The sequence below is a fragment of the Quercus suber genome, unplaced genomic scaffold (assembly GCF_002906115.3).
Source record: "Quercus suber isolate HL8 unplaced genomic scaffold, Cork oak 2.0 scaffold_52, whole genome shotgun sequence".
NCBI classification, from domain to species: domain Eukaryota; kingdom Viridiplantae; phylum Streptophyta; class Magnoliopsida; order Fagales; family Fagaceae; genus Quercus; species Quercus suber.
This window is the reverse complement of record NW_027069517.1, coordinates 304,519-370,505: the sequence shown is the minus strand read 5'-3', so window position 1 is coordinate 370,505 and position 65,987 is coordinate 304,519. Positions and strand designations below refer to the sequence as shown.

Below are 65,987 nucleotides of genomic sequence, written 5' to 3'. Positions count from 1 at the left end.
GCCACTTTTTATCAAATCCATTGATGGTACCAAAGAGTACAAAGACAAGCATTTCATTGCTGACTTGTTTCTAAAGGTCATTGAAGAGGTTGGGCATGAACATGTTGTCCAATTTATTACTGATAATGCATCTGTTATGAAGGCTGCAGGATCTATTGTTGAAGCTGAATATCCTCATATTTTTTGGTCACCTTGTGTTGTGCATACCCTCAATTTGACCTTGAGGAATATATGTGCACCTAAGAACTCTTTGCAGAATGAGGTTGCATATAATGAATGTAACTAGATTGCACAAGTTTCAGATGAGGCAACTTTCATTTGTATTTTCATCACAAATCATTCTATAAGATTAGCAATTTTTAATTCATATTCCCCTTTGAAGTTACTTGCTGTTGCTGAAACATGATTTGCTTCAATAATCATCATGCTTAAAAGATTGTATCAAGTAAAACAAAATCTTCAAAATATGGTCATTAGTGAGGAATTGATGTCATATAGAGAAGATGATGTGGGAAAAGCTCAAACTGTGAGGGATTATGTTTTGAATGATTTGTGGTAGGACAAAGTTGCATATATTCTGAGATTCACATGACCTATTTATGAGATGCTTCGAGCAGCTGACACGGATGCACCTATTCTCCATAAGGTGTATGAAATGTGGGATTCCATGATAGAAAATGTGAAGAAAGAAATATACCGGCATGAAGGCAAGGAAGACTATGAGGAGTCTCCATTCTATGATGTGGTACACAATATACTCATTGAACGGTGGACTAAAAATTGCACACCACTTCATTGCCTAGCACACTCCTTGAATTTGAAGTAATTTTTCTATCTCTTTAATCTTTTCGTTTATATTCTTTAGGCATTTCCAAACAAATAAACTAAACTCATTAGTTGTACTTATTTATTTGCTTTTAACTAGGTATTATAATAATCAATGGATTGAGGAAGTTAGAGGCCGTGTTGCGCCACATAAGGATGCTGAAATTTCTGCGGAGAGAAACAAGTGCCTCAAAAGGTTCTTTCCTGATCCTGATGATAGGAAGAATGTTAATGTGGAGTTTGGTTTGTTTTCAGGAGTTAAGGCTTATGATGATGATAACATGGATGATAGGTGGACCTATGATCCATTGCTTTGGTGGTCAACTTATGGGTCCAATTTACCTGTGCTTCAAACTTTAGCTCTAAAGCTTCTTGGACAACCTTACTCATCATCATGTGCTGAGAGGAATTGGAGTACATATGGCTTCATCCATTGTATGAGGAGGAATAGAATTACTCCTAAACGTGCTGAAGATTTAGTGTTTGTTCATTCTAATCTTTGACTTCTTTCAAGGAGGAGGCCCAAGTACACTATAGGAGAATCTAAGAAGTGGGACATTGGTGGAGATAATTGGGATGGACCATTTGGAGGACCTGGGTTGCTTGAGATTGCTTATCTCACACTAGATGAGCCAGAGATGGAGACAAGTATTGCTGAGGATGATAATTATGTTGATGATGATGATTTTGTTGTTCTACGATAATCTTGAAAGTTTAAAACTTGTTATCCTTTTATGTTTTTAGTTTGACGTTGAACTTGTTATCATTTAGTGTTTCTAGTTTGATGTTGAACTTGCTATGCTTTTGTGTTTTTAGTTTGATGTTAAACTTGTTATCCTTTTATGGTTTGTACTCTAAACATTATGTGTATTATTGTACTACTTTGGGTGTTGTTTACTTATTTGTAGTTTTTATATAATTTAAATTTTAGACATAAACGTATTTTATGTCTAAAAATATTTAAAAAAATATGCCTAAATATAAAATTTAATTAATTATTTAACCCCCGGTAACCGCCGTGTCCCCGCCATGTCGTGTCCTTATTTTTCAAAAATTGCTGTATCTCCGTGTTCGTGTCCGTGTCGTGTCCGTGCAACATAGCTTAAAGGGAATGAGCAATCACACAATGTCGTTTCTTTGTATAAAGCTCCAAATCCCATCTGAAGCCATTGGGTTCTTATGAGATTTTTCTGAGAGATCTAAAGCCATGTATGCTTCTGAGATTGAGGGTGAGAAGTTTGAGAGATCTGAAGCGTAAATTATTGGGTTTGTCATGGGTTAGAGGAGAAAAAAGAAAGAGTATTTTTAACGCCATTTGCTTCTTTTTGTTTTTTTTTTTAAATTTAATAGGTGGCTTAATTTTTCGAGGAGAACTAAGGTATTGTACTTAGTGTTTGTTTGACTAGATTATTTTTTGTCAATTTATTTTACTATTTAGTTTATTTTTACTATTATTTATGAGTCACGTTGCACTTTTTAGTACTATTCATGAGTCTCATTATACTAGTTTAACTAATATTTACTTTTATTTACAGTACTTTCAGTAAAAAGTTTTCAGTTTCAGCAAAATAAGCAAATCCAAACAGACTCTTAGTGTGCATTTGGCTTCAAATTAAAAAGTCAGCTTATTTTTGCTACTATTCATGAGTTCCGCTGTATTTTTTGGTACTATTTATAAATCTCTCTGTACTATTCATAAATCTCGCTATATTATTTCAGCTAATTTTTACCTTTATTAACTTTACTTTTAATAAAAAAATTTCAATTTTAACAAAATAAACAGAACCCAAATAAACTCCTACGTTACTTTGGGTCCGTTTGGTTTCCGTAAAATATTTTCCAGAAAATACCTATTTTCCGAAAATGCTATTTTCCGGAAAAAGAAAATATTTTCAAGTGTTTGGTTGTATTATGAAAATTATTATGGAAAATATTTTCATATGTTTGGTTCTATTAGGAAAATGCTATTTTCCTACAATTTTTTCACATTTTCTCAGCATCCAAACAAATTTTATTATAAAAAATTTCAACATCACAGCCAATTCAACAACAAATTCCAACAGCAAATTCTGGCAACAACAACAACAACAATAGCAAATTTCGACAACAACAACAATCAGTTCATAAAAAAATAAAAAAAATAAAAAAACAACAACAACAACAACAATCAAACTTATAAAAAAAAAAAAAAAACCCTGAGAGATCGAGGAAGAGGAAGTGATGGGTCTGGGTCGACGATGATCGACGATCGACGGCGCGGCGCAGTGTGACTCGCCGATGCGAAGAGCGTTGGGTTCTGGGTTCGAAGGAGATCGACGATCGACGGTGCGGTGCGGTTCGATCGAAGGTGTGACTGGGTCTACTCGTTGCGGTGAGGCGATGGGGATTGGGTTCGTGGGTTCGTGGTCGTCGGCAATGGGCTCTGGGCTTGGATCGGCGGTTCGTGGGTTCGTGGCTGCCGACAATGGGCGCTAGGCTTGGATCGGCGATGGGCGCTGGGCTTTCTCTTTCTCTCTCTCTCTTCATGCTCTCTATTTCTCAGTTTTCCGGAAAATAGGATTTAAAGTGAAAATAGAAAGGGAATTGGTTTTCACCTTTGACCACTGGTCAACTGAAATCAATTTTCAGAAAATTGACTTTTCGTCCGCAACCAAACACCCGTAATTACAAAAAAGCATTTCTGAAAATGCTTTTCACCCAAAACAAATGTAGCCTTTATTTAACATTTTCACCCAAATTGTTTTTTTAGACCCAATAAAAAGGATGAGGGAAACAACAAATGGTCAAGTATTTTCCTGGGAAAAAAATTGAAGCTTCAACAGTGGCGGACATTGGTTTGTTCGCCCACTCAACTCTATTGTGAGCCCTCTGCTCAAAAAAAAAAAAAAAAAAAATTATTGTGAGCCCAATAAAACTTCTACAATTCCACATTTCTCATGAATTTTTAAAATTAAATAAATACAAATACTAGAAGAGTGGAAGGCGTCTGGAACCTGGGAGCATTGGTCACCACTCATTTGAAATCTAATTAGTACAAAATCAAAGTCAAAGAAAATGTTAACTGGTTCTCAGTAAATCAAAACTGAAGAAAATATTAACCGGCTAACGGTAGAACATTGAGCAAACCAGAGAGAAGAAAAATTCGAAGAAAGTAAGAAACAACAGAAAGCAGAGAGAGAAGAAGAAGAAGAAACAACAAAAACAACAATTGAGAGAGAAAGAAGTACTTGAAGTTTCAACAATGACCATAAGAGCATTCTCATCAGGTGTGCCAAATGCCAAATATTTGGCATTTGGCACACCAAACACTACTGCTCAAGATTCATCAGGTGTTCTATATGTTCTAAAATTATAAAACATGCTATAGTACCGTCTCAAATACGAGACGGTACGGACACAAATGCCAAACTAAAATATTAATTTTTTATTCAACTTTTTCTCTCTCCTCTCAATATTTAATTCAACATTTTCTCTCTCCTCTCACTGATTTGTCTCTCTCAGCCCATTTTCTCTCTCTTTCTTCTTCAAATCACTCTCCCTCACCCTAAAATCACCGGTACGGCGGCCTCACCGATCAAGCTGCCCTCACCAATCAAGCCGCCGCCCTCACTGATCAAGCCGCCGCCATTGCTTCTCGCTTGAAGACTCCATCACCACCAATCTGAAAACGCCATCGTCGCCAGTCTAAAGCCGCCATTGCCACCTTGGTCTGAAGCTGCCATGCTGCCTTGATCTGAACCCATCTCCACTACGGCTTGAAGCTGCAGCACCGCTCGTCTGATGTGCATCTCAGCCACGGCGCGAAGCCGATCTTAGCCACTACCGCCAATCTAAAGCTACCACCGCCGACAAAGAAATCCACCATTGCCGGATCTCTCTACCTTTCTTACTTATTTTTTATTTGTTTTTAATCAAATTTGTGGTGGTTGTGGCTGTGGATTTGTTGTGGGTATTTGATTGGAATTTATTTGGTTTGTTTTGAGTTGTGTTTTGGGTCGTGGAGGATGCGGTGGTTGTTGGTTGGTGGCTACTGGTTGTGGCGGTGGTTGTTGGTCGTTGGGTGGTGGCCACTGTCACTGTTTGTGTTTGGTATATTGGCAGAGTTTTGTGTTACAAATATATTATTTTAATGTATTGCATATATTATTTTAATGTTTAGAATGAAAAAATAGAACATCTGATAAATGGTGAATTATAAAATGACGTGGTAAAATAATAAAATAAATTTTTAGTGTATTAAAATTGCATTTTTTATAAGAGAGCTGATAAAAAAGCTCTAAGGTACTGAAACTCTAAGCCAAGCCAAGTATAATTTTAGTATTCGATTTTTTTTTTTTTTTAACACTGATCTATACGGTGAGAACTGTTCACAGCTGAACGGTTCACGATTATCTAGGTGGAATTGTACTGTTCGAGTTTCATAATTTTGGTCGGATTAAGCAAATTTGTGAATTTACTGACCTATTACCAACTCACTACGCCAAATAAAAACCGACCAAACCTGCGGTACACCCCTCATACAATTTTTTTTTTTTTACACAATCAATTTCTGAAATTACACCCGCACAAAAAAAAGGAAGAAACAAAACAAAAAATTCAAACGAAAAGCTAACACATTTATTTCATATCACTAAATATCAAGGAAATTCATAGCGCACCACCAGAGTCCAGTTACAACTAAAAGTCTTCATAAAATGACAAACCAACAACATTACCTTAGTTCTGATTTATGAAATCAACCATGGCTTTGATCAGTGGCCCCACCTTGTCGCTACTTGGATTCAACAAAAAAAACCCGTGTCCCTCTCCCTCACTCTCAAAATATCCCACACTACCATTCCAACCACTCTTTCTCAATGTTTCACAATAATCCAAACCTCTCTCTTTAAGCCGATCTTTCTCCGCCACACAAACCAGCACTTTCTTACCTGCCATCTTTGACAAATTCGGATCCGTTTCCGGGTACAGTATCGGATCTTTGAACCCGGCACTAGTTGGGTATATATAATGAGTCATTTTATCAGGCTCTTTGCCCCCAAAATATGGGTGCAATATGATTGACCCAATAACATTAGGACCAGCCAATCCTGTAGCGCCAGCTTGGACTGCAACGTAATGGGCTATATTAGCCCCAGCACTCTCACCCGCCACAAAAACCCGCCCGAAATCCGCATACTGGTTCAACCAAGGTTCGGGTCCTTGCCCATTTGAGTGGGCTGAAATCCACTGCATCGCAGCCCAAGAATCTTCATGTGCAACTGGTAGAGCATGCTCTGGGGCTAGCCTATAGTCAACGGAAATAACGACCGCGTTGGCTTCGGAGGCTAAGGAAACAAGAAAGTTGTGAAAGGGTTTCATGAAAGGTGATCCAAGGCAGAAGCCCCCACCGTGGTAGTGAAAAACTAGAGGGAACTTTTGATCTGGGCCGTTGATTTTGGGGATGAAGAGTCTAGCTGATACACCTGATTCGGGCAAGACGACGACGTCTTTGGTTTGGACCCCGGTTTTGGAGTCTAGGCCTGCGGGTGCAAGGTGGTTACCTCCGGTGTCTGGGGCCATGTACCTTTCAACGCGACCATCTTTGTAGACTTTGAAGTATGGTGGGAATTCGTGGGTTGTTTCATTGTCACTTGAATCCATTGTTAGGAAAAAAATGTGGTGGGTGAGACTTTGAGTGAAAGAAAGAGAACGATGGATGAGTTTGCAAATTGCAATTCTTGGGTCACATTTAATACATTGATATAGTCGGAGTAGTTTTAAGACCACTAATTATCACAAATTTTTTATTATAATTCTGACATCATGAAAAGGGTGCAGATTTACAATCACCAAACAACCATGAGAATATTAAGGAGCAGAATATCATGAGAAGGGTAATAATGTAATATTATTAAAAATGTCAATCATAAGTTGGAGGAAATGATTGATGAGATAGGTGCACCGGGCAGGTTTACATGCATATTTTATTATTTTAGGATGATCTGCCCACGCACGCCATCTAAAATGCAATGGTGACTTTTTGTTTCTTAAAAAAAAAAAAAATGCAATGGTGACCTAAACAAAAATCTGTTGTTGTAAGAAGCACCACCACCAGCGTTCACGAGCTTAGAGTTGACTTGGTAGGTTACTACGTGCTAGGTTGATTCTCCTCCTGAAATAAAACATTCAATGTAATTAAATTATAAAACTCTTATTCTTTTAAATTAATTTCTTTACCAAGGTTACTACTTACTAGGTTGATTCTCCTCTTAATAGAACATTCAATGTTATTAAATTATAAAACTCTTATTCTTTTAAATTAATTTCTCCACTTTATATGTGGGTTGTTATAAGAATGATAAGTAAATATGGTTCATTATTTGTAAATATGGTTCATTCAATGTAAATATGGTTCATTATAATAAAAGACCACTAGATCTCTTGAGTGCTAAAGGGTTTTCAGGCCATTGATTCTAGACGAGGGTGGAGAATTCGCAGCTGAGGAGGGCATGAAATACCAGTGAAACTCAATTAGGCAACAACCATTTCTGTAATTAAGACTAAGTGTATAATAGTACTCAACCAAAATAAAACACACACACACACACACATACAAGATAGCAGGTGGATCTAATTCTCCTTAATGAATTTGTCTCCGCAATCTCTACAATCCCATCCCACCCACTTTTCTTCAAAACCTCATAGTAACTCTAACCCCTATCTTTTCAATCCATCATTTTCAGAAAACTGTTGTTTGAGTTTTCAGTACACCCTAGTATTGACAATTCTGAATCGCCAACTAGGTTATCCTATGATCAATAGGTCTTATACTAAATGGCAAAATAGGTTCATTGTCCCCAAAATAGGAAAATGTTGAGACCATTGAAAATGGCACAACCTTGTGCCATAACTCGCCACATGGCAAGTTGTAATTGTGAAGGTGTGTCCTCGCATGGCCCACAGACACTCCTTCACCAGTCACAACTCGCCACATGGCGAGTTATGGCATAAAGTTGTGCCATTTTGGTGGTCCTAGCACAACTCCCCAAAATAAAGATGGACAAAAATAATCCCAACAACAACAATCCCTAAAATAATAAATAGTATAAATTGTTGATTTATTATAAAACACTATTCTTAAGGGTTTTTTTTTTTTTTTTGGGAAACCATAAGATACTATAATTCACATAGAAAATTATTTACATATCAAAAGACATGAACTGTGATAAAGCCTTTGCCTTTTACAATCAAACAAAAGTTATGTTTGTTATCTTAATATATGTCTGTGGGGTACAAGAATTCAAGTAAGGACCTGTGCTACATGCCATATCCATGGCCGAGGAGTCCATTGCCAAGCCGAAGATGCCATCCGCTCAGATAGTAAGGCCACATCAACGGCACATTGCCAGAGGAGGTCCAACTGCTGAGAGAAAACTACAGAGAGGGGTTGGCCCTAACATGATTGAAGGGGTGGTGGCTGCCCCACATTTAGTGCATCCCACCAAATCCCCGGGCTGCATGTATGTAGAGAAGACTCCTGAACAGTATTGTCTTGGCTGCCGTAACTCACAAGGGGCTTGAGAAGGTGTCTAATGGAACAAATACTCAAGTGGTGTACTAAACAATCAACAAATAGAGGACTAAGATCGCCTGAAGGGGGCTATATAATATGAGAGACCCTCCAAAGGCCGAGGGAGAAAAATCGATAGTAAAAACATTGTAGTATTAAGAAAAGTGACTGTAATTAAAGCTAAAAGTAATATATTCAAGAACTACTTTCCTCAGACGTTGCTGAGGAGGAATTTCTGTGTGTCACGTTTGTCTGTTTATTGCTTTTCCTTATTCTCTTACCATCCTTAGCCCATGAAGGGCATCATCTACTTCATTGAAGTCTAACTTTTCAGCTTACTCTCTACAAATTTATTATACTGGGTTCTTTGGACCTTAGTCCATTCATCTTTTGGACCTAAAGGCAAAAGCCCGCCCTTACAATGTCCAATAATCTTCTAACAAAAATATTAATTATTGTTGTTGAGATCAATTATTAACGCTTAGTAAAAAATAATGCAAAAAAATATTAAAAAAAAATCCAAAAAACAAAGGACAAATCACAAATAGACAGACAAAAAGAGGAGAGTTTTATATAAAGTTGGTTAATAAGATTAGTTATTTGAATCTAAATTCTCTTTGTCTCTTTGATTTAAAAATGCTAAGCTAAAAGACAACACGATAGTTGTGTTCTTTATCGTTAAACCAAGACATCAATCGATTTTTTGTGTAGATGGGGATTGATTCACATATCTCTTATTTAACTATCAGAAACTTTACCAGTTGAGCTAACTATAACCCACAAATACCATATTAATTATTTAAACTATTAAAACAAAATCAACTTTAATTTATTAATCAAAACAATAAAATTGAACAACTAACTGGTTATACCAACTTTACTCATTCAACATTATCAAATAAAACTTTACCCATTCAACAAAAAATCCAAAAATACTATAAGTTTATCTTTACTCTCTAAAAAGAGAGTTACTCATTTAGCTTTGCTCATTAAGAGAAAGAGTTTGACTTCTCTCAAAACACAGAGAGAGAGAGAGAGAGAGAGAGAGAGAGAGAGAGAGAGAGAGAGAGAGAGAGAGAGAGAGAGGAATGACACGTGTGATATTGATGCAAATTTGATGGAGTTAATGGAGCTAGGCAAATTGGTAGTGTGGGCGGCGTGATCTGGCGACGATATCGCTCAAACTCAATACTTAGTCATTATCATCTATCATGCTATGTGGATGACAGATGACACACTCTCTCTCTTTTATATTGGTAAATTTTAGGATTCTGCTTTTGCATTTAGTGCAAGATCTAAACTAAGTGAATATGATATGGTAGTATTGGGCATATTTTGTTAATTTTTTGTTGATAAATAGTTAATTGAACTAATTTTTTCTTTGTTTTTCAAATGGTAAAATTTTGTTGTTGGATTAATTTTTTTTTTTTTTTTTTTTTTTTTAAATGAGGAACAAGGATTTTGTTGGGGGAAGCTAAGTTTTTGGAAGTGGGGAGGTCAAAGCCTAATTTTTCAAATAGAATTGAGGCCTAATATATTTACTCCATTTTTTTAAATCTCAGGTGGCAGTGCCTCTTTAGGCCCTAGTGTGGTTTCATCCCTGATTGTCACGTCATTACTAACACAAAAATCCTAAGACTACACATCTACACCCTAGTACTCTTACTAATATATTATACTTTTTTATATAAGAATTACTTATATATTATACGCACATTGGGTTGGAGTATCTCTCATCACTCTATACAAGCCAATTATTATTGAATCCCCTCTAATTTATAACCTAGCATACAGCAAATGTGATTTTTAGCTGCTGTTAAAACCACGGACCGTAAAATTGTAAAAATTGTAGATAAAAATCCAAAAATGTTTGTACTAACTGGTTTTATATATGTAACTAAAATTATTGTGAAAATATGGGTTTTAATTAGTTCAATTGGTAAAGTTTTTAATAATTGTATAAGAGATCTGGGGTTCAATTTCCGCATATACCAAAAACTGATTGATGTCTTAGTTTGATAATAAAGAATAAGAATGTTATTATAACTTAATTTGTTTATAGGCACTGTTAACAGGTGTTGCACAACACCCATTAAGAAAAAAAAATTAATAATAAATAAATTACACAACACCCATTAAGAAGAAAATTAATAATAAATAAATTACACGTGAAGCAATTTTTACTGAGGAAAGAAAAATAAAAGCCTTTATTTATTTATTTTCACAAAATCGTTGGAATAACATAAATACACTGCTACAAGTGTTTTTACAATATCAATTTCTGGAATTACACCCAAAAAAAAAAAAAAAACAGCAATATAAATGTAAAGTTGAACCCATTTCAAAGTTTTCACCAAAAAAAAAAAAAGAGAGAAAGAAAAAAAGAACCCATTTCAAAGTATTCAACAAACGCATTTATTTTCATATAACAAAATATCAAAGACACTCATAGCTCACCAACTTACGATTCAAAGTCTACATAAAAGGACGAACCAACAACATTAACTTAGTTCTGATTTATGAAATCAACCATGACTTTCAATAGTGGCCCCACCTTGTCACTACTGGGATTCAACAGAAAAAACCCATGCCCCTCGTCTTCACTCTCAAAAAATCCCACAGTACCATTCCAACCACTGTTTTTCAAAGTTTCACAATAACCCATACCTCTATCTTTCAGCCCATCCTTCTCTGCCACACAAACCAGCACTTTCTTACCAGCCATCTTCGACAAATTCGGATCCACTTCCGGGTACAGTATCGGATCCTTGAACCCGGCACTTGTTGGGTACATGTACTCAATCATTTTATCTTTCTCTTTGCCACCAAAATATGGGTGCATTATGATTGTCCCAACGATATTAGGACCAGCCAATCCAGTAGCGCCAGCCTGGACTGCCACGTAATGAACAATATTAGCTCCAGCGCTCTCACCCGCCACAAAAACCCGCCCGAAATCCGCGTACTGGTTCAACCACGGTTCGGGTCCTTGCCCATTTGAGTGGGCTGAAATCCACTGCATCGCGGCCCAGGAATCTTCATGTGCGATTGGTAGAGCATGCTCTGGGGCTAGCCTATAGTCAATGGAAATAACGACCACATTGGCTTCTGAGGCTAAGGAAACAAGAAAGTTGTGAAAGGTTTTCATGAAAGGTGATCCAAGGCAGAAGCCTCCACCGTGGTAGTGAACGACTAGAGGAAACTTCTGATCTGGGCCGTTGATTTTGGGGATGAAGAGTCTGGCTGATACGCCTGAGTCCGGCGAAACGACGACGTCTTTGGATTGAACCCCGGTTTCGGAGTCTAGCCCTGTGGGTGCACGGAGGTGACCACCGGTGGCAGCACGTTCTGGGGTCATGTACCTTTCAACGTGACCATCTTTGTAGACTTTGAAGAAAGGTGGGAATTCGTGGGTTGTTTCGTTGTTGGTGCTTGAATCCATTGTAAGACAGAAAAAAAAGATGTGGTGACTGAGTTTTTGAGAGAAAGAGAATGACAGATGTGGTTTGGAATTATAGGGTCTGGAATTCGATACCTTAATATAATCGTGCTGTGATTTGTAAGTTGTAACGTATCGAAATTAGTATAATATATAATAAATTAATAATAATAACAATGATGTGGATGAGCAGTGAGAGAGGTGGGTCATCTATAAATGAGAAATTGATGGTGCAAAAGGTTGCAGATATAAAATCACCAAACAACCATGAGGATATTAAGGAAAAGTGCAGTGTGAAAAGGGGTAATGATGTAACATAGCATATATAAAAGAATTATATGTAGGAGGGATAGGGATAGGGAATGACCAATGAGACGGGTGCACGCCTATGACATAAACTTGTCAAGTTGTCGTATCTTTTAGTTTTTAAGAGGATTTTGTCTGTTTTCAGCAAAAAAAATGGAGGATTTTGTCTGTGTTCTTCTTAGTATCAGAGACTAGGTCAAAATGACCGTAAACCATTTTTGGCCAAATATTTAATATTATATTATTGTTTGAGAAATATTTAACAATTTACCATATTTTTAAAACTTGAGATTGTTATGAAATTCGAGTTTCAGTAACTTGAAATTTTTGAAAAAATAGTTTTTAAATTTGTTGTTTATGGAACTAGAAGTCTAGAACTTGAGTTTCATAAAAAATTTTCAAAGAATTCAAGTGTATGAAACTTGAGTTACTTAGCAAACTCAAGTTTTAAAAAAGTAATAAATTCCGAATTATTTCACAAACAGTTATAAATCTATACATATTTTGTCAAACAGTAATATTTGGTCATTTTATCCTTGGAAACTAACTCACAACTTTTACTATAACTTCTTTATATGGCAAACTATGATTTTGTAAAAGTATGAAATTATGAATTGTAGGGAGATTTTCCGTACAAGCTGTTTGTCCGCTTTGGAGAGCCAAGTCCGCACGGTTTTGTTTTCAAGCGACGTAGACAAGCAAGCATTGCACTTGGATTTAGTCCCATATCGGTAAGAAATACGCTCCACTCATGCTTTATAAGTGCTGGGCACAAACATGAGTGTATCACTACTACACATGAATTATTTAGGAGGATTTTGTATTCATTTTAAAATGATTTGTCCCCACGACAGGACAACTAATGGTTACTGTTTCTTTTCTTTTCTTTTTTTAACAAGGAAAACAAAATTTGTTTTTGTAAGAAAGAACAGCCCCTAGTGTGCACAAGCTTAGGGTAGCCTTGGTAGGATGATTTATTTTCAAATGAGTGGTTTGGTTTTAAAATATCCTATGGATTTGGTCATTGTTTAGTCATTAATGATAATCGATAAATAACAAAAACTAAAGTTTTTAAATCCACTTTAGTGACCATTTCGTTTATCTATTTGAATGAAATATTTTTAGGATCGATTTATTATAGAATACCATTTCGAGATTACCTCTAAACTTTTATATATACATATATATTTCAAAATATATATACCATAATCTTTGTAATATTTTCAATGTATAACATATCATATATGAGATTAAAAGTAAATGAAATAAAAATCTGAATAAAAAAAAATGTTATATGTGAGTAAAGTGAATGAAAAAAACACATTATTAATGTAATAATAAAATTATCACATAGTGCAAAAAAAAAAAAAAAGTTTAGTAAACAAAAAATGATTTGTTTACCTATCCGTTGAAATCACCATATTGGTTGAAATTTAATGGAATTGACTAAAATGGTGGAAATTATGATGAAATGGAATAGAGAGGTAACTTGTAGGAAATCATTAACCGAAATAGAATTTTTCGGTTGTTCTAGACGGAACATAACAAAATGGATAATAGTGACAAAATAGTAACATAGTAATGTTTTTAACAGGTATTGCTTGACTAGAATAGTAAACGGAAATTTACCATTAAGAGCAAAGGTACCAAAATTGATTGAACTGCTCTATTTGACATCAATAAAAATAGGGGATTGTACGTAGCCGGTTAGTCATTAATAATAATCGGTAAATAATCATTAAAAAAAATGAAATGATAATGTTGTTAGCAAGTAATGTCTGACAAGAATAGTAACTGAAGATTTACCATTTAGAACAAATGTACCGAATTAATTCAACTTCACTATTTAACATTAATCACAAAAGGGGATGAAAGATGGAAGATATAGACTATTAAATGAGTAATTATCCAGTACTTAGGAAGTCTAGTGAGGTGATACTTCCTTTTATTACATTAATAATAAGTCTCACTAAAGAAAAATCACATTTCAAGTTGTGGGTTTCAGTTAGTTTAATTAGTAAAGTTTCTAAAATAAGAGATCTGGAGTTTAATCATCGCCTACACCAAAAACTTATAAGTGTCTTAGTCTGATGATAAAAAGTTATTATCAGAAATGGATGCCATAAGTTGAAACTCTCTCAAAAACATTTGGCAAAAACACCATTTTAGTCCTTACATTTTTTGGGTCACTGTCAATTTGGTTCCTACATTTTAGTAGCAATCACATTAATAATAAGTCTCACTAAAGAAAAATCACATTTCAAGTTGTGGGTTCCAATTAGTTTAATTGGTAAAATCTCTAAAATAAGAGATCTAGGGTTTAATCATCACCTACATCAAAAATTTATTAGTACCTTGGTCTGATGATAAAAAGTTATTATCAGAAATGGACACCATAAGTTGAAATTCTCTTAAAAACATTTGGCGAAAACACCATTTTAGTCCTTACATTTTTTGGATCACTATCAATTTAGTTCCTACATTTTAGTAGCAGTCAATTTGGTTTTTGTTATTTTCAACTTGCAGTCAATTTGGTTTCTCTCATTAACTCACTGACGGAAAATGCCTACGTGACTAATGGTGTGCATTGTTTGCATGATTAATGCTAACATGGCAACTAAAATAATAATAACAATTTCATTAAAAAAAAAATGCCACTTAAAGCATTTAAATAGGAAAAAAAATGTGACTTATATTGCATTTTTTTGCACTTTCATTCTTGGCAACCAAACACAAAAACATACCAACTGTAATTTTTATTTTCTTGTTATAATAATTTTTTGTTCAAATTCAGTAATAGGAACGAAATTGGGGAAATCAAGATCTGGAAATCAACATTCATGCTCTCTCTCTATCAAACACGAACCTCCATGGTAGAGGGCTTGGAGCTCTGCTTTTCATTGCCATTTTTTCAATCCAAGCACAGTTTATTAAAAGGTAGAGTATATATAACAATTACAAAGAATAAATGGCATTGCTGAATTTTAGTTGCCATGTCAGCATTAGTCATACCAGCAACGGTATGACTGTGCTTGGATTGAATAAATGCAATGAAGGTTGATTTCCAAATCTTGACATGGCAATGCACACTATTAGTCACATAGGTATTTTCCATTAGAGGGTTAACAGGAGAGACCAAATTACTGCAAGTTGAAATAGCAAAAACCAAATTGACTGCTATCAAAATATAGGAACCAAATTGACCCTAATTCAAAAATATAGAAACTAAAATAGTGTTTTCGCCAAAACATTTCAAACTCAATTCCAATATTGGAGTTAAAAAAAAAAAAAAAAATCATTTACAATCCATTACTTCCTCACTATTAAGCCATTCAAAGAGCAAGATTGTTGACAAGTTTTCCGAAATCCTATCAGTGTCAGGCGACGGTCGTGGTGTCTACTGATAAATTAATGGCAAGCGGAAAAAGCCGGCCACAATCATGGGATAGAAATATAGGCATGCAAAAAGACTTTGAGCAGCAGAGTTTGCAAATTAAACACTTATTGATCCCTAAAAAGTCTTGCAATGTAGCCTCTCATATTAATCTTTTCTTTTCCTATTGTTATTAATATATCACAACGAACACTTTACTCGTATCATTATACAGACACTGACGAATGCATTTTGTTTGTTGAGAGAAAAAGATGTGTAACGATTACATGTGTAGTGTCCTACACTAGTGAAACCCAATACACATGGAGGGGGTTGCACATATAACCGGTACATAAAATAAAAATTTGTTGTTATCAACCTTGAGCTCTATGTATGTACAACATTTTTCAACATATTAGAGTATCTCCGTCTCTAATTTTTCACTAAAATTTGGAGAGAATATGCATTTTTATTAATTTTTCAAATAAATTGTAGAATAATTTATAGTCTACTTGAATGAAACTTTTAGAAGTCTTGGGCAAACATGAAGAGAATCCTAAATATTAAGGGCAAAAAAGTGTACTTTAATTTATTAATTAAAAAAAAAAAGGTTTTGAAAAAGTGCCAGACTTGTAAGCGATTATGTCAATAGTTAGCTAAAAATATATATTTTTTTTTTGGGTTAAAATAGTTAGCTAAAAATCAACATCCCTTCTTTGCTCCACTTGTCTTCTTGATATAGATGTTTGGAAAATGGATGCTTTAAATGGAACATATTTAGAATCGATTTATTCTAGAATACCATTTCGAGATTACCTCTAAACTTGTGTGTATATATATATATATATATTTCAAAATGTATATACCATAATCTTTGTAATGTTTTCATTACATAACATATCATATATAAGATTATAATTAAATGAACAAAAAATCTTAATAAAAAAAACATGTTATATGTGAGTAAAGTGAATGAAAAAAACACATTATTAATAAAAGTAATAGTAAAATTATCACATAATGCAAAAAGAAAGGGGTTTAGTAAACAAAATAATGATATGTTTGCCTATCAGTTGAAATCACCATACTAGTTGAAATTTAGTAGAATGAACTAAAATGGATAGAGTGGACTAGAAATTAGGATGAATAAAAAAAGTAACTTGTAGTAAATCACTAACCGAAATGGAATTTTTCGGTTGTTTTAGACAGAACATAACGAAATGGATAATATTGACAAAATAGTAACATAATAATGTTTTTAACAAGTATTGCTCGACTAGAATAGTAAATGAAAATTTACCATTAAGAACAAAGGTACCAAAATTGGTTAGTCATTTGATGTTGATAAAAATGGGGGATTGTAGTTGGTTAGTCATTAATAATAATCGGTAAATAATCATAAAAAAAAAATGATAATGTTGTTAGCAACTAATGTCTAACAAGAATAGTGAATGAAGATTTACCGTTTAGAACAAATGTACCAAATTAATTCAACTTCACTACTTAACATTAATTAGAAATGGGGATGAAAGATAAAAGATATGGACTATTAAATGAGTAATTATCCAGTACTTGGAAAGTCTAGTGAGGTGATACTCAGTTCGAGTTAGCCTAATTGATAAAATTTTTAAAATAAGATATTTGAAGTTCAATTATTGTTATACCGAAAACCAGTTTGTGTATTAATTTGATGGTAAAAAACTATCATTAAAAGTGGGCGTCATAAATTAAAATTATTTAAAAATAAAAACATTTCAAAGTCAATTCCAATATTGGGGTAAAAAAAAAAAAAAAAGTCATTTACAATTACAATCCATTACTTCCTCACTATTAACTATTAAGCCATTCAAAGAGGGAGATTGTTGAAAAGTTTTCGTAATCCTGTCAGGCGACGGTCGTGATGTCTACTGGTAAATTAATGGCAATGAATGGGCGGCAAACAGGAAAAAGACTTTGGGCAGACTTTGCTCCTTAAGCTCTTTCTAGAAACTAACACTTAATTGCACCTTAAAAAGTTTGGCAATGTAGCCTCATATTACTCTTTTCTTTTCCTAATATTGTTAATATATCACAACAAACCCTTAACTCATATCATTATACCGACACTAACAAATGCGTTTTTTTTGGGTGAGAGAAAAAGATGTGTAATGATTACGTGTAGTGTCCGACACTTGTGAAACCCAATACAATTATACACACGAAGGGGCTGCACATATAACCGTTAAATAAAATAAAAATTCGTTGCTACCAACCTTGAGCTCTATGTATGTTCAAACATTTTTCAAGATATTAGAGCATCTCCATCTCTAATTTTTCACTAAAATTTGGAGGGAAGATGCATTTTTATTTTCTTTACCTAATTTTTAAAATATATTCTCCAACATACTTTCGATTCTTAATCTATCTCATTCAAATTTTAAATCTTCATTCATGGTAGATCATTTATTTTTTGCTTAGACAAAAAAAGTACCCAACTAGAGGGGCTGTTAAAGAGAGATTTTATAGTTTCACATCCCAGCTTTAGAGGGGAAATTTTCTTTTACTTTTTTTTTTTTTTTTTGAGAAACAAATTTTCTTTTACCTGAAGTGCACTTTTGGCCAATAATGTCTAGAGTTGATTTCACTTTAGCCTCTTAACTTTTCAAAAGTTTCATTTTGACCTTTTAGTGTTTGGTTCCATTTTCAAAAATGTCGTGTCGTCCATTTCTGGTAGTAGTCCCATACTCCCATGTTACCCGTGACTTACTTTGAGAGAGACTCATCTAAAATGACGTTATATGCTTAGGGAGGAAAATAAACTGAGTTGTTTAATAAAAACTACAAAAAGCGACGTTATAAATGGATTTATATGGGTGCCCTGTAAGCTTCAGGGGAAGATGCCTTTAGAATCACAAGCTTTGAAAACTATACTTTCATGGGTGATGTGTCAAGGTCGGGCATTTAATAGGGGTAGGGGTGAGCATTGGTCTAGTTGAGGGAATTTTTCGACTCAACTCGCCATTGTGGATTAAAAAAAATTCAACACAGCCTAACCCCATCACAAGGGTTTAACCCAACCCAACACACATAGATCGGGTTGAACCCACAGGTTTAACAATTTTTTATTATTATTATTATTATTATAAAATTGAGCAGAAAAAAAAAAATATCTCACTTGCCACTAGGGATGTCCAAACCCATCCGAAGACCCGACCAACCCAAAGAACTTGACCTGAACCAATCTGACACTGGCCAACTCAACTACTCTAGCGATCGACGGTGAGTCTTCTCCAATAGAAACTGACTTCGGTGAGTCGGTTTCAATTTCTCTCCCCCAAAACCCGAAAATGGGAACCGACCTGCAAAAAACCCATATTCCGACGAGGAACCCAAATTCCAGCGAAAAAATTCCAGATTCTAGTGAAGGAAGAAAAAAAAAAAAAAAAAAAAACTGATCCTAGTGAAAAAATTCTAGATCTCGGAGAAAAAACCCAAATTCAGGTGATATTTCACGTAGATCAAGCGAGATTTTGACAGGATCTAGCGAAATCTCATCAAATTCGGTGAGATTTCTGCCAGATCTAGCAAAATCTCATAGATTCCAATGAGATTTTCGTCAGATCTGTGTTTTTCTCATTGTTTTCTTGCAGTTTCCTCGCCATTTTCTCACCGTTTTCTTAGATCTATGACGCCAACCAACTCGTCCGCTACCTGTTGAAGGTCTGATCCGCCTGACCCGTCACATCTGGCGATTGACAATGGGTGAGATTTTTGCCACCCGATTCTATCAGGTCGAGTTGGGCACAAACCCAACCCGTGGACAGTCCTACTTTCCACCTTATTTGATAAACAAAATATACATGAACTATTATTCCAACTCAGTTAGAAACAAAATATATCCAATTAAGTTGATAAACAAAATATACATAAACTAGTATCACAACTTAGTTATAAACAAATAAGAGTGAGAGTGGAAGGTAGAAGAAAGAGAAATAAGATTATTAGGTTTGCGAGGTAATAGGAAAAGCCGAATAGGGGAAAATTTTTAAATATGTATTAATTATATAATATATAATTTAAATTTTCAATATATAGGTGGGTCAGGTTGGGTTAGGCAAGTTTGTGATTGTTATGACTCAAACCCAACTCGATTTGCTATTAAAAAACAATTCATAACCCATCCCAACCCATCAACTCCTAAAAACTGACATAACCCAGCAAGTTGGGTTAGGTTGAATTTGTTTTGACAGGTTGGTGAGTTGGCTGCACACCCCTAAATAGGGGGTTGCTAACATAACTTGACGGTAGGATACTTTGAAAATTGAACCAAAAGTTAAGTGTCAAAATGTAAGGAAAAAGTTTAACAATAAAAAATTTTTCACAACTTCTTACTACAACTATTACGTGGTAGAGTGTGATTGATATAAAAAAAAAAAAAAAATTGTGGGTTCATATGTAAATAATTGTTAACCAATTATAGCTTATCATGTCAAAATTGTGAAAAAAAAATAGTGGAATAATTTATGGTCTTAAAACTATTCAAATGAAACTTTTAGAAAAAATTGTGAGTTCATGTGTAAATAATTGTTAACCAATCATAGTTTAACATGTCAAAACTGTGGCAAAAAAATAGTAGATTATTTTATGGTCTCAAATGAAACTTTTAGAAGTCCTGGGCAAACATGAAGATAATCCTAAATATTAAGGGCAAAAGAGTTTTCTTCAATTTATTAATTAAAAAAAAAATGTTTTGAAAAAGTGCCATAGACTTGGAGATGCTGATAACAATCTACTAAAAAACGAGGCCCGTGAAATGCAACCGGTAAGCGATTATGTCAATAGTTCGCTAAAAATCAACATCCCTTCTTTTTGTGTCTTCTAGATATAGATGTTTGGAAAATGATGCTTTGAATAATTTTATGTACTGCTACAGTGGTGTACCTACTGTCTATGACTGTGTGCGTGGAAAGCAAGTTCAAAAAAGTTCCTAGGTTTGAGGCCATAGAAAGCAGAGAAAGAATAATTCCTAGTGCTCTTGGGAAGTTTGTCTGGTGTGTAGCATGGGTCTTGGAATTCAAGGTTGTTGATTCAATGGTTTAAGATTCGGACCCATGTAAGACTAGGACCACAAAGTCTTCATCTTGGAGCCAGGTTTTCAGATGCAAGGTCTCATGGTCAAAAATCAAAACTCCAACTAGTTTAGTTTGTTTTGATTAGTACAGGGTTTCGGACCCAAGTGCACGTCACTACAAGACTGCGTTTCTTCACAACTGCGGGGAGGGAGTCCAATAGGTGTATAGAGAGTATAGACAATAGACAGATTAGGCAAGAAGAGCAAATGAAACACCTTTTTATTTACATTTTTTTACAAAAAAAGAAAAAAAAAACTTTTTTTTTGTTCTATGACTTGTGATGATTCTTGTACTCTAATTCATATTTCTTAATATTTTCAATAGAAACCTTTAAAGAAGTTACTAAGAACACACATAATTGTTGGAAAATGGTACTAACAATTTCGTGATAAGAAGAAAAACCAAATTGTGCACTAAGCATATTACCAAACTGGCAAACTCGCATTCATCAATTATATCATTCATTACGTGGTAATCACATCAAAGCATGGGTACAACTACCACAGCCGATTTATCATAACTCATAACATAAACACACTTCTTTTTGGGATCAAATAATGAATAAACACTCTAGTCTATTCCCCTATAATAAAATCAACTAACTTTTTCAACAAGACCTTAGAGTTTTCACTATCAGCATTCATAAAATGAAAGCAATGGTCTTCTCCTTTAGTCTCAAAGAATTCCACACTACCACCCCACCCACTCTTACCCAAAGTCTCATAATAAGCCACCCCTCTATCTTTCAACCAATCCTTCTCTGCCACGCACACAAGAACCTTAGCACACCCCAACCTAGACAAATCCGGATCCACTGCTGGGTTCAATTTCGGGTCATCATTACACCCGGAACTTGTAGGACACATAAACTTGTACATCTCATCACACTCTTTGCCCCCAAAGAAAGGGTGCACTATAAGCACTCCAACAATCTTCAACCCAACCAATCCCGTGGCGCCAGCTCGGACTGCCACGTAGTGGGATATATTAGCTCCAGCACTCTCACCTGCCAAGAAAACCCGCCCGAAATCCGCATGCTCGTTTAGCCACGGTTCGGGTCCTTGGTTATTACAGTGAGTAGCAATCCACTGCAACGCGGCCAATGAATCATCATATGCAATCGGTAGTGGGTGCTCTGGGGCTAGCCTATAGTCAACGGCAACAACAATCATATTGGCTTGGGAAATCAATGATGTGAAATATTTTTGAGCAGTTGTATCGAATGGTGATCCAGCGCAGAAGCCACCACCATGGTAGTGGATGAGTAGTGGTAACTTTTGATCTGGGTCGTTGATTTTGGGGATGAAGATGCGTGCTGATAAACCGGTTTCGGGCGAGATGACCACGTCTTTGGATTGGATCCCAGTATTTGGGTCAAGCCCAATGGAGACATGGTGATTGGAAATGGGAAAAGGGTACCTCTCTATGCGGCCATCTTTGAATACTTTGAAGAATGGTGGGAAATCATGGGTTAGCTCATTGGTGGCTGAAGCCATTGCAATTAAGATCGGAGAGAGACAGTGAGAGAGATGGGCAAATGGGTTCGGAATTCCTTAAAAGGATGATAATGATCAGGCTCTGAAATAAAGAGGAGTGTCGGGAATTATATTTATGGAGCTAGAAGTCTAGGGTGGAAAGGTTGGTGAAAATTTAAGGCAAGTGTAGAGGTATCATGACTGATTCATGATGTAGAATATGCTACAGGATTAGGTACGAACGTTGGCCAACAATGAGTAAGGCCCTGTTAGGTAGGCTTGTTTACACTTTTTAATCTATGCATTTCTTCATATTTTTTCATCCCATATATTTCAAAAAAATACATATAACAATATTCAAACTCTTCTTGCTGATGGGCCCTAAATTTTTTTTTTTTGGTTGTTGTTGGAAGGGAAGGGGAAGGGCCAACAATGAGTAAATCAAGGCAGCGTTTCCTTTATATGTAATAAAAGAATATTAAAGCATTGCAAAAATTAAAGCATTAAAGAATATATAAATAATGAGCCTACAAGTATTAAAAGAATATCCTAATATATATATATATATATAAAGGCAAAAACTCATTTTCGCTTTTATATTTTTACATGATTTTCATTTTGGTCTCTAATTTTTTTTTCATTGCTTTTGTTTCCTATTCTAGAAAACGCGTCTTATTTTTGTCCCTATCTTTATACCAGAAACGAAAAATGCTCACGTGACAAACGAAGTGTATTGTTGACACACTAAAAACTGACGTGACCATTAAAATACTAATAAAAAAATTATTTGGTATTAAAAAAATACTACGTTAGCATCTAAATTTAAAAAAAATTAATTTATAAATTTTAACTAAATAAAAAAAATCAAAACAAAAATAAAAATCAAAATTCACATAAATTAAGATCTAAAAGTATCTTGAACGAGAACATCAACCTATAGACTTAAAAGATCTCAAAATTGAAAACCAAAAACCATATATTGCACAAAAACCACCGCCACTGCCACAAAACCTCTGCCAAACATCCACCAAAACTTTTGCCAAACTCCACAGATCGCACAATTCTTCACACGAATTCAACCCTCATCAAAATCAAATTCCAGAAATCCATTAAACCCCATTCAATGAGAAACCAATAAATTCATTACCCAAAAATAAATAAATAAATAAATAAAAGAGGAACCCAGATCCGAACAAAACCCATAATCCAAAAATAGCTCAAAAACAATCCCATAAAGCAAAGAGAACTCAAACAATACAACAAAAACATAGAAAATAAAGAAACCCCACAAAAAAAAAAAAAAAAAAAAAAAAAAAAAAAAAACTATAGAAGAAAGCAAGCAATGAGAGGTGAAAGAATGAAATAAAGCACAGATTTTGAGAAGTGGGTTTGGATTATAAGGGAACATACTCTGGAAATCGCGAGGAGCAACACTAGGAAGGTAGAAGGAGTGAGATAAAGAGACGAAGAGCAGAAAAAACAAGAGAATTGTGGATTGGAGCTCGGCGACAGTGACAATTGGTGTCGTGGAGAGTGAGAGATCTTGAGATGTGAGAGTGAGAGAGGTTGAGTGCGTGATTTGATCTGATCTGATCTGAGAGTGAGAGAGGCTGTGTGAGAGGGAGTGATGAAGGCTGTGTGTGAATTTGATTGAGCTTCAACCATGGTGGAGCGGCAGTTTTTGGTGGCGGAGCTTCAGCCATGCTCTCCGCACTCGCATTCTTTCTCTACCGCCACCGTGCAAAGCACCCACGTGAGTCTCAAGTTCAAAAGCTTGTTGGAGGAAGTTCCAGAGATAACAACAACAACTCTATCCCACCCTCGAATTTTTTGTAAATTGGAACTGTGGAGCCAAGCCAGCAAAGAGGTTCAATCACTGATGGGAGCAGAGGAGAAAACAATGGAGCTAACAGGTCTCCTTATCATAAGCTGAATTCGAGTAAGAGATCTGATCTATATCGGCCTAGTCAGAGATCTGATTTGATCTGGGTTTTAATTTTTTGTGCAATCTATGGTTTTTGGTTTTCAATTTTGAGATCTTAAGTCCGGGGTGCTGTTCTTAGTGTTCTTGTTCAACATATTTTAGATCTTAATTCATGTGTATTTTTATTTTTATTTCTGTTTTTTATTTTTTTTATTTAGTTAAAATTAATAATTTTAAATTTTAAATTCAAATGCTTACGTGATATTTTTTTAATGCCAAATAATATTTTTTATTAGTATTTTAATGGTCACGTCAGTTTTTAGTGTGCTAACAGTGCAATTTTGAGATCTTAAGTCTGGGGTGCTGTTCTTAGTGTTCTTGTTCAACATACTTTTAGATCTTAATTCATGTGAATTTTTATTTTTATTTCTGTTTTTTATTTTTTTATTTAATTAAAATTAATAATTTTAAATTTTAAATTTAAATGTTAACGTGATATTTTTTTTAATGTCAAATAATATTTTTTATTAGTATTTTAATGGCCACGTCAACCTTTAGTATGCTAACAGTGCACTTCGTTTGTCACGTGTGCATTTTTATCTCTGATGTAACGACAGGGACAAAAACGAGACACTTTTTCCAGAATAAGAAGTAAAAGTGTTGGAAAAAAAAAGTTAGAGACTAAGGGTCCGTTTGTTTTGGTGGTAAATGATTTCAGGAAATCATTTACCACCTGACCTATGTGTTTGGAAGGCAAGGAAAATGCTAATTTCCGGAAAATATGGCTCCACTTTGACCATATTTTCCCCTTTGACCCGGAAATGGTTTTACGCTTTTATTTTACCTTCAAACCATTTCTGGGTCTCGCACAAAAACGCACACAAGAGTAGACGCACAAAATAGAGCCTCTGAGAGAAATTGATTGGGAACGAAACAGAAGAAGAAAACACACAACAGAGAGAGCCAGAGAAATTGATTGAGAGAAATGAAAGAGAGAAAACGCCGGCGACATCGAGAGAGCCAAGAAACTTGAAGAAGACATCCTCCACGCCGAGACCATCTGAGGAAGAAGACACCGGAGCTCGACGCCGAGACCACGCAGAGAGAAGTCATCCTCCACCACTCATAACCGCGCAGTCCGATCCACCTCCGATCCGAGAAACCCAGACGTCACCGAGCCGATTTCGACACCGTTCCACCACCACCACTCAACGGCGAGTCCGATCCACATCCCGATCTGAGAAACCCAGAGCTCACCTCGCCGATTTCAACGCCGATCCACCACCACCACTTAACGGTGAGTCCGATCGCAAATTTTTTTTTTTTTTTTGATTGAGTCTGATGGCATTATATATATATATATATATATATTTATTTATTTGTTTATTTATATATTTATTTACATAAATATATACATATTTATTTATAAATAAATATTTATATATTTATTTATATATTTACATAAATATTTATATATTTAGGGTCTGTTATGGTGCCTAAGGAGAATGTGCCTAAAGTGCCTAAGGAGCTCAAGGGAATGGTAATTCACAATTTGTGTTTTTTTTTTGGCTTTGTAATTTTGAATGTAGTTTGTAATTTGAGAGGGTTGTGAATTAGTGAAGAATGTGTGTTTATGTGATTAGTGCTTGATTGGAATTGAGAGCTTATATGTGATTTAGTGAGTATTGGATTGAATGCCCAATTGAAGTGAATTAAATTTTAGAGCTTGTATGGGATTTAGTGAATGCCCATTTGAAGAATTTTAAATTTTTGTTTAAATGTGATTTAGTGAGTGCCCAATGTGAAGGGCTTTAATGGTTTTAAGTGATTTAGTGAATGCCCACTTGAATTGAATTAAATTTGAGAGCTTTATATGTGATTTAGTGAGTGCCATTTGAAGAATTTTGAGTTTTTATTTTATTTATTTATTGTGATTTAGTGAATGCTTGTTTGAAAGAATTTGAGTTGTGCTAGTGAATGTCTGCCTGAAGAGTTCTGATGTTTCTATGTGATTTAGTGAATGCTCCATTTTGAAGGTTTGAAGAGATATGTTGTTTTTTGTGTATGCTGGTCTGAATTTGAAGAGTTAAGTGCATGTCTCTATGTGATTTAGTTAATGCGTAGTTGGAATTGAGAGCTTATAGTTATATAGATTTAGTGAGTGTCTATTTGAAGGGTTCTAATGGTTTTATGTGATTTAGTGAATGCCCACTTGAAGTGAATTAAATTTGAGAGCTTACATGCAATTTATGAGTGCCCCCATTTGAAGGATTTTGATGGTTCTTTTTAATGTGATTTAGCGAATGCTTGTTTGAAAAGATTTGAGGAGTGCGCTATTGAATGCTCACTTGAAGAACTATAATTTTCTATGTGATTTAGTGAACCCCCATATGAAGGTTTGAAATGAAATGTGACTTTTAGTGTATGCTTGCCTGAATTTGAATGGTGCTACATGATTTAGAGGACTCTATTATGAATTTGAAGAGTTAGTATTTAGTAAAGGCCATTTGGTAATTTAATGGCTTTGATTGCCCTTGCTTTTGTGGGTAGATTGATTGTGAGGAAAGAATTTCTGTTGTCACATTACCTCCTATTTGGTTATTTTGTGTTCTGAATTCTGGTGGTGGCCTGTTAATTTTTTCAGCTATTCCTTCTCAATGCCATTCTGAAAAAGTGCTTATTCTTAGGCTATAGGTTATGCACTATGTTCTATCTAGTTTGCTGACATAGGGACATTTTTTTTTTTTTAAAATTTGCAGGAAATGGGTTTGTTGGAGGTGAAGCATGGTTTGCTCCAGATGGCGGAAACCTTGGACTTTCTCCATAACAATGCACGTCTTATTCATCGGGCTTTCTCCATTTGGAATTCACTTTTGTTGTAGAACTAATATTGACCTACCCTTGTATTATATATGTAGTATTTTGTATTATTGGGACAATACAATTGCCCAAATTATGTATTTGAACTGTTTAGATACCACGAGTAGGTATCATTTTTGTACACCATGGAGGTGTAATGACAATGGTGAACGATTAATGTGACTGTTTTTATATTAATATTATGGGTATATTTATGGAAATCGATTTTTGTTGTTGAAGTGGATGATTATTTTTGTACTGTTACAGATATGTCTAGGCAATGCAGGTACTTGAATTTGGATGATTAATGTTGATGTTGAAGTGGATGATTAGTTTTGTATTGTTACAGGTTTGTCTGGGTAATGCAGGAGTAGAAATTTGTAAGGAATTTCATATTTTCCGTAAAATGATCCACAAACCAAACATAGGAATTGATTTTTCGTAAAAAATGAATTTCATTTTTCGTAAAATATTTGACTGAACCAAACTCTGGAATTGATTTTTCGTAAAACGATTTCCGAGACAGCCAAACAACCTGAATACATTTTCCTTTTCTGGAAAATAGCATTTCCGGAAAATATGTATTTTCCGGAAAATGTTTTACACGAACCAAACGCAGCCTAAATCTAAATCTACCTCTTGTAGTACTTACTCACACGACCACAAGCAACTCTGAATCCACGTACTCTTCTATGTGAATTTGTCGCACACAAACATCCCCGTTTGTGACTTTGAGATCCCACTCAAAACTTTAGATCATCAGCAATAATTGATCTTGTATGCAGCAACTTATCTCCACCAGTTCTTGTATATAGATCTTCTTTTCGATAGATGCTTGTTGAGTTAGAAGATTACAAAATCTCACAAATCTCACAAGAGTAACTCACAAGTCTTCTTAGGGCTTTTGAAACATAATTTAAGGTTTTCCTTTTATACCTAGTAGTGTTGGACACATATCCTAAACGTTTTGCGGGCTTTTGGGCCTGATTTTAATTCTGCAGAAATTGATGTTCGATCGGTTGAGCTTGTCTCTCGATCGATCAAGCCTTGTAGTTTCTGAATTCTTCTTTTTGCATATTGACTGTTTTTGAATCTTGACTTGAGCCATCTTGAGCATTAGTACTTGGTTTGCCAACATACATAAATTAGATCCTAAACATTTATTCCTAAATATTTAGAACCTAACATGTTACAATCTAAGTTATATATAAATATATAATTTAATGTTATTTTTCATTCTCATTTATTAATTAAACTAGTAAGGGGCCCGCACAATGCGTGGATAATGCTGCAAGCTCGTATGTGAGAAAATTATATAGAATATTCAAAATATTTTAAAGTAATAACATTAAGTAATATTGCGATAACATAGAGAGGTTTTTATTAAATTAATGATGTAATACAAAGTTAAGGGGATGAAGAATTTAGACTATAGAGTAAATTAGAAATTAGTTATTATGTGGTGTAATAATTTGGTTGTTTATTTAATCATAATTTTTGTTACTTTAATACATTGGAGTTAGTATATGCAGGTCACACAGTGCAAGATATTTACAACACCAGGCTTTGGTGCAATTCTATAAAATAACTTTCTTTCTTTCTATATATATATATATATAATATAAACCGGACATCAAATATTATCTTTGCCAAACTCAATTACTATGTTGGGAACAAAGAAAAAGTCATAATGCTATGAAATTAATGCCCCGCAGATAATATTGCTGAACATTATTACAATATCTTTTTGAAAATTTCTGAATATATATTACAAAAAATTGCTAGCTGTTTTGACCACTTTCCATTAAACCAAATAGTAAATACTTGTGTATGTATGGTAACTTATTATAACATAAAATAATTCAGCAATAACTGTACACTTAAGTGTTGAAAAATCTTACTACCGCACACCCTTGGTGCATTGGTCACTTTACAAGTATAAGTGTTTGTAGAGTGTAGGGTGTAGGGTGTAAGGGCTTATACAAGTGTTGAAAAATCTTACCACCGCACACCCTTGATGCGTTGGTAACTTCACAAGTATAAGTGCTTGTGGGGTGTAAGGGGCAAGGGCCGGGGTTCAAGTTTCCAGAAAGGAACTTCACACACATATACGCTTAGATTAGGCTAGAGTAGAATTTCTATCTTGTAAAAAATAAAAAATAAAAAGTGCTGAAAAATCTTCCATATATAACGTTACTATGTCATATTCAAATAAGAACGTTTGAATTCAAAATTTAGAATGGAAAGTATATATTTGTTATAAAAAAAAAGAAAAAAAAGAAGCAAATATGTTGACAATGATAGTATTAATATCATGTTAATGTTCAGATATTTCCTAATTAAAAACTATTAACAATAGCTATTCAAATTTTGAATTATATTTGAATTTCAAAATTTAGCAATCAACGTATCTATCATTAAGGGATAATTATTTCCTCAATTCACATAAATGAGTATTAAAATAAATATGATATTTTTACAAAAATATCCAACAATCTACCACTTATTTTTATAAAAAATATTATATATATGTGTGTGTGTGTGTATAAAAGAAAATTTTTCTGGGTTAAGTAGAACATTATGCATAATGAGAGTGCCAATGGCTACATGATATTTTGTTTTTCAAACCTTTATTTAGAGTTACATTTTGATACACCAATGACCTCTTTTATCTAAACGGGATCTCCTAAAAAATGAGTGGAGAGTCATGAAGATTTAATATTAAAAGAGTCTTAATGGATAAAAAGAATAAAGACAATTGTTAGAAAAAAATTATTAGTTCAAGCAAATAGTTGCATGGTCATATTGAGATTTGAATTCCTTTTCATGATGTAGATTTAATATTAATTGCTATAATAGCAATCTTGTGAAGGAATTTCTTGTTGATATTTATAACATGCTATGTTAAAAAAAAAAATTAATTTCATGAATAATTTTTAAATGTGTTGTGGGTGATAATTATAGGTATGGATATTGATATTTGTAAAAACCAAAATAAAAATTAATTACAGTGAAATTTAAAATAATAAAAAAAGTTACATGCTCATAATGTTAGAAAATTTCTTTTGCACACATATAATATCATTAACAACAAAAATAAAAATGAGAAATAGTAACATAAAAATTTTACTTCTCAAGAAAATTAATTGAATTTAATAACACACATATAAACATAACACAAATGCAAATGGAACTCTTATTGTAGGAGAGAATACAAAATTTGATAATTCTTAAATAATATTTATGGAGGTTTATATGATAGATTTCATGGATTTAAAATTGCATTTATGACTCATAAGCAAAACCTTAAAAAAAAAAAAATGAAGAAGAGAAATACATACTTGTAATAGTTTGAATGGTAGGTTTGATAAAGACTTTTACTATGGATTTCACAACAAAGGAGAGTTAGTGTAAGAGACCGCAACCGCGGCCCTTTTTTTTGGATGTTGGGCCAAACTCATGTGAATGGGTGGAGTCGTGTTATTGCCTCTCAAAATGGAAGTTCGATTGATTGTATTTTCCCATTTAAATTAAGAGTTTTACAATAGAGTTATCACTTATTTAATTATTGGAATAAATAAGAAAACTAAAATTGAAAAATACATCATTTTATTAATTTGAAATTGAATTTACATTGATCATAGGAAATTACATGGCTTTGATCCTAGATACAATCTAAGATAAAGTACATGACTTTGTTTCCTAGTTACAATCTAGAAATTGAAAATTACAAGGATAAGCATTGATCCCTTGATCTAAGCTTAGAGGCTATGTTATAGGGTAGGAAGGTGTTAGGTACCCACCTTACTGGTGAAACCGGTCTTCTAGACAATGGTGGCCAACATGCATATCATATCATTCAATATGTCAATCAATTTGCATGTTGAATTTAATATGTGTGCATATGATAAAGCTTAATTGAATTTATTAAGCATTGCATTTAGATTGAAAAATAAATTCTAGTAAATGTGTGGGGACTAGATTCAAGGATTTAAAAGAATTATGAAACAAATATCTTTTTCATTTTTTTGATGTGGGTTTAAGATAAAAGCTAGTGTTATGCATGAACATGTGATGAACAACCAAGAACATGTGAAGAACACGTAAGATCATTTAAGAACATTCAAACATATTCAAGGAATTTAGATAAACACTAGCATGCTCTAATCTTAAATTAACATTATAGCAACATGAAAAATGAGTTAAGGATAGAGATTATACTTGCATGCAAGATCCACACGATGAAGGAGAAGGCTCTTGGTGGAAGTCCTAAGGGAGGAGTAGAAAAGAATAACTAAGAGAGAGAGAGTAAGTCTTACTCAATACCTTGAGTTTCAGGAAAATCAAGATATAATAAGACTACTTAACTTTACTAGAACTCAAGAGAGAAGAAGAGGAGAAAGTATATGATGTTTCAGGAACTTCACCTCAGCATCTAGTTGGTGTTTCTAAACCCAATAAGAAATTGACATTTGTTTAAAAAGAGACATATCAGTATACTGAATCATTTAAATTAAAAAGACAAAAATGACCCTGAAAAATTCAAAGACCCACCCTCTCTTGTTTTTCCCCTTTTTGCAAAATCAAAATGTTCATCTCTCTCTCTCTGTCTCTCTCTTTCTCTCTCTGCACCACCACAGCACACTGGCGCCTCCATGACTTCATCTTCTCTCTCAACCAAACCTTGACAGCCGCTGCCTAAAATCTCCACCGAAGATAGAGATACACTGCCAATTTTCAACAATTCCAACGAGGTCAGCCTTTTTCTCATAAGAAAACGCCCAAAACCGTCTCTCTCTCGTTGTTTCCAACCACCGGCGTACAAAGTTCTCCCCACTTCCAACACCTAACGTTGCAAGAAGGTTTTATTCTCTTGTTTTGAATTTATTTTCTGAATTTTTCTATTTACATATGTGTTTTATTTTGTTTTGTTTTGATTTTATAAATTGACATATACATTCATATGTAGAAAGGAAATTCGTATTGTTTGATAAAATGCTTTAGTGAGGATGGATGCACTAATAATAAAGTAAAATAGGTTTTTTTTTTCAAAAAAAAAAAATGTTATTTTGGATTAGATTAAAAGTGTTTAGTCTGATGTAGTTTTATAAATAGAGAAATAAAGCCCTTTCTTTGTTTATTAGTTGATTTAATGTATTTGGTGGTTGTGCTTGATTTTCAGGTATTATTTATTAGTTAGATTTTTTTTAGGTATCACATTAGGTCAGCCAAAATAATTTCAAAGTTCACTTTTTTTAATGTACAAAACAATCCCCTTTTTTAAATAAACTGAAAAATATTATGCTATTTAAATTCCAATTTTCACATTTATTTTCTTTCTACAAATTCTCAACAATCAATAGGATAAAAATTTACTTGCTATTTTTCCTTGACATAGTTATAAGTGGTGTATATTGATAAACATGACAGATTTTGTTTGTTGTTTGGGAACTTAAATCAATTCTTTGTTATCTTTTTCTTATGGATTAAATCAAAGTACTGTGTATGTAACTTAAAAGTACTGTGATATATTCTAATTGCAATCTTCAGCATGAAATTTTGCGGTCACTGATATATTGGACACTTAGGATAGCTACAATTTGATCAGTTGTGTTGCTATCGCGACAAATCTGTTAACAATTACTACAACATAGATTTTGAGAAATTGGTGTTTGGTGATGTTAAGACCTTATCAGTTAGACATGTAAAGGGAATAAAAGGGAACAATGGTGGTGACAGTGTGAAGAGTAATATTGGTAGTATGAAAATGTTTATTTGTTGAATTTGCTTTATTGAAATTGGGAGCGATAGAAGTTTGGAAGAGAGAGAACAAAATGAATAATGCTTTGCTTGAATATTATTAAGAACTGATTAGTTTATCTACATTGAGTCATTAACCCATTAACAAACTTAACAAACTAATAACTAACTCACATGATCAACGCGTGATGAATTAAACAGCAAAAAACAGTAAACATAAAACTGCATGTAGCACAGCAGTAACAACTAAAACACCTAAACGACTTGTAGCTTGACTGAACAGCTTGACTTATATTTCAACACTCCCCTTCAAGATGGAGCATATATGTTGCTCATGCCCATCTTGCAGAGTAAGTTGCTAAACTGTTGATGTCCCAGAGGCTTTGTAAGTAAATCAGCCAATTGGTGCTTAGTTGAAACATGAAAGGTCTTGACTAAACCATCTTGTATCTTCTCCCTCACAAAATGGCAGTCAAGCTCTAGGTGCTTAGTTCTCTCATGATAGACCGGGTTAGCTGCTATGTGGATTGCAGCTTTACTATCACAGTATAGAAGAGCAGGATGATCATGACTGATTGACAGGTCATTAAGCAAGCCTTTTAACCCTACAAACTCACTGACAACAGCAACCATAGACCTGTACTCTGATTCTGCAGAAGACCTAGACACAGTGTGCTGTTTCTTGGACTTCTAGGCAATTAAGGACTCACCCAAAAATACACAAAATCTAATGATAGACCTCCTTGTATCAAGATAGCTAGCCCAATCATCATCACAGTAACCTTTCAAGTGTAAATATGAATTTGTCAAGAAAAAGAGACCTTGTCCAGGTGTCCCTTTTAGATACTTAAGAATTCTGTTGGCTACTTGGAGATGTCGCTGTCTAGGCTGTGCAAGAAATTGACTCAGTTGATGCACACTATATGCAATATCTGGTCTAGTTAGTGTTAGATACAACAGTTTCCCAACAAGTCTCCTATATTGAGAAGGATCTGTTAACAAGTCTCCATGATAGTTTGACAGCTTGGTGTGTTGCTCCATAGGTGATTTAATAGGCTTGGCTACTAGCTGTCCAGTTTTTGCTAGAAGCTCTAAAACATATTTTCTTTGGCAAACACTTATGCATATGGAGGATCGAGCCACCTCTAATCCCAAAAAATATTTCAGTGGACCAAGATCCTTTAGCTTAAACTGATCATGAAGAAATTGTTTGAACTCTGAAACAGCTTCATGGTTGTTGCTAGCTACCAAAATATCATCAACATATACTAAGATAACAATGATAACATCAATATGAACTCTTGTAAACATAGAGTAATCAGATTTGGATTGAGTGAATCCATGGTTGATGATTGTGGTTGAGAGCTTTGAAAACCATTGTCTGTTGGCCTGCTTCAGTCCATACAAGGACTTGGTGAGTTTGCAAACTAAATCAGGCTCCCCCTTACTACCAAAACTAGGTGGAGGTAGCATGTATACTTCCTCATCAAGGTCTTCATGCAAAAAAGCATTATTAACATCCAACTGGACCAAATGCCAATCAAGAGCAGCTGCAACAGCCTGTATAGTCCTAACAGTGACAAACTTCACAATTGGACTAAAGGTTTCATAGTAATCCAAACCCTCCTACTGAATGTACCCTTTTGGTACCAGCCTAGCCTTGAACCTTTCAATACTTCCATAAGCTCTATGTTTGACTTTATAGACCCATTTGCAACCTATAGGAACCTTACTAGCTGGAAAAGGTGTAAGTTGCCAAGTATTGTTTATTTCAAGTGCCTGTATCTCATCAAACAAGGCTGCCTGCCACCTAGGATCTCTTGTAGCCTAAGCATAGGACTTGGGCTTAGCACAAATAAAGAGAGCAATAGTGAAAGCTCTATGAGGGGTAGATAGCCTATCATAGGAAAGGACGGCTTCAATAGGAAAAGGGGTAGTAGGTAAGGGTAGGGGTTTGGTTGAGGCAAGTTGACAGTGGAAATCCTGAACATAAGCAGGTGCTTTATGAGGTCTGGAGGATTTTCTGGGTGTTGGTTAGGCAAGTTGGACTGACTGGACAGATTGGATAGGTTGTACAGGCTGGTCAGGTGGAGAAAGTGTGACTAGACTAGGGTCAAGATTGATAGGATGGTCTGGTATAACATGTGGAGAAGAGATAGGTAAATCAAATATGTGAGGTGTATTGGTGTCAATCATTGTGTCAGAAACTTCCATTGGTGAATCATCAAATATGAAAATGGGAGGTGGAAATAAAGAACCACCAGAAAGTTGTTGAGAGTTAGAAGCATTGTTAAGATGAAAATCCATGGAATGAGAAGGAAAAATGTGTTCATGGAAGACATCTCTGGACAAGAAAATGGACTTGGTTTCAAGATTGAACAATTTATATCCCTTGACACCATAGGGATAACCAAGAAAGACACAGGAAGAGGCTCTAGGATCAAATTTAGATCTATTCCTAGAGAGAGTAGATGCAAAGCACAAACAACCTAGGACTTTGAGATGAGAGTAAGAAGGAACAATACCTAAAAGGATTTCATAGGGAGTTTTATTATTCAACAAAGGACTAGGTAACCTATGAATAAGATAGACTGCTGTAAGGATGTAATCTCCCCAGAACTTCAAAGGCAGATTAGCTTGGAACCTAAGGGCTCTAGCAACACTCAGAATATGTTGGTGTTTCCTTTCAACAACTAAGTTCTATTGAGGTGTATCTACACAACTCAGTTGATGTAAGGTACCCTTGGAAGAGAAAAATTGAGGCATATGAAATTCAGGACCATTATCTGATCTCAAGGTTTTAATTTGGAGGTGAAATTGAGTTTCAACAAAAGAAAAGAAGGATTGAATAACAGATCTAGCATCAGATTTGAATTTCAGCAAATATACCCAAGTACATCTACTACAATCATCAACAATGGTCAAAAAGTATCTAAAACCATTAATAGAAGGAATAGAAAATGGTCCCTATATATCACAATGAACAAGATCAAAAATGGAAGAACAAATGTTATTCTCATTAGGAAAAGGAAGCCTTTTTTATTTGGCTAAAGGACAAATAGTGCAAACAGGAAGCTCTTTATCACAAAAAGTTACATCAGGGATTATTGAGCTAATCAAGTGCAACCTAGATGAAGAAGGATGACCCATTCTATTATGCCACAGAACAGAATTTGAAATATTAGTGCTATTACATAAGACAAGACTACAATCAGCAACAACAGAGGAAGGAGAGTAAACACCAAGATGTGAGAGAACAGTGGGCATGAAATTGGAAACTTGAATTGGGAGAAAAAGCTTGGCAGAGTTGGTTTGCTGTAGAATGTACAAGCCACCATGCTTTCTACCCAAACCAATCGTCTTCCATTGGAGTAAGTATTGTATAAAGCATAATTGAGAGAGAAAAATGCAGCAACACCTTAAATAATGTGTTTATTTCCCAATGGAAATAAGATTGAATGAAAAGGAAGGAACACACAACACATTGTCAAGGACCAAATCACATGATAACTACACTTAACCAACATGAGTGACTAAGACAGACTCACCATTAGGAAGTTTGACAGAGATATGAGCTACAAAAGTAATTTTGGTAAGATATGAAATGGAATGAATCATGTGGTCAGTAGCACCACTATCAATAATCCATTCATTAGGTAACAAGGCAGGTGGAATGACAAGATTGGAAGAGAAACTGAGTGGTCTAAGTTGGTGGATGAATGCAAACAAAGAGGCATGGAATTCATAGGGTCTAAGCATTCAGGTTTATCTAAAATGTCACTATTAGGTGTAGGTAAAATACCTGCAGTGTGAAAAGTACCAGGTGGCAAGGACTTGGTGACAGGAGCAGTATGACTGATGAGTGTGGCAGTTTAATGAGTTCCAAGAGAAGAATCTTGATTTCCTTGTGATCCTAAAGTATGGGCATGCAACATGGACATGAGCTGGTCACATTGAGAAGAAGTGAGAGCCACTGTAGTCAACTCCTTCATAGTATCTGTGTGATCCAGATTGGAACCCATTGAAACCTGATTGGCTGAGTGCCCCTTGCCTTTGTTCTTATACCCAGGAGGGTAACCTTGAATCTTGTAGCATTTGTCCCACCACATGACCAAGAATCCCACAGTGTGAACAAATTGGCCTTTCCATTTTTCCATTAGGCTTGTTGGTATACTTGCCCTTGTTAGATGAATTATTAGGACCTCTAGAGAAGAGTGCAGTAGATTCAACTACAATGGCATTGGAACCAACTCTTCTTTGCCTTTCTTCTTGAGTGATGAGAGAGAAGACTTGATTCAGTGAAGGCAAAGGCTTCATCAGTAGGATCTGTCCCCTAACAGTTGCAAAGGATTCATTAAGCCCCATCAGGAAGTTCATAGTACACTCTTCTTCTTGATACTCAACCCGAGCAACCATTGAACCACAAGTGCAAATACCACAACAACATGAGGGAATTGGTTTATAATTGACCAATTCATCCCAAATTACCATGAATTTTGTGTAATAACTACTTACAGAGAGATTATCATGAGAGAGAGTACTCACCATTCTTCGCAGTTCAAAAGCCCTAGGGCCATTACTCTGAGAGAATCGGTTCTTGAGATCAATCCAAACTTATTGTGCAGTATTCAAGTAAATCACACTTGAAATCAAATCCTTGGACATTGAATTGATCAACCAAGAGAGAACCATTCTGTTGCATTTCTTCCAAGCAGGGAAAATTGGATTGGAGGAACTTGTTGGGGCTTTGATGGTGCCATCAACAAAATCGGTTTTGTTCTTGGAATCAAGAGCATAAATGATAGCTCGACTCCAAGTAGCATTGTTCTCTTCAGTAAGAGGCTAATTAACCATAATCAAGCCAGGATTCTCACCACTATGCAAAAAATAAGGACTGGACGGTTTTTCCCAAGTAGGCACAGAGGTTGGAGAAGTAGATGATACGGAATCTGTATTGGTAGATGCGGAAGCCATTGAAGAAGCTTGAACTAGGTTTTACAGAGAACTTAGTTTCATGAATCAGAGAAAGCAAAGAATTAAAGAAACTTTGCAAGAGAGATCAATGAAAAGAAGAAGGAAATATAGAGTGAAGAAAGCTTCAAGAAAAGCCCAACAATGGAGGATGAGTTAGGAATCGATGGAATACACTGAGCCAACTCGCTTTGATACCATATTGAAATTGGGAGAGAGAGAAGTTTGGAAGAGAGAGAACAAAATGAATAATGCTCTGTTTGAATATTATTAAGAACTGATTAGTTTATATACATTGAGTCATTAACTCATTAACAAACTTAACAAACTAATAACTAACTCACATGATCAACATGTGATGAATTAAACAGCAAAAAATAGTAAACATAAAATTGCATGTAGCATAGCAGTGACAACTAAAACACCTAAACGACTTGTAGCTTGACTGAACGACTTGACTGATATTTCAACATGCTTAATGATACCTTTCAAACGAAATTTGAACTTGGCATTTGGATGCATAAAATTACAAGTTCAAAGTTTCTCACAAATTTTGAAATGTAGTGTTTACCCAAAAAAGGGATATTGGTAGGTTAAAATTATAACTATCAACTCCAAAGTAAAATCTCACTTCAAAATATGGAATTAAAAGTTTTAGATGCAGACCAATTATTCTAAGTCTTGTTGACAAACCGAGGAGGTTACATAAACTATAGTAAATCATGAGTTCAACATGAAATTCAAGTTGAAGCTAGCTAAATCAAATATGTTTATGGTGAAGCACTTAATGGCTATGGCTAAGTAACATTTCATGGAAACAAACTTCTAATCTGCATATATAATCTCCTATCAGGCTGTCCTGCATATGCATGATAGCCTTTGCAAGAGAAATATGGCTATGTTAGTTGATTTTTGTGGTATGTTTTTTAAAATACTAAAAGCATATATACTTATTTTGGTTTGTATTTGAGAAGTACACTCAAAATTGGATGTGGCCTTGTTGACAACCATTATCATATTCTTTAGTTCTTTTATGTTTCTAGTACTCCCCCCCCCCTCCTCTAATTATCTCAAAATTGATTTCAAATATAGAGCATTTTCTAATTACCTATCTCCCATAGTGCCTTTTCTATGCAATGCTTTTGAGTGCAAAAGCATTGGATAGAGCCCGAGATGATCTCATTTATTCAAAGACAAAGGCATTGGCACAACCTTGCGTCATAACTGTCTATTGTTCACCATCTTTCATTTCAACAGAAAACTTCATCATCATACAATGCTGTTATTACTCTAATATGTGCTTTTGCTTATTGTTTTTTTATCCTAATATTGTTCTCTCTTTTTTTCTAGGGCTCTGCTAAAAACTTCTAAAGTATGATGAAAAGCTCTTTTGGATAGTATTTTGGATAATATACTGCACAACTAATGGACAACATTTTTGGATAGTTTTTTGGAAAGTATTTTGACATTATTGCACAATGGAGGAACATCTTAGATAGTATTTTTGACTTGATAATTTTTTAGATAGTATAATTGAAAATTTGGACAAGTGATTGCATACCCAACACTAATTATAGCTATAATTTTGGAAAATTTTTGTAACTAATGAAGTTACTCAAACATGATAGATTTCGTGTATGTTTGAGTAGCTTCTAGTTAAAGACTAATTATATGCAAATTATGAAAGTTTTTAATGTAATAGTAAATTTTATTCTTATAGATTAATTTCTATATGTGCATGGTGGGGGAATTGCAATGCTAGATTATTGCTGGTGCTATATTGTTGTGGTGCTATATAGGGATGAATGATAGCACTCATGAAAAGTTCCAATTAAGGGGATGTTATAGTGAATGGCAATTTTTTGGTGCTAGACTATTACTTTTTTGTTATTTTGATGATATAGTGAATGCTACAAGTTGCTCCCTTTTTACTCAAATCTTACAACAGTTTTAAGTTCACAGGTTCACAAGGGAGAATGATTGTCCCTGTATTGCCAAGCCAAGAAATGAATTACAACTATTCATTTCTATTTTTTTTTTTTTTAATCTTATCAATGTTTGTGTGTTCTCTTTTTTCTTTCTAAAAGTTGCTTAAAGATATCTTGGACATGTGACCAAATCACCCATTATATATATATATATATATTTTTTTTTTAACAATAAACCAAGCTTTATTAAAAAGAACTAAATTCAAATTGTACAATTCAAAGCATCCTTCATGATCACATATATCAGATGATCCGGCCAGTAAGGCCACAATTTACAAAACCATTCCAATTGTTAACAAAGTCCCACTTAGCAAGCTCATAAGCTGCTTGATTTACATCTCTCACATCCCAAATGAAACTTGGTCAATCTCATTTGTTAAGTTCAGCACATCTTCAAGTATACTCCTCAAGCTATTGCTTATGTGTGGCTGCTTCAATATTGCTATTGCTATTGAAATTTATTTTCTGACAGCCATTATAAATAAGCAATTTTAGACCATCTGCAAAACCAATTCAAGGTTGGTTAGTTGGTCACTTTACTCCAATACTAAAGCAAATTAAATTAAAATTTAACGGAAAACACACACTAACAATAGACAATATTGAATCTGGATACTAGTTGACAGATTTTTGCTTTGAAAATTTAGATTTTTACTTTCAAATAAAGTAACCAAATTAAAGTTCAAGACTTCATATAAAGAGTGAAAAATAAAAGTTTAAGAAAAGCCACAAACGAAGCGACAATAAAAAATTTGGGACTACTATAAATCTATCCTTCAAATTCACTCAATATAATATACCATTACCATCAAAACTAAGTTGGGAGATGCTTATTAAAAGAAAAATTGAATGCCAAAGGCAAATGGTCATGGTAGCAAATAGACAAATTTCAAACCTTTTTCTTGTCCCTTTTTGTTTTTCATTAAATAACTTTCAATCCAATACTTATCACTTGATCACGCCTATGACATGAGAACAACATAAACAATTATATTTGTAAAAATGTAAACTAAAGAAGAGCAGCAGACCTGATAAAAACTCGGCCACAAGACCTTTTTTTTGTAGTGCAAATCCAACATCATAAAAACTCAACTCAGCATTTGGTTGGTGTATGCCAAATTTTCTTTACTTATTAATATGAGCCCAAATACACTGCAGTGTGTATGTTATCATCAGTAAACTCAACAGTGGAAAAAACAAAGTTTAGAATTGGGGGAACCAAATATACTACAGTCAACAACCTTCACACACAAAAATGAAGTTGTTCAAGACCAAGATTTCAATAAACGTATCAGCAAAATAAAGGCAGCAAGCTATTTGTCAAACAAAGAAAGAAGCTTTATGTTTCTACATAAGAAACTATAACAAAAAAGGGGGAAAATAGAAAAAACAACTTTAATCTGATCCAAAAGAACATTAAAAAAAAAAAAAAAGATTAACCATTAACTATATATTGTATATTTTGTTGATTGATAATAGTTTAAGAACGAAGGAGTGCATCCATCTTCATTGAGACATTTTATCAAATAGGTACAAATTTCCTTTCTACACAAAAATTCATTTTGGATTTTCTTTTGTTTCTTTTAAACATCTGTAATTTTGGGAAGAAAAAAGCATACAAAAAAATGTGAAAAATGCAAAAAAAAAAAAAAAAACCTTCTTGTGAATGTTGGGTGTTGGAAGTAGCGTGAAGTTTCTGGTGTAGGGTGGTTCTACTAGAAAGAGAAGATTTTGGGGATTTTCTGACGAGAGAAAGCTGATTTCTTTAGAACTTGTGATGTTAGTGGTGTTGTGTTGGCAGAGACGCTATCGCTGGGCATTGGCTATTGGGATTTGGGGTTGAGAGAGAATAAGGGCTATGTTGGCGTATGGACCGGGGAGAGAGAAATTGAGATTTGATTTTGAAAAGAGGAAAAGTAAAGTGGTTTTTGGTTTGGAGTTGAGAGAGAAAAGATGGAATCATGGAGGTGATGGTGTGCTGTGGTGGTGGATAGAGAGAGAGAGATGAACATTTTGATTTTGCAAAAAGTGGAAAAACAAGAGAGGGCGGGTCTCTGAAAATTTTTAGGGTCAATTTTGTCTTTTTTATTTAAATGGTTCAGTATGTTGATGTTTCTTTTCTTAGGATAGATGTCGATTTCTTATTGGTTTTAGAAACACCAACTAGATGTTGAGGTGGAGTTCCTAAAACATCATATACTTTCTCGGAGAAGAGAGAGTGTTTTTGTCTATTTAGGAATAGAGGAGAAGAGGGGTTTATATAGTAGTGATGGAGAAAATATGAATAGAATGTTATTTAATGAGGGCTGACGAAGTATTGAAAAGAATCATGAACTTAAACCTGATTTTAGACTTTGGAGAAATCTGGTGCATTAAATGTAAAGATTGGTAGGAGTGAGGAGCAAGCAAAATTCGGTTTTTCCATAACTATTGTAACAGCTAGTAGAGCCAAATTTGAAAAATAATATCTTACTTCATTCTGATCGGAATTGTCTCGTTCTTGTGCTCAAATTGAAGCCCCAAATGTCTAGTTTATAGAAAAATTAACCTCATTCATAGATTCAAAATATTTTGAGAGATATCAACAAAATGGTGAGAAAAGGTTATTTGTTAGAAAATAATTTCAGCACAATTATTATTAATATGTCTCAAATTAGTTTCCAATTAACATTAATAGGCTCCAATCACTCCCATTTCAGACTTAATTAGTTCCAAATTTACCCTAATTAAAGAAATAATTGCACAAATTACTCATTGAATAATTAAGTTTGACTATCTAATTAATTAAGTATGTGCACCCTTACCATAAAATGTGGTCATAGCCAATCGAATTATGACAATTCATTAATCTCAAATTGATTATAATTATAACTAATTGGAATCAATTGGTCATAATCACATATAGTCGGACTCAATTTGTGATAGCGTATCTCAGCCATTAAAACTTGATTTGATGATAACTTTCAATTTGTTGGTCTGATTAAGGCTTATGACCAGTCATTTTGATCATTACAACATCAAAATATTTTGATGAAATGAAATTAAAGATCTAATGGCCACAATTAAGATACCTATTTCTAATGTGAAATTACTATTTTACTCTACATGTGAGGTTAAATGCAATGCAAAATGGAGTGTCAACAGTTAGATTTCTAAACAACATAGAAATTGTAAGAGAATGAGAATTATTGATAATGGGGGAGAGAGAAAAGAAGAAGAAGAAGAAAAAGAAGAAGAAGAAGTTGTGCATAAGAATATATAAAAATACACTGAAAAACATTATATATATATATATATAGAGAGAAGAGAGAGAGAGAGAGAGAGAGAGAGAGATAGAGAGTATTTTTAATTGTGAGGAACTTAGATTTCTAATCGTTTTAGAAAGTATAAGAGAAGAAGAAGTAACTTAGGATGTATGTTTATCCTAAAAAAAATGTCAAATGGTCATTGAAAATAATGTATTAAAAAAAAAGTAAGTAAACGGAATAACAATAAGGAAACAGGATAGATTTTTTTTTTTTTAACTCAACATAACCTTATCCAAAAAAGTGATAAAGTCATAGAAGAAAATTTTGATAATAACAAAATTATATATATATATATATATATATTTAACTTCAACATAACTTTATTCGAAAAAGTGATAAAGTCATAGAAGAAAAGTTGATAATAACAAAATTATATCTATAAATTTCTGCATGTGTAGTATGTTGCTGTGTTTTTTTAATTAAGATTTTTTAATATATGTGTCATATGTTGCTGATTTTTTTTTTTTTTAATTAATAATTTTAATAAATGATTAGATGAATAATTTGGAATGTAATCCAATTAAGATAGAATTTGGATTGTAATCAAAGTAAGATTTTTATCAATTTAGAAATTATAGGAAAAGAAAAATTATATCTATTTTTCTTAAAATCTAAAAAAAGTTCTGTAATTTTGTGAAACCACTTAGTACAACCACGACGTTTAAGTCTAACTATTATTATATAATATATTATATGATTTATGATGGTTCTTGTACCTTAATTGGTATTTCTTGGTATTTCAATAGAAACATTTGGAATTCAAATCCCCTTTACTCTTATAACTATCAAATTTAAATAATAAAAAAAGTTATGCTAATCCTTGAAAAATTGATTATGATTTTTTTCTTAATTTACTTTATTTTTTTATTTTTTATTATTAACTAAGAGAAATAGTTTATATAAATTTAATAATTACAATAAGAGAGTGATATTTGAATTTAAAATATTTTTATTGAAAATATTAAAAAGTATCAATTGAACTACAAAACTCTTAATGCTTAATTGATTTTTAAATCGTGAATATCTTTATTACGAAACTCTTGGCATTTGACATTTAACTGATTATCTAAACATGTAGTATTAGTAGTGTTTGTGTGTGTGTGTTGGGGTACATATTTTGTGGGAAAATGGTACTAACAATTTCGTGTTAATAACAAAAACCAAATTGTGCACAAAGCATTCATCAATTATATCATTCATTACGTGGTAATCACATCAAAACATGGGTACAACAACCACAGCCGATTTATCATAATTCATAACATAAACACACTTTTCTTTTTGGATTCAAATGATGAATAAACACTCTAGTCTAGTCTCCTATAATAAAATCAACAGACTTTTTCAACAAGACCTTAGAGTTTTCACTATCAGCATTCGCCATATGAAAGGCATGGTCCTCTCCTTTAGTCTCAAAGAATTCTACCCTACCACCCCACCCACTCTTAGCCAGAGTCTCATAGTATGCCACCCCTCTATCTTTCAACCAATCCTTCTCTGCCACGCATACAAGAACCTTAGCACACCCCATCCTAGACAAATCCGGATCCACTGCCGGATTCAATTTCGGGTCATCATTACATCCGGAACTTGTAGGACACATAAACTTGTACATCTCATCACACTCTTTGCCCCCAAAGAAAGGGTGCACTATAAGCACCCCAACAATCTTCAACCCAGCCAATCCCGCGGCGCTAGCTCGGACTGCCACGTAGTGGGATATATTAGCTCCAGCACTCTCACCCACCAAGAAAACCTGCCCGAAATTCGCGTACTCGTTTAGCCACGGTTCGGGTCCTTGGTTATTAGAGTGAGTAGCAATCCACTGCAACGCGGCCAATGAATCATCATATGCAATCGGTAGCGGGTGCTCTGGGGCTAACCTATAATCAACGGCTACAACAATCATATTGGCTTGGGAAATCAATGATGTGATATATTTTTTAGCAACTGCATCGAACGGTGATCCAGCGCAGAAGCCACCACCATGGTAGTAGATGAGTAGTGGTAACTTTTGATCAGGGCCGTTGATTTTGGGGATGAAGATTCTGGCTGATAAACCGGTTTCGGGCGAGATGACCACGTCTTTGGATTGGATCCCAGTATTTGGGTCAAGCCCAGCAGGGACACGGTGATTGGGAATGGGAAAAGGGTACCTCTCTACGTGGCCATCTTTGAATACTTTGAAGAATGGCCGGAAATCATGGGTTAGCTCATTAGTGCTTGAAGCCATTGCAATTAAGATCGAAGAGAGACAATGAAAGAGATGGGCAAATGGGTTCTGAATTTCCTTAAAAGATGATAATGGTCAGGCTCTGAAATAAAGAGGAGTGTCGGTAAGAATCATATATATATATGGAGCATGAAGGCAAATGTAGACCACGCATCATGATGTGTCATGCACTACAGTCTACAAGTGTAGAATACGCTAGACGGTTAGGTACGAACGTTGGACAACATTTCCTTTATATGTAGTAAAACTGTAAAAGAATATAAAAATAATGGGCCTACACCTTTACCCCAGTGGGCAAGTATTAAAAGAATATCCTAATGATAATAAAAAATAAATAAAAATAAATAAATTTCAATAAATTTCGTACAATATAAATAATAGGCCTAGCTAGTTAGTTTTTATGCGTATATTACGCGAAACATTCGCGAGCATACGTGATAAACAAAATGACTTCCGTTTAACGTTCTCATTCCAAAGTTACGGTAAATAACGTGTTTATTGGAATGAGGAGTTTAATTGCCGTGATATACTGCCTACGTAAGAAACGTAGACTGAAACACTAACATAAAAAAGACGGAGTAATTACAAAACTAAAGGATAAAAGCTGTAAAGGTTAGTGATAAAGTGATAATTACTTCCCCGGACTCATGTCAATCCATTAACAGATTGTATAGATTAATATATGAATATATCTGATAAGTGATAACACTGATTGATAACCATAAAGCTGCCAAAACCTAAGGTGTACGTGTAGGTAATTAGGTATAGGCTATAGCCTATTATACTCAATTGTGAAGGTTATACACAAAAAGCTATCCTCCATCCAGCCATCCAGCCATCCAACACCACTGTTACTGTAAGTGCAATCTATATTTTATGCTTAATTATTATTATTTTTAAATCTCTTTCATCCATTATACCATTGTACTTGAATCTTCCTTATTATAATATAGTAATGATTTAATTTTACATTCTATTGAATCAATTATACATATATTTATTTATTTATATATTATACAATATAAATATTTGTAATCTGCTAGCACTTTTTCACCTACACGTATTTTCACAAATATTTTTAAATAACAATTTTCAGTTTTTAAATACATATACCAAATGGACCCTAAGCCTGCTTAGTACTTATAGTAGATTACTTCATAAATTCATATTAAATCCTTTATAATCTTCTATTAAACATAATAGAACAACTATTGTATTTACTATTTATCTATAAAATAAAATACTTGACAAATATTTCCGTATTTTTTGTAACGTTTTTTTAAAATATAAATGTATTATACACGTAATATACACGTACCGTTATTTATCTGTTCTCGTATTTTTCTGCCGAATTTTTGAAACGTATTTTTCTTAAAATGACCAAAGTATACACGTCCGTATATTTTCTGTATCATACACGTATCGTATTTTACTAACTATGCGCCTACAAGTATTAAAAGAGTTTTAAAATAGTGTTTATTTTAATACATGAATTTACTTTTTTTTTTAATACATCCGCTTTTAAAAAAAATACAAATTTCAAATTATTTATGCTGCATGCTATTTTATTTAAATAATTATTAATTATTTTATTTACATAATTAGGGGAGAATTTGATGAGAGCAAAAGGTTAGAGAAAAAATTATAAATAATATAGTAATTTTACAGATTTATATATTTTTAACTTGATTGATGTTGATGATTTTTTTTTTTTTTTTTGAAAGGCCAACCAAACTTCATTCATTTATAAAAGAAGAGTCAAATAACAAGGCTTCACGAGCTGGTGATGGTGATTCTTCCAACCACACAACTTCTTCATCTAGTACATTGGCATAACGTGCTAAGGAATGTGCCACAGAATTGGCACTGCGTCTAATACTGCTGAAAACTACTTGGCTAAGGAATGGGCCTACATGTATTAAAAGAGTTTTAAAATAGTGTCTATTTTAATACATGAATTTACCTTTTTTTTTTTTTTTTAATACATCCACTTTTAAGAAAAAATACAAATTTCAAATTATTTATTCTGCATGCTATTTTATTTAAATAATTATTAATTATTTTATTTACATAATTAGGGGAGAATTTGATGAGAGCAAAAGGTTAGAGAGAAAATTATATATAATATAGTAATTTTACAAATTTATATATTTTTAACCTGATTGGTGTTGATGATTTTTTTTTTTTGAAAGGCCAACCAAACTTCATTCATTTATAAAAGAAGAGTCAAATAACAAGGCTTCACGAGCTGGTGATGGCGATTCTTCCAACCACACAACTTCTTCATCTAGTACATTGGCATAATGTGCTAAGGAATGGGCCATAGAGTTGGCACTGCATCTAATACTGCTGAAAACTACTTGGCGAAGGTCTGCTACAAGACAACGAACATCATCATAAATGACCTCCAGGCGAGACCAGTTTGGAGATGAGGAGGACACCGTGCTCATGACCATCACATTATCCCCTTCGATAATCAACTCCGAGAACCCTGCATCTATTGCAAATTCCAATGCAGTCCAACAAGCTACAGCCTCTGCCTCCTCATTGTCATTCACAGCTACTCCCCTAACTGATAACGCAACCATAACATCCCCAGCTGCATTACGGATCACAGCACCAATACCCGATCCATTAGCAAACACAGCTGCGTCAAAATTTAACTTGTACAGTTAACCCGTTGGAGGCTTCCAGTTCTGCAGAACAGTAGATGGTACCAAACCAGGTGCAAGTGAACCTTGAGCATCGCTGTACTCCTTTACATATTATGTGGCTCTCCGAATCAGGTGCCCAGGATGTTGCATTGCTCCACCATGTAACAGAGTATTACGATGGTGCCAAATCAGCCAGCAAAGGACCAGAAAATTCTTAAGTTCCTCCAGTGACAGTTTGGACATCATGAACTGAAACAAGTGCAAAAATTCGTCCATCTCTCCACCACACTTCTGTATCCGAGCATTAGCACCAACCCAAACATCCTGAGCAACACTACATGACCATATTGCATGTGATACAGTTTCCAAAAATCTTTGGCACACCCCACACGTAGCATCTGTCAGAATTTTCCTACGGGCTAGATTCCCTTTTGATGGCAAGATATTAAGGCAAGCTCTCCATCCAAATATCTTGATTTTGTTAGGCACCCAAAGCTTCCAAAGCTGAGACCAGACCCAGCTATCTGTTCTTTGCTCTGAACTTTCTTCTCTGCCAATAGCATCTTCAGCCAACATGTGAGCAACCCGATATCTAGATTTGATTGCATATTTTCCATTACAATAATACATCCACACCACCCTATCTTGCACTTGCCTACTACTCAAAGGAATTCGAATAATTGCCTCCGCATCAAAGTGATGAAAAATCATAAAAATTCTGTCCCTATCCCATTGGTTCACCCTTCAATCAATTAGATCCGATACTCTCCATTCCCGTTCATCATATTTAGTGGGAAATAAAATTTTATTACCCAGATGATTCGGTATCCACTTATCTTCCATCACTCAAATTGAAGAACCAGTTGCCACCCTCTAGTAGCACCCCTTTTTCAAAATTTGTTGAGCAGCCAACACACTCTTCCAAGCATAGGAGCTGTTAGGACAATTTTCCGCCTCCAAAAAACCACATCTCGAAAAATACTTGGCCTTAAAGCATTTACATAACCAGAATTTTGGTCTTGTATCATCCGCCACCCTTGCTTAGCCAACATAGCTAGGTTGAAGCTCCTGAGATCTCGGAATCCCATTCCACCCACCTACTTTGGTTGTGTCAAAAAACTCCAACTCTTCCAATGAATTTTCCGTTCATCCCAATCTGCCCCCACCAAAATCTTGCACAAAGAGAATCTAGTTTATCACAAAGCTTTGCTGGCAACAAAAACACTCCCATAGTATATGTTGGAATAGATTGGGCCACAGCTTTAATTAGAACCTCCTTACCAGCACGAAAGAGCATTCTACCCTTCCACCCTTGAAGTTTTTTCCAAACCCGCTCCTTCAAGTAAGCAAAAGTTTGATACGTGGCTCTACCAACCAAAGTCGGTAAACCCAAATAAGTATCAAATCTATCCACTTCCACCACTCCCAAAGCTTGTTTAATCCATTGCTTCTAGCTGTCAGGTGTATTTCCACTAAAATAAATTGATGACTTCTCCAAATTAATACATTGTCCAGAAGCTTCAACATACAATTGCAACGTATTAGAAATCACTTGCACCTCCTCCTGATTTGCTAGACAGAAGATTAATGAATCATCTGCAAACATCAAATTAGAAATAGAAGGCACCCTTCTACATATCTGAACACCATGTAACCACCCCTCATCTTCAGCTTTGGAAAGTAAGGATGTGAAGCCTTCTGTACACAAAAGAAACAGATAAGGTGATAAAAGGTTCCCCTGTCGGAGCCCTCTCGATGGAATAATATTTTCATAAGCTTTACCATTAATTTGAACTGAAAGGAAGATGTGGTGACACAACTCATCACTTTATTTATCCAATCCTCAGGAAACCCCAGCCTAACCATCATACCCCTTAAAAAGGCCCATTCTACTCAATCATAAGCCTTACTAACATCTAACTTCAAAGCTAGAGCTCATTTTTTCCCCATTTTCCTCCTATGCATGGCATGTAGAGTTTCATAGGCTATCAATACATTATCAGTAATGAGGCGGTCTGGCACAAAGGCACTCTGAGAAGGAGAAATCAACTAAGGCAGTATAGTTTTTAGGCTATTAGCTAGGACTTTAGAAATTATTTTGTAAATAACATTGCATAAGCTAATAGGTCTGAAGTCAGTCATCTTCTCAGGAGACTTAATTTTGGGAATAAGAACAAGATGGGTATAATTAATCTCAGGAATCATGATTCCAGAATTCAAAGATTCCAACACAGTTGAGCTAACATCATTAGTTCATTACTAACAATATGCCAAAACTTTTGATAAAAGAGAGCATTCATACCATCGGGTCCTGGAGCTTTTGTAGGTCCCATCTGAAATAATGTAGCTGTTACTTCCTCCACAGTATATGGTCTGGACAACTCTTCCCTCATATCTACAGTCATCCTCTAAAGAACAGTGTTGAGACAATCCTCCATCCTTTCACATGTACCTGAGTGAAATATAGTCTGAAAATAATCCACAGCCACCTCTGCCACATCAGTAATGTCCTCCACCCAATCACCCTGTTGATTCTAGATACCATGTATGAAATTCCTTTAACGCCTTTGGGAAGCTTTTGAGTGAAAAAATTTTGTATTCCGATCCCTATGCTTTAGCCAAGATACCCGTGACCTTTGTGCCCAGAAAATTTCCTGTTTAAGAAGAAGATCATTCAATTTTTTGCCAGTAGTCAAAACTTCCTCTCTACTCTCCTCCGTTAACTCTTCTTTCTCCATATTCTCAATTTTCTTAGTCAACTATTTTATCTCATCTGTATTAGGGGTTGTTTTGGATGAGCCCCAGGCTATCAAATCTGCACAACTCTTAATTTTCTCCACAGTTGCCCTTAAACCAGTTGCTTCTTCACCTGAATTAATCCAAGAATCCGTAACCACCTCCTCACACTCATCCTATAGCAGCCAAGATTCCTCAAATCTAAATCCACGTGGACCTCTTCCCCCAAAATCACGATGTGTTCTAATATGAAGAAAAAGTGGGACATGATCAGAGACATGGCTAAACCCGTGAATTAAAGTACTAGCTGAAAACTTATCCTTCCACTCTCGGTTCATAACAACTCGATCCAGATGTTCTCTAGTATTTGCTACACCAAGTCTTTTATTGTTCCATGTAAACTTATACCCTTGAAAATCCAGGTCAAATAAATTACACCCCTCCAATGCTGCTTAAAAGTCTTCCATCTGTTTGTATTAGGGTGGATGTCTGCTCTGCTTTTCTAACTAATGAAGGATTGCATTAAAATCTCTTGCATAACACCAAGGTCCATCCACAAATGAAGAAACATGAGACAATAGTGCTCAAGACTTGTTTTTTTCACTCGCTTCCGGCCACCCATAGAAACCTCTGAGAAACCAAGTAAACCCATCCTCCTCAACAACCTTTGCCAAAATATGATTTTTAGTAAAATTAATAACCTCTAATTTAACTTCAGCTTTCCATAACAATGCTAAACCTCCCCCAGAATAAGGCTTTTTAACAATGAACTTATTCGGAAAAGGCAACTTTCTACCATGTTTCTTAAAACCTTCTTTATCCAGCCTAGTCTCCATTAAGAAACAGACTATGGGAGCTTGATCCCTCACTAGCTTGTAAAGGCTTCAAATTGTCCAAGAGTTCCAAAGCCCTTGGCAGTTCTAGCTTAGGAGCTTTATTGTGCTCAGCAAGGGTGCATGGGCACCCCTGCCGTTTCTTCTGAATTTGAGTCACCACTGCTTTTCACCCGTTTCACCTCTACATACTATTCAACATCTACCTGGTCACTCCCCTCACTACTAGACAACCTTTTTCCTAACATAAACAAAAGCTCCCTCTTTAAAAAACTCCACAGGCCCAATCTCCATTCTTCGAAGCCTAGTCCAAGTTGGTTTTTTCTTTAGGCTTTGAGGCCCACCAACTGGTTCCATAGGCAGCACGTGCATGGACTCAACCCCAACAGTTACATTTGAATTTAACTCCATGTAATTAGTAGATCCCACCTCTGTGTTTATCTCTAAAATTCCCTTAATTTCAGTTGCCATATTTGCACCATCCAAAACCATTCCCTGCTTGTCGCTGTTTCCTTTATCACGTAACTGAACCGGTGCCCTAGGGTTTTGAAGTGTAGCGCTGCCATCTCCATTGACTGGTTCGTGATTGACCTGCCCAGACCGGTCCGTTTGCCTATCTACATTCACTCCGGCTTCTTCCCTTTCAAACTTCCTGCGAGGAGGTGATCGAGCTTGACCCCCAGTGGCTTTAAGCCAGCCTCCGTATTGGCAGATAACCTCCCCATTGTTCTTGGCTGCTGCGAAGTAAGGAGTGCAATGTTTTAAATTATGGTTGAGTAAGCCACAAAAATGGCAGAACAGAGGGAGGCGCTCATATTTGAACGTAACCTAGTGACTCTTGCCATTAGAACCAGCCAAGAACGCCCCTCGCCGGATCGGCTTTGCTATCAGAATAGCCACCTTAACCCTTATAAAGTAACTCTGTCCTTCTAACTTCTGTTTTTTCTCAACCTCAACCACTGAACCTAATCTGCTTCCCACTGTTTCAGCAATTTTCGGCGACACCAAGTCAAACGGGGTGCCCCAAATTTGCACCCAAAGAGCCACCGTATCAAACTTAACATTATCCGATGTCATCCCTGCTTTCCAACGAGTCAACAACAAAACATGATTATCAAAAGACCATGGCCCTCCCTTAAGTACCCGATCCATCTCAAACTCAGTTCGAAATTTAAGTTGAAAAAGGTTTGTTCCCACTTCAATCATCTGGACACCTTCCTCCAAACCCTATGCCCTTTTCAGCGTATTTATGGCAGCCTTCCTATTGAATGGTCTACAAGTAAGAAACTTCCAAATCAAACTAAGTGCACAACTCTCCATCCCTTCTTTGCGCCCTTCCTCTGGAATCTTGATAACCTCTTCCTCCTCCGAGGTCAAGAAAATAAAAAACGCAAGCCCTTAAGAAACCCTAAGGGAGAAATAACTCATAATAACGAGAGAGAGGGCTCCTATGTGTGAGGAGACTGCAAATCTTCTAAGATTACCCGTTTCTAACCGAACCTTTAAGAATGATGTTGATGATTTTGGAATTTAAATACCAAGTAATATTGATTTATTCTTCCATTTTGTATTCTATGAGGCAAATGCCCACTCTTAACCTAATAATTGGGTAAATGTGTTACATAGTGGACTAGTGGGCCTAGTTGCTTCTTCTTCTTCTTCCTCTTTTTTTTTTTTTTTTTTTTTTTTTTTTGGTGCGTGTGTGTGGCCCTAGGAGCTAGTAAGAAACAAAACAAAATTGAAATTGGTGTTATTTGTTTGACTTGAATGATCCTGCTCATTTGATAGTAAAAAATTGCCACTTCCTTTAGTTGTTGTGAAATGAATATTGTTGTGATTTTGTTATACAAATAAATTATTGTAACTTGTGGAGACATGTATGTTTAGTTTTTTGGGACTAAATTATGTCACAATAGAATTACAAGATAGAAAAGTAATAAAATTCAAAGATCTCACATCAAACATGGTCCATACCAACATTTTCAAACAAGCTACAAAAGATATGAATTCGAAAGTCGTATTGGTAGCTTTAAAAATTCAACAACCTTACATTAACCCTGTTTGTTTGTTTTTTATTTTTTATTTATTTTTTGTTTTTTTTAATGCAATGGATCGCAAAAGCATATACCGATTAGCTCATGTATTTAAGACCTCACACTTCATCTCGAGCCACTACAATCAATGCTGTAAATTTATTAATGACAGCATCAAATTTTAGCTTTACTACTTATGTTTGAGGAAGGCCTCTAAAAACTTGGGCTTGGGTTTGTTTAAGGTCTAAAGTTAGCATTTATTCTCCCACCTTATTATTGATGGTATTGAAATGATAAGAATATTCACATTTTCTCTCTGGTGAATAGCAAAATTCATAAGGTTTCATATGGGCCTCCAAAATTATAGCCGATGGTGAACCAAAAAAATTGGACTATCTCCAGTTTGTCTGTCGTGTCGTCCAAGACCAGAAAGGTCGTCCGCCTGATATATTAAATATTCAGAATTGCAATAGAGATTTAACCTATGAGTGCCTTCGAAGGAGGTTGTCCAAGTGCAAGAAGGTCATCCAGCATGGAGTCACTTGGATGACTACCCAACACTTACAAATTTTTAGAGTAAATCTCTATCCAAAAGCTTATAATTGAAACCACGTTCTACTATTCTAAAGTAGGAGCGAAATCCTTATTCATCGCTCTAACTTCCCACTAAGTTCTTAACTTCCAATAGCAGTTGTAGAAGTTAAGTATGAACCTTCACTATAAAAGGACTCAGCCATATTAAGTTAAGGTAAGTGTTCACCACTTATAGAGTTGGAATTCTTGAATTTGAGAGAGAAAACTAACTTAAGCATCGGAGCGTTCTTGGCCGATTCACCCCTGTCACCTTTGATCTTGTGCTTCTTTCTTTTCAAGCCTTCCAAGAAATTTCAAGCCCATTAAAGCCCAAAGCATTTAGTCTACTAATTTTTTGTGTATCATTAGTTGGCACTGTTTATGGGAAAGTTAAATTTGTGCTTTGAAATTTATCTTTCTTTGACAAAAGGCTGCATGGTTCGAACAAGGTCAATGGCCACTAGTCCAGGCCATCAAGAGAGTGGAATTGCTTCCAGCTACCCCAGTCACGCTCAACAGTTCGCACCTACTGTGCAACTACCTTCTGTCCAACAAATGCAGTCCATGGCAGCCGCCATGGCAGAGTTAACCCGTCAAAATTATGAGTTAACTCGGGAGATCAATCAAAGAAGGCTTCGTCATGGACGGTGTGTGGAAGGGCAAGCTTAGAGTCAAGAAGTTAGAGAAGGAGAAAATGTGGAGTGTGAGAATCACTAAAAGGGTACTGTTTCATGCAGGGTGCCACACTTGGAAAAGGAGATGAATCAGATGAGGAGAGCCATGGACGAGATGAGGGAAAATATGAGAAGGACGAATCATGTAGATGAATTAGTTCATAGAACTGATTCTCCTTTCAGAATGTCCATAAATAGTCATCCCCTGCCTTCCAAATTTAAGATGCCTACGTTAGACTCATATGATGGAACGCGTGACTAATATGATCACATTGCTACCTTTAAGATCACGATGCACCTTCAAGGGGTTTCGAACGAGATAATGTATAGGGCCTTCCCAACCACCCTTAAGGGACCAGCATAAGTGTGGTTTAGTAAGTTACCTGCAAATACCGTTAGTTCCTTCGAGGAGTTTAGTAAGTTGTTTGGCAATAATTTCATTAGAGGTCAAAGGCATTAGTGCTCCTTATCCAGCCTGTTGACTATAGAGCAAGGAGATAATGAAAGTTTGCAGTCCTTCATCACCTGCTTCAACAGAGAAGCCTTAACGGTAGACAAAATGGATGATAAGTTGCTATTAGCAACCCTCCACAATGGAGTTAGTTCATATTTATTCATCCACAAGCTCTATGATTAAGAACCACAATCCATGGTTGAACTCGCCTACTCAGCCCAGAGCTTCAAATCTGCAGAAGATGCGATCATTGCCAAGAAGAGGTAGAGAGTAGAGTGGATAGAAGCAGAGTTCCCACGTCAGTCTGAACAAGGCCCTCGTCCAAAGAGGGCCTGGATGGGAGAAAAGAAGGATATTGACAACAAAAAGGCAGGTTCGTCTTCAGGACGAAGTTTGCATTACATGCCCTTGAATGTTCCGCTTGATTAAGTGCTTGTGCAAATCAAGGACGACCCATCCTTGAAGTGGCCAGAGAAGATGAAGGGAGATCCTAATAAGCGCAATAAGAACAAGTATTATCGCTTCCATAGAGATCACGGGCATAGCACTGACGAATGCTATAACTTAAAGCAACAGATTGAGAATCTCATTAGGCAAAGAAAGTTGAGGAATTTTCTTAGACGAGATCATAAGGACGAGAAGTTAAAGGAGAAGGTAGAAGAGCCATCACAGCTCTCACTTGGAGAAATAAGAGTTATTCTAGGAGGGACTTCAGCAGGATGATCCTCCAAGTCAAGGAAGTCCTACTTAAAGTCGATGTAGAATGTTCAACTCTTTGGACGACCACCAAGGACTAAGGGGGCAGACCAGTAGGCTATCACCTTCACGGACGAGGATGCTAGAAGGGTCCATCATCCACATGACGATGCAATCATTATAGCCTTGCTCATTGCAGACTATACAACTAGAAGGGTGCTAATAAATAATTAGAGTTTAGCAGATATCCTAAATTATCCTACCTTCTAGCAAATGAGGTTTGGAAGAGGTCAACTTTGTCCAGTGAACTCACCCTTAATTGGATTCGGAGGAATGAAGGTACAACCAGTGGGCATTATTACTCTACCCGTCGTGGTATGGGCATATCCACAACAGATAGCTAAAGAGGTGAATTTTCCATCGTAGATTGCTCTTCTTCCTACAATGCCATCATTGGACGACCAACTCTGAATAGTTGGAAGGTAGTGACATCCACATACCATGTATCTGTCAAGTTTCCAATAGATTATGGAATAGGACAAGTACAAGAATATCAGTTAGCAGCTAGAGAATGTTACTTAGCCATGTTGGCTATGGACGAGCATATGCAGACGATGAATGAAGAAAGAAGGGTTGGGTTGCTGTAAAGCCCACTGAAGCACTGGAAGACGCTCCTCTAGACAAAAGTAACTCTGAGTGGTTTACCAGGATTGGAATAAGCATAGAAGAGAAGATGAAGCAAGTCCTCGTCTAGTTCTTAAGGAAAAGCATTGATGGAGTCATGAAGACATGCTAGGGATTGACCTAAATGTCATTACCCATCGTTTGAATGTGTATCCTTCCTCCAAGCCCGTCTGTCAGAAAAGAGGGTCTTCGCTCCTGAACGAGATAATGCTATCAAGGAAGAGTTCCAGAAGTTAACCATGGCAAAGTTTATTTGGGAAGTTTATTACCTGGATTGGTTAGTTAATGTGGTGATGGTCAAGAAGGCTAATGGCAAATGGAGGATATGTGTGAACCTCACCAATTTAAACAAGGCTTGCCCCAAGGATAGCTATCCATCGCCACGTATTGACTAGCTGGTAGACTCAATAACGGGTCATAAGTTGCTAAGCTTCATGGATGCCTTCTTAGGTTATAACTAGATAAGGATGGAAGAGGTAGATTAAGAGAAGACATCCTTTATTACCAGTCAAGGCCTGTTTTGCAACAAAGTGATGTTCTTCTATTTGAAGAATGCAGTGGCAACCTTTCAAAGGTTGGTCAATCATATGTTTCATCTACAAATAGGACAGAATGTAGAAGTATATGTGGATGATATGTTAGTGAAAAGCTTGGACGAGAAGAAGCATCTGGACAACCTTCAGGAGACATTTGACACGCTTAGATGATATAACATGAAACTGAATCCAAGCAAGTGTGCCTTTGGAGTTTCGTCAAGGAAATTCCTAAGGTTTATGGTTTTGCATAGGGGAATCAAAGCAAGATCCAAGCAATACTAAACATGGAGCCACCAAGGAATATTAAGGAAGTCCAATCTTTCACTAGACGAGTTGCACCCTTAACAGGTTTGTCTCAGAAGCCACTAACAAATGTTTGCCACTTTTCAAGGTTTCCAAGAAGGTGTTTGAATGGAAAGATGAGTGTTAAAAGGCCTTCCAAGACATTAAAGCCTACCTCACAATAGCTCCTCTGCTAAGCCCGTCTATACCAGGTGAGGAATTGTATTTATACTTAGTAGTGTCCCCACATATATTGAGTTCAACACTAATCAAAGAAGAAGGGAAGATACAGAAGCCTATTTATTATACAAGCAAAGTACTAAAGGGAGCAGAGGGACGGTATCCTATGATGGAGAAGCTGGCCTTTACATTGGTAGCAGCTTCCAAGAAGCTAAGGCCTTACTTTTAGGCTCATGTCATCAATGTCTTGACAGATCATCCACTCAAAAAGGTAATGAATAGGCTGGAAGCTGCAGGACAACTCATCTAATGGGCCATAAAACTTAGTGAGTTTGATATCAAGTATTAACCAAGAAGTGCGATAAAGGCTCAAGCATTGGCAAATTTCATTGCAGAATTCACTCCAAACCATGGTGAGCTAGACGAGGTGGATGAAGCTAGGAAGTGGGTTGTCTATATAGAAGGTTCGTTTGCATAATATGCAGGAGGTATATGGGTTATACTAAAATCTCGAAAAGGGGATAAGTTAAATATGCAGCTCATCTATAATACTAGACAACCAAAAACGAAGTTGAATATGAAGCCCTCCTTAAAGGGCTAGAATTGGCCAAGTCCTTTGGGGCAGAGTCAATAGATGTCCAAGGAGACTCTCAATTGATCATGGGTTAAGTGAATGGAACATATGAAGCTAAGGAAGAACATATCAAGAGGTATCTCAATAAGGTGAAGTGGCTTGTCAAGAAATTTAAATAAGCCAGTTTTCTTCAAGTTCTAAGAGAGGAAAACATGGAAGTAAATGCCTTAGCAAAGGCAGCGTCGATAGATAGGTCAGTGGACGAGTATGACAAAGTCTAGTACATGTTAAGCATAGATCTTCTAGAGGTGAATCAGATTGAAGAAAAAGAAAATTGGATAACTCCAATAGTGGCTTACCTCAAGGATGGAAGGCTTCTAGAAGATAGGGACGAAGCCAAAAAGCTAAGGGTTAGAGCAGCTAAATATGTCCTCATAGACAAGGTACTATATAAAAGAGGCTTCTCTTAGCCCTACCTAAGGTGCTTAGCTCTAGGCGAATCAAACTACGTATTGAGGGAAGTTCATGAAGGAGTATGCAAAAACCACTCAGGATCAAAAGCTCTCGCCTATAAGATCGTCCGTGCAGGTTATTACTGGCCGACCATTCAAGTAAATGCTAAATCTTATGTTAAGGTGTGTGATCAGTGTCAATGCTTCAGTAATATCCCCAGATGACCCTCGGAGTACATCACCCCGATGATGGCCTCATGGCCCTTTGCACATTGGGGATTAGATATCTTGGGTCCCTTTCCAATAGGGACAAGGTAGATGAAGTTTTTAGTAGTGGAGATTGATTACTTCACTAAATGGGTGGAAGTTGAACACTTAGCAAAGATTACACAGCAGAACGTCAAGAACTTCATCTAGAAGAACATCGTCTGTCGATTTGGGGTTCCTAAGCAGATAATGGAAGGCAATTTAATAACACACCCTTTAAATATTTCTGTAAGCAACTTGGAATAAAGAGTCATTATTCCTCACCCTCCCACCCACAAGCAAATGGACAAGCTGAAGTTGCAAACTAATCCTTATTGAAGATCATCAAAACTCGGCTTGAGGGAGCAAAGAGAGTATGGCCAAAGGAGCTACCAGGTGTTCTATAGGCCTATAGGACGATTGTAAGGGCCATCACAAGGGAAACTTCTTTCAAACTAGCCTATGGAACTGAAGCAATCATACCTGCAGAAGTACACATAACTAACCATAGGGTGATGAAATATAAGGACGAGGAAAATGAATAACATCTTCGTCTTGACCTTGATTTGATAGAAAAGGTAAGGATGGATACAAAATAGAGAACAACGAGGTATAAAAACCTTAGGACTAGACAATATGATGTGATGGTGAAACCCAGGCGCTTCAATATTGGAGACCTTATCCTAAAAAAGGTCTCCTTGGTAACCAGAAATCCAGCCCACAGAAAATTGGGGCCTAATTGGGAAGGACCCTATAGGGTTATTAATTGTAAAAGGCAGGGATCATACTACTTGGAAGCCTTAGAGGGATGAAAGTTAGAGCACCCCTAGAATGTTGAGCATTTAAGAAGATATTATCAGTGAAGTATCAGCCTAAACGAGCATCATCCTGGACAAGCATCATCCTAGACAAGCTTAAGTTATGTGTCACTTTCCATTACTTATGTTTACTTGCGTTTGTTACTAGTATTTCATGTTTTTTAGTATTTCAATTCCCTAAAGTGTACTAGCTTCCAGCATGTGTTCCATCTATGGATGAAGTCACGATGGGTGAAGTCATGAGCTTAGTCCGTTTTTACATAAAGTATTTTTAATTCCCTAACGACATTAGCTTCCAAGCATGTGCTATGCTTGTGAACAATGTTTATGCTATGTAAATACAGTTTAGATTTCCAATTTATATAAAGTTGTGTGAATTTTCAATCTTAATATTGTCGAAGTTCTCATTAAAGCTAATCCACAAGAATGCCCAAAGGCCTAAGAGCATTCGCATCAGCTCGTTTATAAATTTTTCCATTTTACATGTTCAAAACCTACTTTTTCTATTTTACACATTTAATTTTACAAAACACCCACACCAGTTTGTCTATTATACACATTTATTCAAATAAACTATTAATTTCTTTGCCACACAACCATCGACCCACACCCACGATCCACACCGGTATCACACCGGAATCCACACAACCCGCCGGCAGAAAACCAGAAAAACAAAATCCATAGAACAAAACCCACTAGCAGAAACCCAGAAAAACAAAACCCACACAATCCACACAACCCACAAAACCCACCAGCAGAAACCCACACAACCCACCGGAATCCACACAATCCACAAAACCCACTGACGATTTGATGATTTGATCGGCGTGGTTGGTGATCGGCGTGGTTCGATGATCGGCGATCGTGTGGCTTGATGATCACCCACCCAACCCGAAACCCACTAACGATTTGATGATTTGATCGGCGTGGTTTGATGATTGGAGAGGCCTTTGTTTGATGATTTGCTCGGCGTGGTTGGTGATCGGCGTGGTTTGATGATCGACGTGGTACGATGAACGGTGGCAATTGATGATTAGCGTGGTTTGATGATCGACGATCGCATGGCTTGATGATTTATCGGCGGCAAGTAACAGATCGGCAGCAATGGAGGATGATTTGATCAAATGAAGAAAGGGAAAGTGAGGTGAGAATCCTGGGAGAGTGAGGTGAGAGAGTGAGGTGCGGATGACCAAGAGACAATGAGAGAGGATAAATTATTAAAATAATAAATAGAAGAGCACAGTAACCGTGTAAATATACACGGTTACTGTAGCATGTGAATAATTTTAGACATTTTTGCACGTTTATAGAAGAACTGATGTGGAGCTTTTTTGAGGTAAAATGTGTAAAAATGAGAACTTTTTCTATTATACAAGATTATACATATACTGATGCGAATGCTCTAAGACAAGTAAAATCTCTAGACTCAGGGATGTAATGTCTACAAGCTTTCCTTAAATAAGGTGAAAGCAAAATAAAATAGACCTAAGGTATCTTCGTCTAACTAATGGATGAGGCAAAGCGTGCATGCAAGAATATTCGAAATCCATGTATAAATGTAACCAACTAAACAATCCAGTCTCTAGACGAGTAAATGCTAGAAGCATCTTGCCCAAAGACGAATAATGAGCCATCCAACCTATGGACGAAGATTAATGCAAGCTATAAGTCAAAACTATGGACAAAGAAAGTGTAGACACTTAATTTTGCACCCATGATTTAATCAAGAAGAATGACTTGAATGACCATCCACGTATCCTAAAAATCATGATTGCATTACATGCATCAATTTGTCTTTACATTACATGCATTAATTCATTCATTGCATATCATAAAAATGATCTTGAGATTCTAACGGTCATAATGGAGTGTCTGGTTTCCAAATCGGACCATCGGATCAAAAGATATTGCATGATTAAGTTTGCATGGTCAAAATGGATTGTGTCTAGGTAGGGTCGATCACACATAATTAATTTAAATTAATTTTGATTGTTTAAGCAATTAAAATTAATTAAATAATTTTGTGATTGGTTGATAATTAGTGTTTAAAATAAGGATGCATGTGTAGGAATAAAAGGGATGATTGGATAACAATAAAATTGTAGATAATCTGAACTTTATCAAGATTTATTTTAGGATATTTATCTACAAGATAATTGCTCTTAAAAAAAAAAAAGCCTGAATTATCCAGAAGAGAGATAAAAAAAATCATAGACGGTGGATGAAAACGCGTCTAGGTGCAAGGATCGGTCAAAAACCCTAGAAGAGGAGTCCAAACGACACCCAAACACGAAAGAGTGTTCAGTGTCCAAGAGCCAATTCAGCACTTTTAGAGTGCTAAACGACACTTTAAAAGGGTTGAATTTTCTCCTTTTGGGCTTTGGTCCAATGGCCTTCGGGTGACGATAAGGCACACCCTTTTCGATCTTCTTGCAAAATGATGTGTCCAGATTCACATCCTAATAATCCGTGCCTATTTTTTAGAGTCTTTTGGGCTCTATAAATAGAGATTAAACCTCATAATTCAGCACATTTTTTTTACGCTCTGAGAGGCATACGTTTTAGGCTTTCAAATTGCTCATATTTTCTGATCCCCTCTCTGATTTTCTGTTGAACCTAGGGTTTTTAGGTTTCAAAGATAATTGCATAAGTTTCTTTGAATCCTAAAACATCCTCTCAAGAAGAAGAGTGCTCATGCAAGAGATTGCCTTCTAACCCTTTTGTTTTATGCTTCTCTTATCATGATGATGCATGTTTAATTGTTTCAAATATTCATATTCTACCTTGTCAATTGAGTTTATAAAAATATGTTCTTGATTCCTTTATTGTTGCTATAATCAGTTTTTTAGTTTTAAATCTGCATGTAATTAACTCTTTTTCTTCAAAATAAAACAGATCTACATCTTCCTTAGATGTAGATCTGAATTTTTCTTCATAATAAAACAGATCTGCATCTTCCTTAGATGTAGATCTGAATTTTTCTCCAACATAAAACGGATTTGCTTCTTCCTTAGATGTAGATCTTGGTTTTTCTTAATCAAAACTAGTTTGTGTCTTCATTAGATGCAAATTCGAACATTTTTTATCAAAAAAATTGATTTGTATCTTCATTAGATACAAATATGATTTTTTTCATGTATGCAGATTTTTGAAATAAAGAAAAAGATTAAACATGATTTTGTTTGTTTTATTTAATTCATGTTGCATGAATTTAAATTATGAGCGAAACTCTCTTCTTAAAAAATATTTTTCATTCTTTCAAAACATATAAAAAAACAGATCTGATTTTTCTATTGTCAAAACCATTTTTTTTTTTTATCATCACAACATAGATCTGGATTTTTATCTCCAAAAACCATTTTTCTTCACATACCAACCAAAACGGATTTGGTATTTTGACAAATCAAAATCAATTTTTTTTACCAACCAAAACAAATCTGAATTTTTAAAAAACAAAAGAAGAGACTTCATTCATAAATAAATTTGTGTGATTTAATTTTAGTGTTACATGTTCAACATACCATTCATAACATGCATAAAAAGATACATTGATCACAAGAGTCTAGAAGACCAGACTTTGTCTGGGCGAAATGGTTGCCTAACACCTTCCCATTTCGTAACCTAGCCTCCAGATTTAGGTATTTGACTAAGTAGATCTAGCCTTGTCTTTATGTATTTTGGGTAGAATGTAACTAGGACAAAAAAACCATGTAATTATTTGGTAGTTTGTAACTAGGACCTAAAGCCATGTAATTTTTCAATTTTCCAAATATGTAATTCTTTATTCAATAAATGAAGAGAACAATTAAGTCAGGTATTTTTTTTTTTTTTTTTTTTTAAAAAAAAAAAGTGACAACTCCATACCACTTACCCAAAAAGAGAGGTGCTCTGAAAAGCACACACCAAAAATCTTCTCTTTTTTTTTAGAGGCAGTACTTTCGAGGTCTCTTACAGTGGTAACTCCACTGGGGATGTCAAGGGCTAAGTTTCGTATTAGACTTAAGTGACCAAATACATACCTTTGTTTTGCATGGTCTTGCATGATATTGTTGTTTGTTTGTTTATTTATGTTTGATGAGATGTTATATAATATGTTGTTGTATGATATTTTGTATTGTTTGTTAAAATCTTTCCCTAACTGTCCTAGTGTGTGCCATTCGAACAATATGTATGAACCTCTTTTCAACAACTTGTGGTGGTAGTAAGCATGGATCACCGGTCTTCATTAGATTCGGGTACCTAGTGGTGAACTCACCAACTCATAACCTAAAGTCACTGGATCATTTCTTGTTGACTATAAAGGATAAACCATGTTGTTTGGACCAACGTAATGTTCATTACATTACAAGTTGGGAGGTGTAACGTCCTAGCTATGGAAACAATGAAACAACAAACCCACCTTATAACATAATGACTTAGAACTTACCCTTAGGTCGGTCCTGGTTAAAATTGCATTGCATGTTGTATGTGTTTGTTTTGGATGATTAATGGATGTGGATGGGGTCTTAGCTTTGATTAACCTGACCAAGCCTGTCATTAGGGGAGAATCTGGTCAAGATCTGAAGGAAGGCTACAAAGAGAACCTAAGCCCGACACTCAAGCTAGTAGCTCTAGTTCCAAGCCAATCACTCCCATCACAATACTGAAGCCTTCAAGCATAGAAGAGACTCCATCGTTGCAACATCTCAGCCCCATCTTTGATCTCCAAGATAGTTCAAGCCACAAGAAGCCCGAAGTTCCTAGCAATATGGCAGAAGAGGGAGAACACCCAAAAACAAAGGAACCCATGAACACCCAAAAGCTACTCAACACCATGGTAGCTAGCTAGATTCAATTGAAAGAAGACATGAACCGTATGATGCAACAATTTCAGAATTTGAAGAGTAATCAGGAGGATAGACTGATCATGATCCACCAGTTGAAGATAGTGAGAAGAAGATCAAATAGAGGATGAATAAAATGGAGGAGATGATTAAAAGAGCCCGTAAGATGGAGAAACTTATGGATTACGATTCTCTCTCCCTGTTCCCTAATGCAAGGTTGCCACCCAAGTTCAAGATGCCAACCTTGAACAAGTTTTATGGGACTGGCTACCCAAAATCCCATCTAAAGATGTAAATGAGGGCTATGCAGCCATTAGGCATGACTAAGGAAGTACTTGCTCAAATATTCCAAAACACACAAATCAAAGCCGCTTTTAGGTGGTTCCTCAACCTGGATGATGTAAGAGCAAGAAGTTGGGAGGAAATTTGCCGAGAGTTTCACAAGCAATACAAGTACAATATGGAAGTGGTTATCACAATAAAAGACCTTGAGACTGCCAAGCAATAGCCTAAAGAATCCTTCTTAACTTTCATTACCAAATGGAGAGCCAAGGCCGCTTAGATGATAAGTAGGCGAAGTGAGGAAGAATAATTAGCCATGGTTGTAAAGAATTTATTGCCTATATACCCCAAATATTTTTTTGTACAATATTGTCCCAATTTTAAAGCTTTAATTGCTGCTGAAACCCAAATTGAGGATGCAATAAACAATGGTACTATAAAGATTGATGACCTTCCAAAGTTTAGAAAGAATGTAGGGTCTAATTCTAAGGTTTTAGAAATTTGTAATATCCATAAAATTGATCCTTATCAATTGATTGCACCCATTGCACCTGTTCAAGTACCCAAGGGCCTAGACCCAAGAAAGAATTTCATGAGTTGTACATGCCCATGAGCCAAGTGTATGACAAGTTAAAAGCAAAAGGGTTATTGAAACCCTTAGACCCAAGACCAATTCCAAACCCTTTGCCCTCAAGGTTTGATTTGAATAAGAGGCGTGCTTATCACCAAGGCCCTGGCTATGAAACTGACCATTGTTTCACCCTTTGTCATGCAATTCAAGACCTAATAGACAGCAAGGTGATTGCACTGCCTACAAGGCCTAGCATCACTAACAATCCCTTCCCCAATCATAATTTTAGGAAAAGACCAAGGATTAATTGCCTAATGACTGAAGAGGAATGTAAAGAAGACCTATCTAACCTGATCTATAATCTACTTGAATGTTTTATGATGACATGGGAAGAATTAATGGATAGTACATCTACCACCACCACAAAAATGATATATGGAATGAAGAAATACTAGAACTCGAGAATTACCAAATACCCACAAATGGGGGGAGACACTTCGAACCCCAATCAAGTTATCCAAATCCCACAAAAGAGGGGAGACACTTCAAACCCCCACATTTGGAGACCGACAACCTGGTAGAAGCCTTGAATAGATCTATCCACTAGACACTTGTCGAGGAAGATGAAGTCCTCAAACAACTACAGAAGACACAAGCTAACATATCTTTATAGGGTTTACTCATAGCCTCATACAAACACCGTCAAAACCTAGTAGACTTACTCAACCAAATCCAAGTCCCTACAACCACAACTTCCCAAGACTT

At 35.4% G+C, this 65,987-nt stretch overlaps 4 protein-coding genes and 2 long non-coding RNA genes across 6 annotated transcripts; 1 reads left to right on the top strand and 5 right to left on the bottom strand.

The window, feature by feature from the left end:
- Positions 1–5,420: 5,420 nt before the first annotated feature.
- Positions 5,421–6,569, bottom strand: LOC111998135 (probable carboxylesterase 4, mitochondrial). Its single transcript, XM_024030238.2, has one exon. It carries the CDS (start codon positions 6,463–6,465, stop codon positions 5,542–5,544), a length of 924 nt encoding a protein of 307 aa, XP_023886006.1. The 5' UTR covers positions 6,466–6,569; the 3' UTR covers positions 5,421–5,541.
- Positions 6,570–10,773: 4,204 nt separating this feature from the next.
- Positions 10,774–11,912, bottom strand: LOC111998137 (2-hydroxyisoflavanone dehydratase). The gene has a single exon (XM_024030240.2). It carries the CDS (start codon positions 11,814–11,816, stop codon positions 10,881–10,883), a length of 936 nt encoding a protein of 311 aa, XP_023886008.2. The 5' UTR covers positions 11,817–11,912; the 3' UTR covers positions 10,774–10,880.
- Positions 11,913–21,025: 9,113 nt separating this feature from the next.
- LOC111998128 (2-hydroxyisoflavanone dehydratase) lies at positions 21,026–22,321 on the bottom strand. Its single transcript, XM_024030230.2, has one exon. The coding sequence runs from the start codon at positions 22,097–22,099 to the stop codon at positions 21,179–21,181; it is 921 nt and encodes a 306-aa protein (XP_023885998.1). The 5' UTR covers positions 22,100–22,321; the 3' UTR covers positions 21,026–21,178.
- A 382-nt stretch (positions 22,322–22,703) lies between these two features.
- Positions 22,704–27,082, top strand: LOC111998132 (uncharacterized). Its single transcript, XR_002881436.2, has 3 exons — positions 22,704–24,017; positions 24,620–25,299; positions 26,762–27,082. It is a non-coding gene; the product is annotated as an uncharacterized LOC111998132 (long non-coding RNA).
- A 12,661-nt stretch (positions 27,083–39,743) lies between these two features.
- On the bottom strand, positions 39,744–41,627 carry LOC136066948 (uncharacterized). The gene is made up of 3 exons (XR_010628467.1): positions 41,237–41,627; positions 40,609–40,732; positions 39,744–40,080 (listed from the first exon to the last, which is right to left on the bottom strand). It is a non-coding gene; the product is annotated as an uncharacterized LOC136066948 (long non-coding RNA).
- Positions 41,628–44,067: 2,440 nt separating this feature from the next.
- Positions 44,068–45,227, bottom strand: LOC111998136 (2-hydroxyisoflavanone dehydratase). The gene has a single exon (XM_024030239.2). The coding sequence runs from the start codon at positions 45,119–45,121 to the stop codon at positions 44,201–44,203; it is 921 nt and encodes a 306-aa protein (XP_023886007.1). The 5' UTR covers positions 45,122–45,227; the 3' UTR covers positions 44,068–44,200.
- Positions 45,228–65,987: the final 20,760 nt, after the last annotated feature.

Bases quoted from the DNA above. Each gene is read 5' to 3' on its own strand.
- LOC111998136 (XM_024030239.2), bottom strand. From the start codon at position 45,121: ATGGCTTCAAGCACTAATGAGCTAACCCATGATTTCCGGCCATTCTTC.
- LOC111998137 (XM_024030240.2), bottom strand. From the start codon at position 11,816: ATGGATTCAAGCACCAACAACGAAACAACCCACGAATTCCCACCTTTC.
- LOC111998128 (XM_024030230.2), bottom strand. From the start codon at position 22,099: ATGGCTTCAGCCACCAATGAGCTAACCCATGATTTCCCACCATTCTTC.
- LOC111998135 (XM_024030238.2), bottom strand. From the start codon at position 6,465: ATGGATTCAAGTGACAATGAAACAACCCACGAATTCCCACCATACTTC.